This window comes from Leucoraja erinacea, chromosome 2 (assembly GCF_028641065.1).
Source record: "Leucoraja erinacea ecotype New England chromosome 2, Leri_hhj_1, whole genome shotgun sequence".
Taxonomy (NCBI): Eukaryota; Metazoa; Chordata; class Chondrichthyes; order Rajiformes; family Rajidae; genus Leucoraja; species Leucoraja erinaceus.
In genome coordinates this window covers 60,348,248-60,419,504 of record NC_073378.1, presented here as the reverse complement: position 1 = coordinate 60,419,504, position 71,257 = coordinate 60,348,248, and the positions used below count along the sequence as shown (strand labels likewise).

At 44.5% G+C, this 71,257-nt stretch overlaps 1 protein-coding gene across 1 annotated transcript; it reads left to right on the top strand.

Moving 5' to 3' along the window:
• Positions 1 to 10,712: 10,712 nt before the first annotated feature.
• Positions 10,713 to 52,296, top strand: LOC129710504 (spermatogenesis-associated protein 48). Its single transcript, XM_055657499.1, has 9 exons — positions 10,713 to 11,252; positions 19,182 to 19,279; positions 27,494 to 27,570; positions 38,262 to 38,400; positions 43,113 to 43,186; positions 45,306 to 45,347; positions 45,435 to 45,542; positions 45,844 to 45,939; positions 47,973 to 52,296. The coding sequence occupies exons 1-9, from the start codon at positions 10,850 to 10,852 to the stop codon at positions 48,103 to 48,105; spliced, it is 1,170 nt and encodes a 389-aa protein (XP_055513474.1). The 5' UTR covers positions 10,713 to 10,849; the 3' UTR covers positions 48,106 to 52,296.
• Positions 52,297 to 71,257: the final 18,961 nt, after the last annotated feature.

Here is a 71,257-nt window from a genome sequence, read left to right as displayed (position 1 = left end):
ATGGCGTGGTTGTGAGTGAAACCGTCAGATCAGGAGTGGCTGGCAACGGTGGTATGATCGGGTCAAGGCCGTTTCATGGGGATGGAAGTATGCTTGTGCGGTCGGGATGGTGCGGAGGTGGTGCTGGTTCATTCACAGGCAGGATGTGCTGTCTATTACGTCTGTAGGTGCCGCCGTCGGCGTTGAGTAGATATAAACATGGTTCGGGAGCAGTTAGAAATAGAATAGAATAGAATAGTTTCTTTATTGTCATTGTAACATGAACCATGTACAATGAAATTTAAAAATGTCAGCCAGTCAGTGCACCATTCAAACATTTCTAAAAGCTAACGATACATACAAGATAAAATATTAAAAGATAAACAACTAAAATAAATATCATGAAAATAGCACGCATAAACACCCAACCCTCCATCCTTCTGTCGATTTCACAGTGTACCACAGTCCCTTAGTCTGTATCGCCCCTGCGTTCCTTGGCGGCTACATTTAGTGCTTTTATAGCAGTGGGGTAAAAACTGTTTTTTAGTCTGTTCGTCCTTGTCCTTGTAGATCTGTACCGTCTGCCTGACGGCAACAGTTCAAACAGGGAGTGTCCGGGGTGGGAAATGTCCTTTATAATACTCTGGGATTTTTTGATGCAGCGGGAACTGTGTAAGTCCTCCAAGGTAAGGAGAGGGCAGCCGACAATCCTCTGGGCGTTGTCAATGGCCCGCTGGAGCGCTTTCCTCTGAGCCGCTGTGCAGCTGGTGTACCACACGCATACACAGTATGTTAGTATGCTCTCAATGGAGCACCGATAAAAGGACAGCAGCAGTCTCTGAGTGATGTTATTCTTCCTGAGCACCCTCAGGAAGTGCAGTCTCTGCTGGATCTTTTTCAGCAGCGCAGAGGTGTTCACGCTCCACGTCAGGTCCTCCTCAATATGGATTCCCAGGAAGCGGAAATCCGCCACCCTCTCCACACAGTCCCCTCTGATAATCAATGGTACCATGTCCGTTTTATTCTTCCTAAAGTCTATTATTAATTCCTTTGTCTTTAAGGTGTTGAGGAGCAGGTTATTTTCTTCACACCACACTGTCAGCTGCTCCGCCTCATCCCGGTAGGCGTACTCGTCCCCCCCGGAGATGAGTCCCACCACCGTAGTGTCATACGCAAATTTGACAATGGTGTTGCTGTGGTGGGTGGGGGTGCAGTCATGTGTGTAGATGGTGTAGAGCAGGGGGCTCAGTACGCAGCCCTGTGGAGAGCCGGTACTGAGGCTGAGGGCCGTGGATGTATGATGGCCCACTCTGACTCTCTGGCTGCGACCCGACAGGAAGCTATTTATCCACATGCAGGTGGAGTGTGGAAGTCCCAAGTTCCCCAGTGTGTCCACCAGTTTGTGGGGAAGGATGGTATTAAAAGCAGAGCTGTAGCCCACAAAGAGCATCCGCACGTAGCTCCCCCGCTGCTCCAGGTGAGACAGTGCAGCATGGAGAGCTGTGGCTACAGCGTCCTCTGTAGATCTATGTGCTCTGTACGCAAACTGGGGGGGGTCAAAGCTTTGGGGCAGGAGTGATGTGATATGACCCCGGACCAGTTTTTCAAAACACTTTATCACCACTGGTGTGAGTGCGACTGGCCGGTAGTCGTTGAGGCTGGAGATGTTGTTTTTTTTGGGCAAGGGGACTATGGTGGAGGACTTCAGACAGGGTGGAACAGTGGACTGGGCCAGAGACTGGTTAAAAATCCTCGTAAAGACTCCAGCCAGCATGTCTGCACAGTCTTTCAGCACGCGTCCCGAGACGCCGTCAGGTCCAGTAGCCTTCCTTGGATTGATGGCCCGCAGCGTGAGCCTCACCTCATGCTCCTCTATCTTGAGGGTTAGGCTGCTGTGGACCATATGCTGTGATGTGGCTGTCTCGGGTGGCTCCGCTTCAAAGCGAGCAAAGAAGTGGTTCAGCTCCTCTGCCAACGAGGCGTCACCTTCAACAGCTCCAAGGTTGGTCTTATAGTTGGTGAGATACTGGATCCCCTGCCACACTTGCCTACTGTTGTTACTGTCTAGGTGGTCCTCTATCTTCCTCCTGTAGTTTGATTTGGCCTCTCTGATGCCTCTCTTCAGGTTAGCTCAGGCCGTGCTGTATAAAGCCCTATCGCCAGACCTAAAAGCGGTGTTCCTCTCTTTCAACAGCCGCTGGACCTCCCGGGTCATCCAGGGCTTCTGGTTGGGGTAGACCCGGATGCGTTTGTCCACTGTGACAGTGTCCATGCAGTTTTTAATGTAACACAGTACACTGTCTGTGAACACCTCCAGGTCCCGTTGTTCAAACACCTCCCAGTTGGTCCTGTCGAAGCAGTCCTGCAGCTGCTGAGAAGCACCATCAGGCCAGGTTGTGATGGTCTTTGTAATAGTAGGAGCGGTTTTCCTGAGGGGGGCATATGCAGGAATTAAGAGCAGGGACATATGGTCAGACTGGCCCAGGTGTGGTAGTGGTCTAGCCCTGTAGCCCAGCTTGTTGTTGGAGTAGACCTTGTCCAGTGTGTTAGCTCCTCTTGTAGCACATTTAACATGCTGGTAGAATTTGGGGAGCATTTTCTTCAAGTCCGCTTGATTAAAGTCCCCTGCTATGATGTGAACACCGTCAGGATATATGCTCTGTTGACTGCTAATGCTACCATACAAATGACCAATAGCCGAGTTAGCATTAGCATCCGGTGGTATGTACACAGCAGTTATCATGACAACAGTAAACTCTCTAGGGAGATAAATGGGCCTGCATTTAACAGTCACATACTCCAGGTTCGGGGAGCAGTGACTGTCCACAATCACTGTGTTTGTACACCAGGTGTTGTTCACGTACACACAGAGCCCTCCACCTCTGCTCTTACCAGAGTCTCTTGTCCTGTCATGACGCTGTGCTGTGTAGCCTGCTAGCTCGATAGCAGAGTCCGGAATGAAAGAATGAAGCCAGGTCTCCGTGATCAACAGGATACTGCTGTCCTTCACAACGTTATTAGCTGCAGTCTGTAGCCTCAGTTCATCCATCTTGTTAGCGAGGGATCTGGCGTTCGTTAGAAACAGGCTGGGAAGCGGTGGTTCAGTGGCTGCCTCCGTAGCCTCGCTAGCGCGCCGGCCCTGCAGCCTCGCTTTTGCCTTCTGTCTCTGCGCCGTCTTCGCCTCCTCCCCGCGGGGATGGTGATCCACGGAGAGTCGGGGCTCCTTGCTATGTCCGCCGGGATCTCATATGAGCGGACAAACTCAGCGGTAACCTCCCGTTCGCGACCGGCTCCAATCCTAAGAAGATCCTGCCAGCCGTAGGCGTTGTTCGCCCGACAGTAAGTACACAGGGCACAAAACAACACGTGGACATACACAAAAAACACGAAGCACTGACCGGGAGGACATCGAGCCGCTGCAACTGTGTGCGCCGCCATTTTGTCATTGTCACAGATATTACACCGAGGCGGTCGCTACCCTTTTCGGTTTGCAGACGGACTACTTGTCCCTTGGATAGTGGTGGAAGTGGTCTGCGCGTTTTGTCATACAATCTTTTTTTGAATGTCTCGTTTTTGTTGTAGCTTGGAGTGGATTTCGGATAGTGTGCAAACTTGCGGCTCCAATGTCTGTTTTGCCACAGGTAGTGTGGCTCTAGTCTGTCTTGACATCAGGCGCTGGGCGGGTGAGCCCAGGACAGGATCACGGGAGATGTTGCGCAGGTTGACCAAGTCTAGGAAAATGTCTGATCCTGTTCTGTGGGATCGTTCCATCACTTGTTTGGAACTCCTAACAGCACGTTCAGCCAGCCCGTTTGACTGTGGGTATTCGGGGCTGCTGGTGATGTGACGAAAGTCCCAGTGTGTAGCAAAGTCTTTGAAGTACTGGTTTGTACATTGACTGTAGTTGTCAGAAAGTAGTTGATAGGATGCCCCGTGGACAGAGAAGTGGCGTGCCAACCTCTGGACCACTGCTGCAGTGGTGGGGCTATGGAGTAGATCAATTTCAAACTATCCGGAGTACGAGTTGACTGGGATCAGGTCTTGTTTGCCATACCAATCATAAAAGTCACTTGCCACAGTGGACCAAGGGAGATCAGGAACAGGGTGTGAGAGGAGTGGCTGCTTTGGTTGGTGTGGTGCCAAACTGTTGCACACCGTACAGGACCCAACCTTCTCACGTTTACAATCAGTCGTTCCAGGCCAGAAAAACATGCTTTTCGCTGGTAGAATAGTCGCCTCTGCGCCTGGGTGTTCCCCATGGACGGCATCAAAGTATTTGTTGTGTTGGGAGGCAGGAATTACAGCTTTGTGGCCCTTGACGTTAATGCCATCTTGTAGTACTAGTTTGTCACGAACGGAGAAGGGCCGAATTTAGAGCGGTAGTCTGTATTGTTTGTCCGGCCACCCGTGCTGTATGACAGAGGAGATAAGGTATCATCAGCAGCAGTCTGGGCTGCCAGGTCTTCCAGACAGGACGAAGGAACATAGGAGACCATCATGGCAATTAAGCCGTCCTCATGCATTGATGATTTCTCGCAGGTCTTACATGGAGCTCGTGACAGGATGTCAGCCAAGAGCGTGTCTTTGCCATGTTTGTAAATCAGAGCAATGTCATACTTCTGTAGTTTTAACATCAAATGCTGGAGATGTGCTGGAGCAGCGTTTATCGGTTTGTTCAGAATGCTGATAAGTGGTTGATGGTCGGTTTATATGTGACTGTTTTTCCGAAGATAAAGTAATTGAACTTCTTGCAAGCGATAACGACCGCTAGCAGTTCCTTTTCAATCTGAGCGTAGCGTTGTTCCGTGTCAGTCATAGTGCGAGAAGCATAGGCAACAGGTCAGTTACCGTCACCGTTGTTTTGGAGGCAGGCTGCTCCTAAGCCATACTGGGAGGTGTCGCTGTTTTACATCAAAGTAGGTGTGGGTGGGGGTACAAGACATCTGTTGTTTAAGAGTGTCGAACGCTCTCTGCTGTTGTTCATGCCAGGACCAAACAGTATCTTTGTGAGATAACAGTGGGGTCAATAGTTTGCTGAAATTCGGAATGTATTTCCACAAGTAGTTTACCATACCAAGGAATCTCTACAGGCTGGTCACATCTGTGGGTGCTGGCAACTCATTGATCGCACAGGTTTTTGATGGACCAGGGTTGAGACTGTCACTGGTGAATACATGACCCACGTAGTTCACCTCACTCACCCGGAATTTGCACTTTGGGGGTTAAACTAGAGGTTGATCTCTTTGGCGCGGTCTAGAACCCTCTTTAAGTTTCCGTCGTGTTCTTGGATATTTTGTCCAGCAATGAGAATGTCATCAACAATAATTGAGCATGGGTAACCCGCAAATAGTTGCTCCATGGTCCACTGAAATACTTCACTTGCTGAGTTTATGCCGAATGGCATGCACAGAAATTTGTAACGTCCAAAAGGTGTACTGAAAGTGGTTAGCTTGGAAGAGTTAGCTTGGAGCAACGAAATCTGCAAGAATGAACTCTTTGCATCTAGAATTGAGAATACCGTTGCCTTGCCCAGCTGTGCTGTGACATCCTCCATTCTGCGCATGGGATAGTGTGGTCGTTTAATGGCAGTGTTTAAATCTTTGGGATTGATACAAATCCGTATTTCTTCCTTGTTCTTTTAGGTTGCTACTACCATGGTTGAGACCCAGTCCGATGGATCAACAACAGGAACAATCACACCCAGAGTCTCCATCCTGTTGAGTTATTTTTGTTCACGATCCCGCATGGCATGGGGAATCCGGTGGGTAGGACAGACAACTGGCAGGACCTCTGGGTCAGTCGTGATTGTGTACTAGATGGGAAGCTTGCCAAGCTTGCCGTCGAAGAGATTTCTGTATTGTGACAGGAACTGGTGAGTGGAGTCATGTGCGGGGAACAATTGATGAACCACTGTACCAAAGGTGACCAAACGTAGGTCGTTCTCGGACAATGAAGAAGCTCAGATTGTGTTCACGTGATACTCGATGGCACTCTAACTCGACTATTCCACCAAGGTTCACTGCACCCCCCTCCCAAGTAACGTAGCAGCAGTTTGTTTGACAACTTCAGCATTCCGAATCCTGTGAAGTTCAGATAACGATAGATTGTTGCAACAAGCTCCAATATCGAGTTTAGCAATAGAAATGCTACACTTGTCGCTTTACCTCCCCCCTTGTCTCGATTCAAGGACCCAGTATTTCCAGGTGCGGCAGAGGTTCACCTGCACCTCCTCCAACCTCATCTATTGCATCCGCTGCTCTAGATGTCAGCTGCTCTACATTGGTGAGACCAAGCGTAGGCTTGGCAATCGCTTTGCCGAACACCTTCGCTCAGTTCGCAATACCAACCTGATCTCCCGGTGGCTCAGCACTTCAACTACCCCTCCCATTCCGAATCCGACCTCTCTGTCCTGGGCCTCCTCGATGGCCAGAGTGAGGACCACCGTAAATTGGAGGAGCAGCACCTCATATTTCGCTTGGGCAGTTTGCACCCTAGCGGTATGAACATTGCCTTGTCTAATTTCAGGAAGTCCTTACTTTCTCCTCCCCTTCTCAGCTCTCCCTCAGCCCTCTGGCTCCACCTCCTCCTTTCTTCCTCCCGCCCCGCCCGCCCCCCCCACCAGTCTGAAGAAGGGTTTTGACCTGAAACGTTGCCTATTTCTTTTGCTCCATAGATGCTGCCTCACCCGCTGAGTTTCTCCAACATTTTTGTCTACCTAGCAATAACACTCGTTCCGTTAATGAGAGTGACCATGGGATCTCAGTGTTTACAAGACAAATCTGACAAGGAATATTTGTTGACATTCAGTCCATCGATAGCAGGCAGCACCTCCTTGCTAGACAGAGAGATTGCTGTGGGTGTTAAGTGGGAAGGTTCTGGCTGTAGCAGGTGCGCTGATTGCTTTGTCTGGTGCTTTGTTTCTACTGTTCCCACGTGAGACAGCTGCGGATGAAGATTTCTGCGTTTACAATAATGTTAAACTTTTCCATAAGCAGGGCATTGTTCATGAATGCCTACATGTGAACCACCACAGTTCCCACAATCATTGATAAATCCGGCATTGGATCTGCCGGGCACTTGTGAAGGCTGGCACTGGGCCTGGTAAAACGTGCCAGCGACATTTGCATCATATGCAGAGTGGGGACTCTGTTTCAGAGATTTAGTGTGAGAGTCTGTCAACTCTGCAACACCTCAGCAATTCTCAGCTCTTTCCAGAGTGAGGTCTGCATCACGTATAAGTTCATCTCGCACCTTGTGATTGAGAATACCATATACCAGTCAGTCACGGTTGAGACTATCATACAGGTTTTGAACTCGCACCGGCTAGCGATGTGCTTTAAAGAACTGATCAAGGCTTCGACATGCTCTCCTTGCCTTTGGCTGCGCTCAAAAAATCTGTTATGCTCCATCATGAGATTGGTGCATAGCTCACACAGCTGTCTGAACATTAGGCAGACGGGATAGTCTATAGATTCTGCCAGGATGATCTGAATACCCGCAACATTTACCTGGGCTGGTGCGTAGTGGAATCGGCATGCACGTCAAATGGCTTCTGGACCAGCCAAATTGATCAGAATAGAGGCACGAATGTCTCGCGGCGCAGCATGATGTGCTGCACGGATATATACGGTGAAGTCCTCTTCAAAGGTGCGCCAACGATCAGTGAGGTCGCCATCAGAGACCAGATTCTGATCTCTAAATGGTGGCATGGGTTCATATCCCACTTCATAAACCATGTTGTTTTATGAGACCCATACAAGATACATTTAAGATACATTTAATTGTCATTTGGACCCCTTGAGGTCCAAACGAAATGCCGTTTCTGCAGCCATACATTACAAACAAATAGACAGACCCAAGACACAACATAATTTACATAAACATCCATCACATTGCTGTGATGGAAGGCCAAATAAACTTATCTCTCCACTGCACTCTCCCCCCCCCCCCCCCCCCCCGATGTCAGAGTCAAAGTCAAAGCCCCCGCCTGGCGATGGCGATTGTCCCGCGGCCATTAAAGCCACGCCGGGTAGTCCAAGGTCGCACACCGGGTTCTTGGTGTTAGAGCCCCCGGCGTGCGCTCGCAGAGTCCCGCGGCCATTCCAAGCCGCGCGGGGCAGTGATGTAGGCCCCGCTCCAGGAGCTCTTCAACCCCGCAACTCGGGCGGGGGAAGTCGCCGTTGCGAGAGCCCTGAAAAGCGGTCTCCCTCCAGGGACCCGCGGGCTCCCGGTGCCGCCGTCCACAGACCTGCCGTTGAAGCCTCCGACTCTCCGGTCGGGCCGCAGCAGCAGCAGCAGCAGCAGCAGCAGCAGCTCCTCCACCGCTCCACCCGCTCCGGACTCGGCCAGCCCCGCGACGGCGACGGTGAGTCGGCACCAGAGTCCCCGGTCTCTTCCTGTTGGAGGCCGCTCCTCGTTGCAGCCCCAACGATAACGGAAACCCGACGAGAAAAGGTCGGGTCTCCCGTGCAGGGAGAGATTTAAAAAGTTTCCCCCCCCCCCCCCCCACCCCACCCCCCCCACCCCCCACACCCCCCCCCCAACCAAAAATAACAAAAACTACATAAAAACATAGACAGAAAATAATAAAACGCGGACAGACTGCAGAGGCCGCTGCTGACGAGAGTCGCGCCGCCCACCGGATACACAGGACTAACAACTCTTTAGTCTTAATTGCAACACAAGCGGAGGAACCATTTAATGCTATCGTCTCCGTGGTCAGCATCTAGTCGGAACATGAGACAGTGATGTGCTATAACAACAGTCCAGGTAGGGATTAAGATCCGGACTGGACCATATATAGGGAATGTGCATCATTCATATGTGTGGTGATAGATCTAGTAAAGGCAGACTAAAGGGCCTGTCCCACCAGCATGCGACTGCATGCGGCGAGCGTGACCAAACGTGGTGGCATGAGGTGTATGACCTCACGGGGCTGGTCCCACTTCCAACCGCGGAGCCGTCTGGAGTTGTGCAGGGCTGGTCCCGACATCATACTCACCAATCAGCTGGGCAGGACGTGGGCTGACTGAATTTGGACGTTGCACGGCATCAGGCGGTTACATCATCGCGTAACGCCACGTGCTAGGCGTACGCCGTCAAGACGCTGCATTCGGCGTCCAGACGCTGCGTATGGTATCGAGACGCTGCGGACACCCATCGAGGCGCTGCGTACGGCCTCAATGCGGCTGCAGGCCGACAGGCTGTTGCCGCGCGGGATTTTTGGACAGTGTCAGTTTTTCGGAGCCCTGCACGATGTCGGGACCAGCCCCACACAACTCCATACGGCTCCGGCGATCGAAGTGCGACCGGCCCCGCTAGGCCGTACGGCTCAAGCGACCACGTTAGGTCGCGCTCGCTGCATGCAGTCGCATGCTCGTGGGACAGGCCCTTAATATGGTTAATCTACACAACTGGAAATGTCACCTATCCATGTCCTCTAGAGATGCTGCCTGAGCAACTGAGTTACTCGAGCACTTTGCGTTGAACTCAAGGTTCTAGCACTAGCAGTTTCCTGCTTTTTCAGATACTGGACTCCTCACCAACTAAAGAGAAACTACAAGAGGTGCAGGCTCTAAAAGGCAGCCAATCAGATCAAAGACCCACATCACCGTGGCCAAGCTCCTATTTCACTACTGCCATTGGGAAGTAGGTACAGCAGCCTGAAAACCGTGAGCACAGCTTCAAGAATAGCTTCTTCCCCACAACCATCAGGTTCTTGAACACAGCATTACACTTTACTCGGCAACTATGAACTTCTGTGGACTGTGTCTTTGGTCTACAAGTTTATTGTTCCTGTATTATCTTTATTAACTTATTGTTCTTTTTCAATTATTATATTTATCTACATCTATTACATATATATGTCTGTTAATATGCTGCAAATAAAAATGTAATGTCGTTGTCAGTACATGTGGTCTTTAAACACCTGAAGTGAAAGCTTATTTTACGTGGTCTTAAAGACCATAACCAGAGCAATACATGCAATTTTGTTGCATTTTTTTTCCAGATTTTCAAAAAATAAACTATAAACAAGTTTGAAACAATTCATGTCTGACAATGATCCACTATATTACTGGGTCAGATTTGTTTCAAGTTAGAGGTGCATTAACTGACGTTTATCAAATTTCTTAAGGGTTTGACATGTTTCTTCAGGTCGAGTCTAAAACCACAGGACAGGTTCAATATGAAAGGTCCAATGATTAAGATAAAATTAGATTTTTTTTTTCACTCAGAGGGGTGAATCTTTGAAATTCCCTACTCCAGAATGCCTTGTAAGCTCAATCACAGAATGGATTCAAGCCCAAGATAGATTTCTGGACAGTGGTGGAGGGTGTATGATGTGGAATTATGTTTAAAATATATTTGACAGTAAAAGATCAATCGCTGCATGGATTTAAGACTGAGATAGATTTCTGGACAGTGATGGAATCAAGAAGGTGAAGGGACAGGGGAGAAGGGTGTTTGAGGTGGAATTAAAATGTTTCAAATATATTTGAGTTACATGAATAGAAAAACGTTATAAGGATAGGAACCAAATACAGCCAAATGAGACTAGCTTCATCGACATCTTCATCTGTGTAGTTGGACCCGTTTCCTTACTGCACTGATGTTGTTGGACGCGGGATGAAGCCGGAGGGGCCGAGTGGTCTTTACTCTGCTCTGCTCTGCTCGAGGCGCGGCCGGTTGCCCTGGCGACACCGCGCTTCGTCACGGCACCGTGCAGCGGACGTTCCTTTATGGCCCCGGTTGCCAGGCAGCGCGACAAGGCGCGGGCCCGTGATTCCCGCAGTCGCCCAGCGACGTCCATCTGCAGACAGCGCGCCCGGAGCCCGCTCCTCCGCAGGGTCGAGGCCACTAGAGGCAGGGAATGGCGGCCGCCGTCAGTCTAGTGCGGCCGGCGAGGACGGCCCAGACCGTAATCCCCTTAGTGAGAGGTCCCGAGGACCGGCACTTCTTCACCAGCTTCCAAGACCAGAACAACGTCGCTTTCGCCAAGTGGTCCCCTTACGCGGTACCTCCGGATGACCTGTACCCGCTGGCGCCTCACCGGCGGGAGGTGCCGCTACTCGACTCCACCACAGGCTTCAGGAGCGTGGTGGCCAACGTGGGCGGCCCGCGGATCCCCAGCGCACCCTTCTACAAGGGACCGGGTGGCGACCACCGGGCCCGCACCGCCATCGGCATGCGGCCTCTGCTGCTCGACATGGCGGCACAGGCGCGCTGGAACTCGAAATCCGTGTCTGCCGAAGCTATGCGGGCCAGAGTGGGAGGTACGACCCGAGGCGCCGGCTTCCCTGCTCGCTGCATTACATGGGATCCCGGGGTCGAGACCAAAGATCATATAGCGGCGATAAGATTGGTGTCACCATTCCCTCATTGATGTTTGATACCATTTAAATATAGATTTTTTTTCATCAATGTCCTTGGCCTTCTGACTGTCATGGTGATTTCAAACTAGTTGACAATATTAAGTTGATATGTTTATTCAGCACATTCAACAGTGGATATATTTTCTGCGCTGCTGTTTTCTTCTGATTTTCATCCTCTTTGGTTTTATCTTATTCTATTATTTTGTGTTATTATTGTATTCATATTATTTAGGCTAGTTTAAATAGTATAGTGTTAGCTAAAACCATGCACTGTCTGACCATCTAAATTTCAAAATCCATGTCACCAAGGCAATTTGTTCTACCTTCACACATTTCCATACCTTATTCCAACTATTGTCAAGAACCTTATTGATGCTTTGGTAGCCCTAAGGTCTATGGAGGCAAAATTGGCCCATGAAATGTTAGCTCCCCTAAGTATTCCTGGAGTCATTCAGCTGCCAATTACTATGGTGAATCATGAGTCGACGTGTTTAATGTGATTTGCACCACTTGACAAATAGGTTACTCAGCAATTAAAGAATAGCAGGCTGTTAATTATGTAAGTCCTGCGCAAAAAAACATGACCAGGACTGCCAAAACAGCTGTGATGATTTAACATTGCATGTTAATCATACATTAAAAACACTGCTATTTGGCTGTAGGAAGAATCCAACCACTGCACCAGCCCTTCATCCAGAGTATTTAAATTATTTGTACCACATTTTAAAATAATCTTTATTCCTCATGTGCCAGTCATCTGTGTTCCTTAAACACAATTCATGATTACAAGTTTCAATGTTCATCAATTAAGACCATGTTCATTTAGATTCAGATTCAGATTCAAACTTCATTGTCATTGAGCAGTGTACAGGTACAGAGACAACAAAATGTCGTTAGCATCTCACCCAGAAGTGCGAACACAGAATAATGGAACAGTGATATATATATATATATATGTGTATTTACAGTAGCAGTAGTGCAAATTTCCGGGGGGGGGTAGATCAGTCACTGAGGGAAGGAGTGTCCGCGGACGCTGAAAATCAACTCGGGATCTGGAGTAACGCCCTGGAGTAACTATCACTTCGGGTTTCCTGGTCCTCCATAAATATTGTAAATGGAATTTAAACTGGAGGTGGTGGAGTGCTGAACAATAACAGCCTATTGCATTTTATCTGTTTATTTATTGTGTGTGTATATATATATATATATCTCTATCTATCTATCTATCTATATATATATCTATATATATCTATATATATATATATATATATGTCTATGGTATATAACCATATAACAATTACAGCACGGAAACAGGCCATCTCGACCCTATAAACACACTGAACATTTATCTCCTGTTCTGTATTATGTTTACATATTCTGTTGAGCTACAGCAAGTAAGAATTTAATTGTCCTATCTGGACACATGACAATAAAACTCTCTTGACTTGGACTTGAGCAAAAAAGGGTTCTTGGGGGGTGGGGGGGGGGGGAAAGAGGTACCTTAAATTTAGTTGCGTCTGGTTGGGTAACTATGGTAGGGTGAAGACTATTCCATGCTTTAATTGTGCGGGGGAACTCCATGGAGCAGCCAGCAACTCTGGATAGAAGAAATTGGGTGATGTTTCGGGTAGAGACTCTTCTTTAGACTCCCTCTGGTTTTACTGTTTTTAGTTGAATTTAAAGATACAGCGTGGAAACAGGCCCTTCGGCCCACCGTGTCCACGCCGACCACCGATCACCCGTACACTAGTTCTATCCCACACATTAGTTAGAGCAATGAAATCCTTACTTGCAGCAGTACAACAGAATATGTAAACATAGTACTCTGTAAACTATGTTATACATGAGAAAACAAAACGGTGTATATTTCTATATGAATATATAACTATATAAGTGTGTGTGTGTGTAATATATATATACACACACACACACAATTTCCCTCCTGGGATTAATAACGTTTTATCGTATAGTATCGTGTGTGTAGGAAGGAACTGCAGATGCTAGTTTCAACTGAAGATAGACACAAAAAGCTGGAGCAACTCAACAGGTCAGACAGAATCTCTGGACAAAAGGAAAATATTACGTTTTGGGTTGGGTCTGAAATAGGTTCCTGCACACCTTTGGAATGTGGAAGGAAACAAGAGCACCAGGAGAAAACCCACGCGATCAAAGGGAAAAGGAGAAACTATACAGACAGCACCCATATTCAGGATCAATTGCGGGTCTCTGGCACTTTTAGGCAGCAACTTTATGGCCAATGCACTTGAACTTAATTAAAACATACAGTAGCTGTAAAGGGGGACATAGCGTCACTTGGAGATTTAAAACTGAAAATGGATATTTTCTTTTTTTTAGTAACCTAAGTTATCAACATAATTTTGTGTGTGTTGGAAAACAAAATATAGTGGCACAGCTGGTAGACTTGCTGCCTCACACGCCAGAGATCTGTGTTCGATCCTGTCCTCGGGCACGGTCTGTGTTGAATTTGCACATTCTCCCTGCAAGCGTGTGGGTTTCCTCCCACATCCCAAAGACGCATTGGCTTTGTAGGTTAACTTGTCGCTGTAAATCTGTCCCTAATGTGTAGGGAGTGGGTGAGGAAAGTGAGATAACAGAACTTGTGTGAATGGGTAGACAAAAATGCTGGAGAAACTCAGCGGGTGAAGCAGCATCTATGGAGTGAAGGAAATAGGCGACGATTCGGGTCAAGACCCTTCTTCAGACTGATGTGAGGGTGAGGGGGAAGGGAAGAAGAAAGGAAGAGGCAGAGGCAGTGGGCTGAGGGACAGCTGGGAAGGGGAGGAGAAAGCAGGGATTACCTGAAATTGAATAAGTCAATGTTCATACCACTGGGGTGTTAACTGCCCAAGCGAAATATGAGGTGCTGCTCCTCCAATTTAAGGTGGGCGTCACTCTGGCCATGGAAGAGGCCCAGGACAGAAAGGTCGGATTCGGAATGGGAGGGGGAGTTGAAATACTGAACCACCGGGAGATCAGGTTGGTTTTTGCTGACCGAGCGGAAGTGTTGGACGAAGCGATCGCCAAGCTTATGATTGGTCTCACCGATGTAGAGCAGCTGACACCTAGAGCAGTGGATGCAATAGATGAGGTTGGAGGAGGTGCAGGTGAACCTCTGCCGCACCTGGAAAGGCTGCTTGGGTCCTTGAATGGAGTCAAGTGGGGAGGTAAAGCGGCAAGTGTAGCATTTCCTGCGGTTGCAAGGGAAAATGCCAGGAGAGGGGGTAGTTTGGGTGGGAAAGGACGAATTGACCAGGGAGTTACGGAGGGAGCGGTCTCTGCGGAAAGCCAACAGGGGAGGAGATGAGATGATGTGGCCAGTGGTGGGATCCTATTGGTAGACACAAAAAGCTGGAAAAAATCAGCGGGTAAAACAGAATCTATGGAGCGAAGGAATAGACGACGTTTCGGGTCGAGACCCTTCTTCAGATTGATGTCGGGGGGCGAGGACACGAAAAATAAAGGAAGTTTGAGACTGGGAGAGCTGGGAATGGGAGGGGAAGGAGGGAGAAAGCAAGGACTACCTGAAATTAGAGAAGCCAATGTTCATACCGCTGGGGTGTAAACTACCCAAGCAAATATGAGGTGCTGCACCGCCAATATGCGGTGGGCCTCACTCTGGCCATGGAGGAGGCCCAGGACAGAAGGATCGGATTCGGAATCGGAAGGGGAGTTGAAGTGTTGAGCCACCGGGAGATCAGGTTGCTATTGCGAATTGAGTAGAGGTGTTGTGTGAAGCGATCGCCAAGCTTGCCCTTGATCTCACCGAGGTTGATCATACGCTGAATAATCCAACCACATTTTTGTTTGGAAGTGGAAAGAAATAATAGAAATTGCATTCATTGCAATGTGTATAAAGAGTTGAGATACTGTATTATAATTTTGCTGCATGTCATTGTGGTATATATCATGTCTTGATTGGTGAATATGTTTAGTTCGTGACTTTATTTGAAGCAGAAATCATATGTGAATGCTTCATTGGGCATTATTTCCGACTGGTAACTACACACTTCGTCCGAGCACATTATCGCACGCATCATGCAAGCCATCTAAAGGACCACTTAAACTGTTATTTGGCAACTTAAAGCTGCCAGGGTTGCCCGGCTGACAACAGAGAAAAAAAATTAAGTGAGAACCCTGCAAGGTGTATAATATTTTTGACACTGTCATAGGCCTTTCTTACATATGCTGTCACAACGCACTGTAGTCTCTAAACAACACTTCAGTAATTTTCCTTGATTAATAGTGTTTTAAGCCAATAACTCGACACTAGCACTGGCGATAGATAGATAGATAGATAGATAGATAGATAGATAGATAGATAGATAGATAGATAGATAGATAGATAGATTAATAAATAAGCGCAGCTTTCCAGCCCCTTATCTCATTGGCCACGCTCGGCTACAAATCGGTGTCAATCTGGTGGACCATCTTCCTCTCGTCGTGGGGGTGGGGAATTGGGAGGGACCTCACAAGTGGAACAGTTTAGGGCCTCTCTTCATCTAAATCCGGCCCTGACTGACAGATGGTCAATGTGCCGAAAGCCTTTTTGACCACTATCTACCTGTGCTGCCACTTTCAAGGATTATGTACCTGCACTCCTAGATTCTTCTGCTCTACAACACTCTGCAGTGCCCTGCCATTTTCAGTGTACATATACAGTGCATTCAGAAAGTATTCAGACCACTTCACTTTTTCCACACTTTGTTATGTTACAGCCTTATTTTAAAATGGATTAAATTCATTCATTAATCTACACACAATACCCCAAAATGAAGAAGCAAAAACGGGTGTTTAGAAATTTTTGAAAAATAATTAAAAATAAATAACTGAAATATCACAATCACATTATTCATACCCTTTGCTATGACATTCAAAGTTGAGCTTAGGTTCATCCTGTTTCCATTGATTATCTTTGAGATGTTTCTACAACTTGATTGGAGTCCACCAGTGGTAAACTAAATTGATTGGACATGATTTGGAAAGGCACGCACCTGTCTATATAAGGTCCGACAGTTAACAGTGCATGTCAGAGCAAAAACCAAGCCATGAAGATGAAGGAATTGTCCGTAGACCTCCTAGATATGATTGTGTCGAGACACAAATCTGGGGAAGGGTATAAAACAATTTCTGCAGCATTGCAGGAGTCCCGAAGAACACAGTGGCCTCCATCATTCTTAAATGGAAGAACTTTGGAACCACCAGGACTCTTCATAGACCTGGCCACCTGACCAAACTGGGCAATCGGGGGTGAAGGGCCTTGGTTCAGGGAGGTGACCAAGAACCTGATGGTCACTCTGACAGAGCACCAGAGTTACTCTGTGGAGATGGGAGAACCATCCAGATGGCCAACTATATCTGCAGCACTCCACCAATCAGGCCTTTATGGTATGGTGGCCAGACGGAAACCACTCTTCAGTAAATAGGTCACATGACAGCCCGTTTGAAGTTTGCCGAATGGCATGAGAAACAAGATTCTCTGGTCTGATGAAACCAATATTGAACTCTTTGGCCTGAATGCCAAGCGTCGCGTCTGGAGGAAACCAAGCATTGCTCATCACCTGGCCAATGCCATACCTACGGTGAAGCATGGTGGTGGCAGCATCATGCTGTGGGGATGTTTTTCAGCATCAGGAACTGAGAGACTAGTCAGGATCGAGGGTAAGATGAACGGAACAAAGTACAGAGAGATCCTTGGTGAAAACCTGCTCCAGAGCGTTCTGGACCTCAGGTTGGGGCGGAGGTTCACCTTCCTACTGGACAACGACCCTAAGCACACAGCCAACACAACGCAGGAGTGTGTGACAAGTCTGTGAATGTCCTCGAGTGGCCCAGCCAGAGCCCAGGACTTCAACCCGATCGAACATCTCTGGAGGGACCTGAAAAGAGCTGTGCATTGGCGCTCCGCATCCAATCTGACAGAGCTTGAGAGAATCTCCAGAGAAGATTGGGAGAAATTACCCAAATTCAGGTGTGCCAAGCTTGCAGCTGCCAAAGGTGCCTCAACAAAGTACTGAGTAAAGGTCTGAATACTTATGTAAATTTAAGTCATTTATTTTAAGAACATTGCAACAATTTCTAAACACCTGTTTTCACTTTTATTATGGGGTATTGTGTGCAGATTGATGATACAAAAAACGGAACCCATTTTAGTAGAAGGTTGTAATGGAACAAAATGTAGAAAAAGTGAAGGGGTCTGAATACTTAATGAATCCACTGTACATAATAAAGGGAATAATGTGAATAACATTTAGTACAAGGTAAGGCCTGAACAAAGATAGTCCGAAGGTCTCCAATGAGGTAGATAGTAACTTAGGATTACTCTCCAGTTGTTGGTATGACGGTTCAGTTGCCTGATAACAGCTGGGAGGAAACTGTCCCGGAATGTTTTCACACTTCTTGCCTGATGAAAGAGAAGGGGGATTGGCTGGAGTGTGACGTCCTTGATTATGCTGGTGGCCTTGTGGAGGCATCATGAGGTGTAATTGGAGTCAATAGATTGGAGACAGACACAAAAAGCTGGAGTAACTCAGCGGATCAGACAACATCTCTGGAGAAATGGAATAGACAATAGAAAGTAGACAATATGTGCAGGAGCAGGCCATTCGGCCCTTCGAGTCAGCACCACCATTCAATGTGATCATAGCTGGTCATCCCCAATCAGTACCCCGTTCCTGCCTTCTCCCCATATCCCTTGACTCTGCTATCTTTAAGAACCCTATCTACCTCTCTCTTGAAAGTATCCAGAGAACCGGTCTCCACCGTGCTCTGAGGCAGAGAATTCCACAGACTCACAAGTTTAGAACGTAGACGAGGAAACAGGTTTTCTCACAGAGAGTTGTGAGTCTGTGGAATTCTCTGCCTCAGAGGTCTGGGGTGGAGGGGTGGGGGAGTGGGGGTCGTAGGGGGGGGGGGGGGGAGGGAGAGGGTGGGGTGGTGGGGGGGGAGGGGGAGTGTGTGGGGAAGGGAAACCCTTCATAACTTTTGTGCTATTTCTCCGATTGGAACATAACTTATTTGACTTGCAGCAGAGGAGAATGGTGAGTAAGGTGGCGAAAAATCGTAGCGCTATGGGGGATCGTTTTTGCGCAAATCTAATTACAAAGCAGACTGGAAGAGGTCAAGATGAGAGTTTTAGTAATTAGATGGATGGATGTTCCATTCAATGGTGCAATTCATACTTGGAAATCCACTCCTATTAACCCATGTTGTAACTTTTCAAATCAACCTTCTTTCTGCGTAGCAGTGATAATTACTTCCTATTCACCTTTGTTCTGCAGGCCTCTAGATGCTGGTTTAAGCATCCTAATTCATGCAACCTAGCCACACAGTCAGGAAGGTTTTAATCAGCCTGAGCTAGATTTTTACTGGTCCCAGAAGTGAAAAATGACACTTGAGAAGTGATAATGGGCTATAAAGAAATGGCAGGTGGATGTTGGCCCTGAAATCCACATATTTCACTTTTAATAGTCTCCCACTTGTCTGAGGTCCCTTTACTACAAACACCCTTTCCCAGTTAACCATTGCGAGTTCCTATCTAATGCCATCAAAAATATCTTGCCCCGATTTAGGACTTTAACTTAAGGACCAAACCTATCCTTTTCCATTTCCTCTTATCATGTTCAATTATTAATGAATTCAATATGAAGGTTTATTGTTAACAATCAGCCCTCTCTAAAATGTTTTCAGTATTTCTCCATTCATTTCTTCATTTGCTGTAACTGTGAAGTAAGACTTTGAGTATACAGCAAAACAAGGTAGAAACATGTTAACTGATTAATGCTTATTGATTAAATTATTCTTTTTTTCAAGGTTGGACAAGCCCAGTTCGAGTGACACCAACACCACATGCAGTACCTGTTAATCTGAAAACCCATACTTTTAACTTAAATGTGGATCCTACAGATCAGGTATGTCCAATTATTGCATATATACTTGAATACAAACTTTGTCTTTCTAGTAAAAATAATAGTAAGATTAAACAAGAACTTACCAGTTTGAAGTTTGATCTTTATTTTATGAGGAGTTACGATGAGGGATTACGTAAAGACCCCGCCGGCACGCATGCGCGACATTCTTCAAAGCAGTGGTGTGGAATCACAGTAATAGTAATTGAAATAAACATAGTAAGATAAGAACTAATATATCAGTTGACCTTTATAATAGAGGGCGGGAGCGGAGGGCACGTAACCCCTCATCGTAACTCCTCATAAAATAGAAACATAGAAATTAGGTGCAGGAGTAGGCCATTCGGCCCTTCGAGCCTGCACCGCCATTCAATATGATCATGGCTGATCATCCAACTCCGTATCCCGTACCTGCCTTCTCTCCATACCCTCTGATCCCCTTAGCCACAAGGGCCACATCTAACTCCCTCTTAAATATAGCCAATTAACTGGCCTCAACTACCCTCTGTGGCAGAGAGTTCCAGAGATTCACCATTCTCTGTGTGAAAAAAGTTCTTCTCATCTCGGTTTTAAAGGATTTCCTCCTTATCCTTAAGCTGTGACCCCTTGTCCTGGACTTCCCCAACATCGGGAGCAATCTTCCTGCGTCTAGCCTGTCCAACCCCTTAAGAATTTTGTAAGTTTCTATAAGATCCCCTCTCAATCTCCTAAATTCTAGAGAGTATAAACCAAGTCTATCCAGTCTTTCTTCATGACAGTCCTGACATCCCAGGAATCAGTCTGGTGAACCTTCTCTGCACTCCCTCTATGGCAATAATGTCCTTCCTCAGATTTGGAGACCAAAACTGTACGCAATACTCCAGGTGTGGTCTCACCAAGACCCTGTACAACTGCAGTAGAACCTCCCTGCTCCTATACTCAAATCCTTTTGCTATGAAAGCTAACATACCATTCGCTTTCTTCACTGCTTGCTGCACCTGCATGCCTACTTTCAATGACTGGTGTACCATGACACCCAGGTCTCGCTGCATCTCCCCTTTTCCTAGTCGGCCACCATTGAGATAATAGTCTGCTTTCCTGTTTTTGCCACCAAAATGGATAACCTCACATTTATCCACATTATACAGCACCTGCCAAACATTTGCCCACTCATCCAGCCTATCCAAGTCACCTTGCAGTCTCCTAGCATCCTCCTCACAGCTAACACTGCCCCCCAGCTTAGTGTCATCCGCAAACTTGGAGATATTGCCTTCAATTCCCTCATCCAGATCATTAATATATATTGTAAATAGCTGGGGTCCCAGCACTGAGCCTTGCGGTACCCCACTAGTCACTGCCTGCCATTGTGAAAAGGACCCGTTTACTCCTACTCTTTGCTTCCTGTTTGCCAGCCAGTTCTCTATCCACATCAATACTGAACCCCCAATGCCGTGTGCTTTAAGTTTGTATACTAATCTCTTATGTGGGACCTTGTCGAAAGCCTTCTGGAAGTCCAGATATACCACATCCACTGGTTCTCCCCTATCCACGCTACTAGTTACATCCTCGAAAAATTCTATAAGATTCGTCAGACATGATTTACCTTTCGTAAATCCATGCTGACTTTGTCCAATGATTTCACCACTTTCCAAATGTGCTGCTATCCCATGTTTAATAACTGACTCTAGCAGTTTCCCCACTATCGATGTTAGACTAACTGGTCTGTAATTCCCCATTTTCTCTCTCCCTCCCTTCTTAAAAAGTGGTGTTACGTTTGCTACCCGCCAATCCTCAGGAACTACTCCAGAATCTAAAGAGTTTTGAAAGATTATTACTAATGCATCCACTATTTCTGGAGCTACTTCCTTAAGTACTCTGGGATGCAGCCCATCTGGCCCTGGGGATTTATCGGCCTTTAATCCATTCAATTTACCCAACCACTTCCCGGCTAACCTGGATTTCACTCAATTCCTGCAACTCCTTTGACCCGCGGTCCCCTGCTATTTCCGGCAGATTATTTATGTCTTCCTTAGTGAAGACGGAACCAAAGTAGTTATTCAATTGGTCCACCATATCCTTGCTCCCCATGATCAACTCACCTGTTTCTGACTGCAAGGGACCTACATTTGTTTTAACTAATCTCTTTCTTTTCACATGTCTATAAAAACGTTTGCAGTCAGTTTTTATGTTCCCTGCCAGTTTTCTTTCATAATCTATTTGTCCTTTCCTAATTAAGCCATTTGTCCTCCTCTGCTGGTCTCTGAATTTCTCCCAGTCCTCCGGTATGCTGCTTTTTCTGGCTAATTTGTACGCATCATCCTTCGCTTTGATACTATCCCTGATTTCCCTTGTTATCCACGGATGTACTACCTTCCCTGATTTATTCTTTTGCCAAACTGGGATGAACAATTTTTGTAGTTCATCCATGCAGTCTTTAAATGTCTTCCATTGCATAACCACCGTCAACCCTTTTAGAATTAATTGCCAGTCAATCTTGGCCAATTCACGTCTCATACCCTCAAAGTTACCTTTCTTTAAGTTCAGAACCATTGTTTCTGAATTAACAATGTCACTCTCTATCCTAATGAAGAACTCAACCATATTATGGTCACTCTTGCCCAAGGGGGCACGCACAACAAGATTGCTAACTAACCCTTCCTCATTACTCAATACCCAATCTAAAATAGCCTGCTCTCTCGTTGGTTCCTCTACATGTTGATTTAGATAACTATCCCGCATACATTCCAAGAAATCCTCTTCCTCAGCACCCCTGCCAATTTGATTCACCCAATCTATATGTAGATTGAAGTCACCCATTATAACTGTTTTGCCTTTGTCGCACGCATTTCTAATTTCCTGTTTGATACCATCTCCAACTTCACTACTACTGTTAGGTGGCCTGTACACAACACCCACCAGCGTTTTCTGCCCCTTAGTGTTTCGCAGCTCTACCCATACCGATTCCACATCCTCCAAACTAATGTCCTTCCTTTCCATTGCATTAATCTCCTCTCTAATCAGCAATGCTACCCCACCTCCTTTTCCTTTCACTCTATCCCTCCTGAATATTGAATATCCCTGGATGATCAGCTCCCAGCCTCGGTCACCCTGGAGCCATGTCTCCGTGATCCCAACTATATCATAGTCATTAATAGCTATCTGCACATTCAACTCATCCACCTTATTACGAATGCTCCTTGCATGAGACACAAAGCCTTCAGGCTTGTTTTTACAACACTCTTACCCCTTATACAATTATGTTGAAAAGTGGCCCTTTTTGATTTTTGCCCTGGTTTTGTCTGCCTGCCACTTTTACTTTTCACCTTGCTACCTATTGCTTCTACCCTCATTTTACACCCCTCTGTCTCTACGCTCACACATTTAAGAAACCCTTTCCCTTTAACTCCATCCTCCACTATCCCATTCGACACCCCACCCCCCTTATTCAGTTTAAAACCACCCGTGTAGCAGTGGCAAACCTGCCTGCCAGAATGCTCGTCCCACACCTGTTAAGTTGCAATCCGTCCCTTTTGTACAGCTCCCCCTTACCCCAAAACAGATCCCAGTGATCTAAGAATCTAAATCCCTGCCCCGTGCACCAGTTCCTCAGCCACACGTTCAGGTCCCGTATCTCCCTGTTCCTGCTCTCGCCAGCACGAGGAACTGGAAGCAAACCGGAGATAACAACCCTGGAGGTCCTGCTTTTCAGCATTTTTCCGAGCTCTCTGAAGTCACGCTGCAGAATATTCATCCCCTTCTTTTCGACATCGTTTGTGCCGACATGCACTACCACTTCCGGATGTTCACCTTCGCCCTTGAGGATTTTCTGCACTGTCCGTGACATCCTGGATCCTGGCACCAGGAAGGCAGCACACCATCCTCGCATCTCGTCTGTTGCCGCAGAAACCCCTGTCCGTACCTCTCACAATGGAGTCTCCCACTACAATGGCCTTGCCTGCCTTGAATAAAGATCAAACTTCAAACTGGTAAGTTCTCGTTTCATCTTACTATTTTACTTCGGAGTCACTTGAGTGACCACGTGAAGATTTTAAAGATCTGTGATTTCAAGCTGTGGAACAGTCCATGCTTCACTCAAGTCATTCAATGGAGGAAGTATGTTATCGTATTCAGACATGTATCCAATTCAAACAATAACAATTTATTTTAACAAAATAATGCTCCCTACGGCTAAATATATTACAGAATTCAAACTTGATTCTGCAACACCGCAGGTTTGGCTATTGGCTTATTATTATGAATTGGAAGGTCTTTCTCTAGACCACCCTGCTGTTGTCAGCATATGGTCCACAGGCACTTCCATGTCTCTTGCTGCCGGTGTTGCTGTTGCCCTTGTGGATAGAAATTTAAGATGTCAGTATCCACCCCAGCAGCTCCCAAGCCTGTCTGAGTCATCTAGAGATGGTTTGTGCTGATACCCGGCCATTAGGCTGTTTGTGGCTGCCCATAGTGCCAATTTACTTCCTCTTATTGTTTTAGTAGTCTTAAGGTAAAGTAGAAGTTGTGTTATTACACAGAGTCCGATGTCAGATGGGTATGCCTGGAATTCCAGTTTACCCCCCAGGGACAGGGACATTGCTGGTGCCTCTAGCAGTGTTAGTACAACACTGACGTCCCAGATCTGGGAGTACCTCGCTGTAGGAGGGTTAGTGTTGTAAATAATCCTCATAAGTTTGGCAACTAGAGGGTGAGATCCCATGTAGAGTTGTCATGGCGCCTGCCACCAGCAAGCTGGCAGGGCACTCCTGCGCAATTATAGCACTGCCGCTCAGTCCTTCATCTACATGAAGGCTGGACAGGAATTCCCAGGACGTTGGTGATTGTAGCTGTATTATACGCAACACCAGTCCTTGTTGATTCTTGATTGGCCGCCGTGATCATGTTCATGGTCCTGTCCGCCAGCCCGGATCTTAGTATGGTGGACTATGGTTCAGAGACTATGTCAAGGACCACAGGGACCCATGGCTGTGTAGGCCAATCAGGTACTTCCAAGACACCTGATGCTGAGACCATATGTATTTTGCATAGGATCCGACTGATGAGGCAGGAGGGGAAAAACATTGTAAACAATTTTCCCCAATTCAGTGAGAAACGTCCATTGCTGCTGCCCCAAGTGTGGTTCCCAAGCGACATATGTTGGTAATTGGTGATTGGGTCTAGATGCAAATAGATCGATATCTGGTGTCCCTATCTTTTAGTAATATCAGCAAACTTTTTTGTGGTCCAACAGTCATTCGGTGCTGTCATTGAATTTTCATGACCTGGTGTGTGCCACTGTATTGAGTTTACCTGGTAGGTAAGTTTGCTGATTGCCAAATATGTATGTTAACACACAATTGCCAGATTGTATTGGCCAGATTGACACATGATATCGATTTTATTCCACCCATATGATTAATATATGCCACCACTGTGGTATTATCAATTTGTAGGCGGACATGCAGATGGTGCATTGTGAGCAGTAGGCTTTTAGCCCATGAAACGCACCCAACATCTTTAAATAATTTATACCCAGTGTTTTTAGTAATGATGATTCCCAATGTTCCATGTACCACCAGTTCTGGATATAGTGTTAGTAGCTCCCCAGCCATGAGCGCTGACCTCCATTTGTAACGTGAATGATGATTACTAATAATGATGGGCTGGAACTATGTGAAGTATTCCCTTTCATCATTATAACTCTGAATCGGTTTGGCTGGTAACTGCATAGGTCGATCAAAGTGACCTGCAAGGTGTTTTTGCTCTTGCACTTTTGCCCTTTTTGAGCTTTAATGATGCAAGGCACAAACTGAGTAGCTGGAAATGCTGCTACTAGTTTCCAAATTACTCTTGTCTCCTGTCGAATAGATGGTTTATTTTGTAATAATTATTTTTGTTGTAGGCTTCCACCAAGTCTGCTGCTTTACTCTTTGGCAAAGTTACAGACATATGGTAATGTTAATTGTAAATCCCAGAAAGTTCATAGTTGGTGGATGCCGTCAACTTAGATTTATCTGGATGGAGATGACCCCAGAGTTTCAACCCAATGTTTGGTAGCGAAAACTGCTGATTTAGCTAGTTCCAGGGCTTTTCCCCACAATTGATATATCATCAAGATATGCCATGACAATATGTTTTGTATCCTAAGTATTGCCAAGGCCAGTTTTAATATCTTGGTGAACAGTCTTGGGGCTGAAGTTTAGCCCATTAGGCAACGTTATACTCTGCCATAGTTGCCCCATCCAGTAAAATTTTAGGTATCGACAATGATCCCTCCATGCCTCCCAAAACAAGTGTAACATTCCCCCTGTTAGTACAGGTCGTACACCTTTGTGTTCTGGAAGGAACCAGATCCACCTACCTCTCTGGTTGCCGATGGTAGTCCCTTTCTTCAACTTCTGCCTCTTCTGCAGAAGAGGCGCCGGAGTACGGGGTTGGCACATTTTCCATGAGGGTCGCTCTGGGCCTTGGCCTAAAAAGGACCTTTGTGGTTGCTGCGCGGCCCTCATGCTTTCACCAGCGTCCTGGTGTTGATGCCTGCTGGTGGATGCATAGGGGTGCTGCCATCTGAGGTGTGGTCTAAACGGCTTTAAACTCTTCGTCAAGCTTTTTTACTTGTTTAGACAAGTTTCCCCCCCCCCCCCCCCCCCCCCCCCCCCCCCCATCCCCCGTTGTGTTGCAGCTGTTTCGCACAACCCTGCAAATTTGGGGTTTAGTACAGGTTTACTGTGCTCTCGCAAGCAATTGATTTCATAGTGGGTATTGCGGAGCAATGCCAGTCCTGCTGAGTGCCGTCATCTCTGTACCATCGTCTGAGAGAGCAACCAATGATATGCCCGTTGTCAGAAGTTTTAGAATCTTGTGTAGTTTGACCTCCTTGGTTTTTGTGCCAGTCCCACTGTACCCCCAGATCACATTGTTTGCTGCAGGCACTTTTAACGAAGTAAAGTTCACAGGAGGCATATACTTCTCAGTAATTTCGTTACCTGTTCCTGCAGAGGATGGAAGTACAGGTAGTCGATGCTGGCCGCCAGCTTGGTCTGCAATGGTACTCCTGCTTTCGATGATCCGCAAATTTGGGAATCACTCACAGTAGCTCCTTAGGACTCTGCACCCCCAACACACTGCCATTTTCTTCAGCCACGTCCCCTTCTTCAGGACCAGCCCTGGTCCACAATGCTCTCCTCTGTCGAGGGAGATGCATTGTTTTACAGCCCTCGATAAGGTGCTGTTATGGGAGTGCGAAGACACCCATAGTGAGCTTGCTCCATCTCCCGGAACAAGTCACGGGCGGACCTCTGCTGCACTCGGGCAGCGCGTCCTCTGGGCCGGACTCGGATGAGTATGATCGGCCGGGCTGAATCCTGCTGGGCATTGCCTCCAGCCTGCTGCACTGATTTGGGCTGTACAGCTCATGGCGCTGGATTCAGCTTAGCAGAGTTGGAGTCGGTAAGTGGACCTTAGCAACCACTCGAAACGGTCACTTCCACTAAGGGCAGTGCGTCCTCCTGGCCGGACTCCCCGAGTCTATCGGCCGGACCGATTCCTGTTCTGCTTGCCTCCAGCCCGCTGCGCTGTTTCCGGGTATACAGCTCGCGGTGCTGGGCTCAGCCTGCGCCGGTCGTCCCCGGCTGTCGGAACCTTTCCAGTTCCTCACAGCTTGCGGTCCTGGAGCCGCTGGTCGCCCATGGCTGTCGGCTGCCGGAACTTTCCCAGTTCCCCTCAGCCTGCGGTCCAGGTGCCTCTGGTCGCCCACAGCTGTCGGCTGTCGGAACCTTCCTAGTTCCCCGAAGCCTGCGGTCCTGGAGCCGCTGGTCCCCCACGGCTGTCTGCTGTCTGCTGTCGGAACCTTCCTGGATCCCCGCAGCCTGCGGTCCTGGAGCGGCTGGTCGCCCATGGCTGTCGGAACTTCCCCAGTTCCTCACAGCCTGCGGTCCAGGTGCCCGTTTTTTCTTCCCCTTGTCCAACGTGCTGCAACATAAAGCACAGCAAGGGGAAGAAATACAACTTTAGAATAAATTTCTTCTTACCTTCTAGGTCCGTCTTTCAATTTTGCTGCGGGAGCGATCCACCCCCGCCCGTCGCTATTGCACTGCGTGAGACGCTATGTTGTGCATGCGTGCTGGTGGGGTCTTCACGTAGTCACTCGCGTGACTCCGAAGTAAAATCTATAATTAGCGGCACAGTTTAATTCAGGTGTTTCATATTTATAAAATATGCATTATCTTTAATTTATCATAGATGACCAGTGATCCAACACCTGACAGTCTAAGAGACAGAAAAGCAAAAAAATACATGTACACTTCAGCCACACAAAGGTAAGGAAATATAACTGTATTTACTTGGGTATCAATTATGATTTAAATATAGGTTTATTCTTACCAACTTTTTTTGCTTTGTGTTATAAGAATGCATGATAGTCAAAGTACCAGACATGATTTTATTCAGGAGCAAGCACCAATATTAATGGAAAATCAAAAGTCTACAGATGGTCAGACTCTGAAATAAACACAGGAAATGCTGGAAATAGCCAGCAAGCCAGGCAAGCGAATAAGAAACAGTGCACATTTATAGGTTAGAGAGACCTTTTATCAGAACTGGGAAAGTGAGACCACAAGCAGATAGTGTGGGAGGACTGAGTGGAAATTAGACCAGAATTACCAAGGTGAGTCCACTGTTTATACTGCTGTGTAGTTGATGGATCAATGAGGACAATCTGAAAGAGAAATGTAAAGGCTGTGAAATATTATTGCTTTCTCCACCAGGTGGTGCCCGTAATGGCTACCTCGCCAGCAGTCTGTCTTGCCCCTTCTCTGTTTTTATTATTTTAAGTATGTCTTGAATGTTTGTTTTTATGTCTCTTGGTATGTTTTATGTGGGGGATACGGGGAGGGGGGGGGGGGGTTCGGGGGAAACCTTTTTCAGTCACTTGCCTCGACGGAGATGCAAAAATTTGTTTTCTCCGTGTGACATTTCCGCCCCGCTTTTTGTAGCCTACAACGTGGAGTGGTGCAGCCTTTCCTGGAGGCCGGCCCGTAGCTTTAAGCCGCGCATGTGACGTGGGCTTAACATCGCGGAGCCTGGGATCTTTTGCCGAGGATTGCCAGTGTTGGAGCTCCGACCATGGTGCCTGTGAACTTTAACACCGTGAAGCAACAGTCTCTGGTAAGATGCGGCCGACTAGGGAGCTCCATGCTGCGGGGTGTTCCGATCCTTCCCGACGCGGGAGTTTCGATCATCCCGATGAGCGGGCTTGAACAGCGGACCATCGGCAACGGCCCCATTCAAAAAGCCACGACCACAGGTGAACAAAGGAGGAAGATGACTGAACTTTATTGCCTTCCATCACAGTGTGGAATGTTGATTTCACTGTGGTGGAAGATGATATTTATCTTTATTTTATGTGCTGTATCTATTTTTGCTTTTTAATTCATTTGGCTGTACGGTAACTCAAAATTTACTGTACCTTAATTGTAACATGTGACAATTAAATTGAATCTTGAAAGTAAAAGGAGAAAAACTGAAGGTAGACACAAAATGTAGGTAGACACAAAGGGGAGTAACTCAGCGGGACCGGCAACATCTTTGGAGAGAAGGAATGGGTGACGTTTCGGGTCGAGACCCTTCTTCAGACTGATGTCAGGGAAGGGGGCGGGGCAAATATAGAATGTAGTCGGAGATGCAAGACTAGTGGGAGAACTGGGAAGGAGGAGAGGATAGAGAGGGAAAGCAAGGGTTATCTGAAGTTAGAGAAGTCAATGTTCATAATGCTGGATTATCTGAAGTTAGAGAAGTCTGGCTGGAGTGTAAACTACCCAAGCAAAATATGAGGTGCTGTTCCTCCAATTTGCGCTGGGCCTCTGACAATGGAGGAGGCCCAGGACAGAACAGTCAGATTGGGAATGGGAGGGGGAGTTGAAGTGCTGAGCCACCGGGACATCAGGTAGGTTGTCGGACTGAACGGAGGAGTTCAGCAAAACGATTGCCGAGCCTGCACTTGGTCTCGCCGATGTAGAGAAGTTGACACCCAGAGCAGCGTATACAGTAGATGGGGTTGGAGGAGGTAACTGAGGTAACTCACCTGGAAATACTGGTTGGGTCCTTGGATGGAGTCAAGCGGGGGAGGTAAAGGGACAGGTGTTGCATCTCCTCCGGTTGCAGGGGAAAGTACCTGGGGAGGGGGTGGTTTGGGTGGGAAGGGACAAGTTGACCAGGGAGTTTCGGAGGGAACGGTCTCTGCGGAAAGCAGAATGGTGTGGAGATGGGCAGTAGAGGGATCCCGTTGGTGGTGGCGAAAATGTTGGAGGATTATATGCTGTTTGCGGCGGCTGATGGCGTGGAAGGTGAGTACAAGGGGGACTCTGTCCTTGTTATGAATGGGGGGGAGGGGGAGGGTAAGCTGGAGCAGAGCTGCTGGACATCGAGGAGACCCTAGTGGAAGCCTTATCTATAATGGAAGAGAGGAGAAAAACTGTTCATTTTTTAAATATAGTATTCCATCCCACGTAGTTGCAGGCCAGTTAGTTTAACACTTAAGTGTAGGGACATTATTTCAATCCTTTCTGAGGGATAGCACAGGCCTTGCTTTATAAAGGGAGACATTTTTTTTTTTTTAATGACTTGCAGAGACCTTGGGATGCAGTTAGATAGTTCCATGAACATGATGACAGCTGTGGTCAGCGTGATTAAGAATGCATTTGCCATTCTTGCCAGAATATTGAGTGTATCATGTGACAGATGTTGGCAAGGCCACATTTTGGAGTACTGTACAATTCTTGTCAACATGCCAAAGGAAGGAAGTAAAAAACTGGAAAGAGTTTAAAAAAGATTTTAAAATATGTTACTAGATTTGAAAGGTTTGAGATGTATGTAAAGACTGGATTAGCTGGGAATTTTTCCCTTGAGTATAGGATGCTGTTGATGACTTTATATAGAGGTATACAAAATCATGAGAGGCATAGATAAGGTGTATAGCCAGTTGTTTTCTCAGGCTAGGGGAGTCAATACCAGATAGCATAGATTTAAGCTGAAATGCAAAAGGGACCTGAGGGGTAATGGTGCGTACATGGAACGAGCTGTCAGAGAAAGTGATGCAAGTGGGTTTAATCTGTATTATACTAAAACTCTCATTTTGTCCGCTTCGGTTTGAGTTGATTTAAAATTTGATCAAAAACAGTACCCGATAGCCACCTTACTCGCCATTCTCCTGTGCTGCAAGTGCAACAAATTTTGTTCCAATCTCCAGCGTGCGGAGAGAGCGCGCAGAGTGCGGAGAGAGAGCGCGCAGCGTGCGGAGAGAGTGTGCAGCGTGCGGAGAGAGCGCGCAGCGTGCGGAGAGAGCGCGCGCAGCGTGCGGACAGAGCGCGCAGCGTGCGGAGAGAGAGAGAGTGCAGCGTGCGGAGAGAGAGAGAGAGCGCATTGTGCGGAGCGAGTAGCTTCTGCGGGGACCAGCATGACGAGCCGGGAGCCGATGAGTGGAACCGGCAACCATTAAGTGAAGCCAGAGCTGAACTGGGAGCCACTGTGTGAGGCTGAAAGCTGAAGGTGCAGGGTGGGCAGAGTGCGACCACAACACCCTTCCCCCCCCAGCCATCACCCCTCCCCCACGCACACACACCCCCCTACCGCCATATACCCCCACATCCCCCCCCCCTTTCCCCACACCCACACCCCCCTTCCCCCACACCCCCCCCTTCTCCCCCCCCCCCCCTTCCCCACACCCCCCCCATTTCCCCACACCCCCATTTCCCCACACCCCCCCCTTTCCCCACACCCCCCCCTTTCCCCACCCCCCCCCCCTTTCCCCCCCCCCCCCCCTTCCCCTCCTCCCCCCCCCCATCCCCGACCCCCCCCCCCCTTCCCCCCCCCCCCCCCCCCCCCCTCACCCTCCCCCCCCTCTCCCCCGTCCTCCCCCCCCCCCCCCCCCCCCCCCTTCCCCTTCCCCTTCCCCCCCCCCCCCCCCCCCCCTTTCCCCCCCCCCCCCCCCACTTAGGCGATTTTTTTAGACGTCTTCCTGCGACTGTCATTGTCTTGTCAGATCGCAGAAAAACCAGCGACTGTACATCATCCTATGACTATTTCTTGGACAAGCTATGACAACCTACAACCTATAAAACCGGAGTCATGACTGCCATGAAGAGGGCATTGCTCTCAGTAGAAGAAGAATCCCTGCTGCTTGCAGCAGCCCTCATGCTTATAGATCCGCAAGCCAGAAGGAAAGGAAGAAGGGTGAAGAAGCCCAATAGGAGGTTTGTGTGGTTGAAACCCTTGTTTCAGAGGAGACCCAGGCTGGGCTAATATGAGAACCTGATGACCGTACTCCAGCAAGAAGATCAGGCTACTTTCAGATACTTTACTAGAATCCCCCCTGAGCTGGAGATAAAGGAGTCCTTCATGAGGAAGCCACTGACCCAGGCCTGCGCCTAGCCATCATCCTCCGCTACCTGGCATCAGGAGACTCCTACAAGAGCCTCTCCTACAACTTTCTTGTGGCCCACAATTCCATCAGCAAGATTGTCCGAGAGACCTGTGAGGCCATCATCAATGCTTATTGTAGATTGATGATGCATGTGAACCAATAGCACATAAGCCAGCATCATTAACTCCACCCCACTATAACACTTATACTAACACTCGTTTCCAGCACTGCCAGTCTGAGCAGCTAGGATGTACTGACAACCTATCGGCCTTAACGCTGTGAAGTTTCAGCTGATTAAAGATGTGTTTAAATCATACACTGTGTCTGGTGCTTGTTTACATGGTGTCAGAAGTGGGATGATCCATTCCTGTATAATGGTTTTAATTTTATCTTTTGTGAGTTTTTGTTTTACTTTACGATGGCCTCTTCTTGTCTTTGATGCGGATATCAGCGAACGCTGGGCCACGTTTGAAATTGATTACCAACAAAACATGAACATTGCACACCGAAATGAACCAGATGCTGTCAAGGCCTCTCTCCTGCTCAACCTTGTGGGCCCAGATGCCCTTCGTCGATCCGGAACATTTCGTTATGCTCCGGCAATCCGCGATGCCAACGACCAGGTAATAACCCCTGCTGAACCTGGGTTGCTGGACCTACGAGGCAAGAACAACTGCTGCTGCTCAACTGTACCACGTGTTTTAGTCATTACATATAATCTGATTATTAATGCAGGACGACCTCTTCCTTTCTAAAATAATTGATATGAAGATTCCTGATGCCTTTAAAAGTGTCATGCATGTCTGTGTCTGTCTTTGGGGTTTGCTTGTAGGATGACTGCCTGTGTTCGTTGGGTTCTTGCAATCATTTCTTACTGATTTAATTTATGCAGCTGTGTTTAAAACCCTAAAGAAATGCCAGTCCTTTTCTCCTTGATATTTTGAAATTCAAAGAAAATTGAAGTATTATCGAGTAAGAGCAGCAATAAAGAAAAATCTAACCGATGCAAGTTACAACAAAGTGAAAAGAACTACACCAAGTCTTTTAACAACGTACCTTCTTCCTTTCAAAAGTCTGGTTCAGCATTGCAGAACTAATGACAACCTAGTTTTACAGGGTCTTCGATTGCATTTCATCTGTGCCTCATTTTTCACTCCCTCCCCGGAATAGCACAGGGGCAGAATTTCCCTCGTCTTCACCTTTCACTACACCAGCCTGCACATTCAACTGATCATCCTTCACTATTAATACCAGCTCAAATGTGTTTTCGACATCGGGTTGTATGATTCTATGTGAGAATGGAGGGGGTGGTGAAACAGGCCAGTAAGTAAAACATAGACATAGAAAATAGGTGCAGGAGTAGGCCATTCGGCCCATCGAGCCTGTACCGCCATTCGATATGATCATGGCTGATCATCCAACTCAGTATCCTGTACCTGCCTTCTCTCCATACCCCCTGATCCCTTTAGCCACAAGGGCCACATCTAACTCCCTCTTAAATATAGCCAATGAACTGGCCTCAACTACCTTCTGTGGCAGAGAATTCCAGAGATTCACCACTCTCTGTGTGAAAAATGTTTTTCTCATCTCGATCCTAAAAGATTTCCCCCCTATCCTTAAACTGTGACCCTTTGTTCTGGACTTCCCCAACATCGGGAACAATCTTCCTGCATCCAGGGCCTATGGGCAGACCAGCAGTGAGTGACACACTAATCCAGTCCAACCCCTTAAGAATTTTGTAAGTTTCTATAGGATCCCTCCTTAATCCTCTAAATTCTAGCGAGTACAAGCCGAGTCTATCCAGACTTTCTTCATATGAAAGTCCTGACATCCCAGGAATCAGTCTGGTGAACCTTCTCTGTACTCCCTCTATAGCAAGAATGTCTTTCCTCAGATTAGGAGACCAAAACTGTACGCAATACTCCAGGTGTGGTCTCACCAAGACCCTGTACAACTGCAGTAGAACCTCCCTGCTCCTATACTCAAATCGTTTTGCAATGAATCCTAACATACCATTCGCTTTCTTCGCTGCCTGCTGCACCTGCATGCCTACTTTCAATGACTGGTGTACCATGACATCCAGGTCTCGTTGCATCTCCCCTTTTCCTAATCGGCCACCATTCAGATAATAGTCTACTTTCCTGTTTTTGGGCACCAAAGTGGATAACCTCACATTTATCCACATTATACTGCATCTGCCATGCATTTTCCCACTCACCCAGCCTATCCAAGTCACCTCGCAGCCTCCTGGCATCCTCCTCACAGCTAACACTGCCCCCCAGCTTCGTGTAATCCGCAAACTTGGAGATGTTGTATTCAATTCCGTCGTCCAAATCATTAATATATATTGTAAATAGCTGGGGTCCCAGCACTGAGCCTTGGATTAAAGAGGGATGAAGGGTAATGGGCAAATAAAGTCAAATGGGGTGGGGTGGGGGGTGGCCAGGTGTTAAATAAATATTTATCATCCATATTTACTGAGGTGAAGGGCATGAAAACAAAATAATTGGTGAGGAAGGAGTTGCAATGTGCAGGCAGCAAATGCTAACAGTCTTAAAGAATATTGAGGTATGTTAATCACCTGGGCCTGACTAAGCCTATCCTTGGATATTGTGGGAAGCTCTGGGAAGAAATTGCTGGGGCCCTGACAGAGTTATTTGTATAACTGTGCAAGGAGGGGATGTGATGGATGGTTACTGGAAGACTGGAGGATGCCTAATGTTCTACCTTTATTTAAGAGGGGCTTGACATCAGTGGTGGGTGTATTGCTGGAGGGGATTCTGATGGACTGTAGGAAATGATCAGACTCGCACATAGTGATTAGAATCCGTAGTCTTATTAGCAACTGTGGAGGAAACACTTTGTACTATCATCTCCATACTTCAGCCAGTCTGCCCGAGCAAGAGAGAGAGAGAGAGCTCACTTATTAGCCTGGGTGCGGACCAGCAGTGTGAGTGACACACTAATCCACATCCTCCCTCTTAAAGAATTACATGCAAATGCAAAATGACTGAATACTACAAACTAAAGCTAAACATATACTGTTGATTATATAAAGCGCACATAGCATGTCGCAATAAACTGGGGGAAGTTTAAACATAGCCTGGGTACTTTACGGTGGGCTTGCAAACACGACCACCTCGTGTACGGTACAATCCTGCATCTCCTCCCGTCACCAGTTACACGCTTGGTGGTGAAACAGGTGAGATTGAAATGGCACTCCTGGGGACGAAACAGGAGACTTTGGTACAGGTGAAGGCAGCGTGGCCATCGGCAAAGTAATCGGATCAGATACAGGTTGTCATGCTGGTGCAAGGGTCGATGCCGCTGGATGTGGATAAAAGTGTACCTGTGCGGCCAGGATGGCGGAGGTGCCGCTGGTTCAAGCACAGGCAGGATATGTTGCCTATTATGTCAGTAGGTGCCGCCATCTGCATTGACCAAGTATGAACGTGGCCTGAAGGCAGTCCCAAGCATTGTCTTTGTGGGTTAGCTGGCGCAGTGGGGCTGATTGTTCACTGAAGTTTGGAATTAATTTCCCCAAATAATTTACCATGCCAAGAAGGTCTGACTCTATATATTAAATGACCAGACTCACACATAGTGATTAGAATCCATAGTCTTTTACTAGCAGCTCTGTGGAGGAAACACTTTGTGCTATCATCTCCATACTTCAGCTAGTCTGCCCGAGAGAGAGAGAGCTCACTGATAAGCCTATGGGCAGACCAGCAGTGAGTGACACACTAATCTACAGGGACAAGATCCACAAGCATTTGGATAGGCAAGGACTGATTAGAAATAGTACAGCTTTCTGTGTGGGACAACACGTCTCACAAATTTGAAGCCACCAAGAGAATTGGCAAGGCGATGGATGGTGTTTACAATACCATTAGCAAGGCCTTTAATTATGTTAACAATTTGGATAACAATGATTAGTAAATGTGTGGATGACTCAAAAATTGATGTATATGGGCAGTGAAGAAGGCTATCTAAGTTTTCAAAAGGATCTGGATCAACTAATGAAGTGGACCAAGGAATGGCAGATGGAATTTAACTCTGATAAGTGTGAGGTGATACACTTTGGTAGGTCAAACCAGGTAGGACTTGCACAGTAAATTATAGAGCTCTGTAGAATTATAGAGCAGAGATGTGTAAGGAAACTGCAAATGCTGATTTTGACTGAAGATAGACACAAAAGGCTGGAGTAACTCGGCAGGCCAGGCAGCATCTTTGGAGAAAAGGAATTGGTGACGTTTCAGGTTGAGAGTAGGGTCTTGACCTAAAACGTCGTCAAGTCCTTTTCTCCAGAGATGCTGTCTGATCTGCTGAGTTATTACAGCTTTTTATGTCTACCATAGAGTAAAGAGACCTAAGGGTTTCCTGAAAATGGCGCTGGATCTCATCCAGTCAATGTGAAAGGCCATGGATGGACAGACAAATAGCTGTGGGAATGGGAAGGGTTGAAATAGCATGCAACCGGGAGTTTGGGTTAGCAATTGCGGAGAGCATGAAGGTCTCTGCAAACTGGTCGCCTTGTCTGCTTGGTTTCTCACCTTCCTCAAGGGGCTGTCCCACTCTACGAGCTAACTCAAGAGCTCTCTCGAGTTTAAAAAAAAAAGTCAAACTCGTGGTAAGCACGTAGAACGTACGTAGCGGGTACGTCGGAGCTCGGGACGTCTCTTAGCGGCTCGTAACGCTAACGGCAGGTACTTGGGAAATGTGGTAAGCTTGTGAAGACTCGTGAAGAATTTTCAACATGTTGAAAAATGTCCGCGAGAGCCCCGAGTACCTACGAGCGGCTATTACCGTAATTCTACAAGTTCGAATAGGGAAACACGGGAGGACTCTTGAAATAGCTCGTACAGTGGGACAGCCCCTTCACATACCAGATTCCAGCATTTACAACCTTTGTGTCCCCACTCATCAGCCAAGAGCCCCTTTTTCCACCACCTTCCCCATCCCTTTTGGCTTTATTTACTTTCCTCAGTCCACCTGTTATTCAACTGCTCCTGTCTCATTCCTTACCCTCTCCTCATCCCTTCCCATTTCCTTTCCCCTCAGCTATCTTCTCTGTTGATATAGGGTCTTGAACCAAAACACAGATTATTTCCCTCCATAGATACTGTTTGACTGACTAAGTTTCTTCAGCTTTTTTTCTCCAACTATTTTTATTTATATATACCTTAAAATTCCATTATTTACTATGTTGCCATTATTTATTTTGTAATTCCATTATTTACTGTATCTTATCCGTATTATAAAAATGGCATACTTGCTTTTTCTAGGCATCTGACAATTCTACGACATAACTAGCATTCACTTTGAAGATTATTTTATGATATTGCCTATTACAACCATATAACCATATTACAATTACAGCACGGAAACAGGCCATCTCGGCCCTACAAGTCCATGCCGAACAACTTTTTTCCCTTAGTCTCACCTGCCTGCACTATTGTAGCAATGTTACAAAATTTTGAGATTTTAAAAATCAAGTCTGCAATTTATCCCATCAGAGCATAAAAATAAGTTTAATTTGACACCTAATTCACTTTCATATCTTCAGTATTAAAAAAGTTATGGCCATTTTCATACTCGGAAATTAGCATCTTGTTCCCTATTGATTTTCCATTGACTTAACTGAAAAGCTGTGATCGAGGACATTTAAATGCCCATAACTTTATTAAAAATTAAGAGAACTGAAAGAAATGTTCAGTTATTATAGATTGAAGCATTCTGAAACAAATATTAAACAATCTTACTTGGATGATCTGAAATTACAGCATATAATTAGTTAGTTCCCCAATTGTAGCTAATTCCAAAATTCAATTACTAGATCTAAACATCTATCCATTTCTTAAGGAAAGATTAACATTTTTAAATAGCCTAAGTGTCCAAAGAACATTCACACAATAATTCACAATAAAACATGATTTTTAAATCTCATTGACATTAATTTATAGGCCAAATGGAAGGAATTTAGTGTTCAATTGCTGTAAATGAATGGCCATTTAAATCAGCTTTCGAGTGGGATCCTGTGTGGAACGCGATGGTTTGGAACGTTCCCATTGCGGTGAATTTGTACACCATATGCCCAGAAAAATACTGCGGGATTTAATGGGCCCCCAAATCCGCTACTCACAACATAAAATTTTGCATAAAGGGATCTTAAGAAGCGCTTTTTAATGTAAAACAGCCTACCTTGCCTTGTCCCCTACATGAGATCTGTCCCGTTGTCGGCGGTCGCGGCTTTAGAGGATGATTTTTAACCTACTATAACAATTAAATGACCCAATTTAGTTTAAAAATAGCTGCAGCGAACTAATGTCGCAGCGATTTTTCGTCAGCAACTAAGTAGGCTGAACAACCTCGATTTCAATAGCCAAGAGAAAATCGCGTTTTAAACCCACCCCCCTCTCAAAGGCGCCAAAGTCGCGCACACGGGCAGCGACAGATCTGCAGCGCCGCTGAAGGTAAGTTTTGAAACATACCTACCTATTGATTCTCAATTGTAAGTTTGGTGATTTTCATGTCTCCTTATTCATCAGACGTTAATGTGGGTTGTGATGTTTGTTTTTTCGAAATGCACAGGAGTTATGAGGATGTTAACTGGGACTGCATGTTACCACCCAAAGCCAAACCTCCAGATCAAACACAAGATATTCAATCTGACCCTTTGTCACGACATTCAACTCTAAAACGATTCGAACCAAGACCTCATGTGTGGCAAGTAAGGGTTTGCATTTTCTGTATGTATATTATAGATTTAATATGGAAACATTCAAAATATATGTGCCTAACCTGTTTGTTATTTGTTGAACATTAACATTGATAAATTACAGATATATTCCAATATGATAATTTTAAGAATGTACAACAAAATAAAAAACAATGATGGAAGAACTCAGCCAGTCAAGCAGCATCTCAGAATCACTGAGTTATTCCAGCAAGGAAAGTAAAATCAGTTAATGTGTTATGTAGGGGGGACCCTTCAGCAGAGCTTAGGGAATAATGGAGGGATGTTAGTTTTGAAAGCAGAGCTTGGAAGAGTGAGGTTTAAGACAAAAAACGAAGGAGATTAGGTAAAACAGATTGGGTAACGAGGAGCATGAGAACTGACCGTTAGTGAGGTGACTTTATAAAAACAAGGTGAGAACAGGGCACAGGAATGATGATGATGGGAATCAATGAAAGTACAGTTCATCTGAAGCTGTCAGACAGTACCCAAAATTGTCATCATCTCAAAATTCAGCACTGTCACCATTTAGATTTTATACTTTTTTTTATTTTTACTGTCTAAATGCAGAATTTCATATTTTCCTGCATTATATTTCTATATGCCAGATCTTTCCCCACCTGCTTAAGCTATAGTCCTTTGTGGCCTCATCCTGTTCACTTCACAATTTACTCTCTAACATACCTTTGCTTTATAGCACTAATCCCTTGTGCCCCTATATTTGTCGTTAGTATAATTTCTACAAAGTTGAGGCCCCAGCACTGAATTCTGTGATGTGCCATTTATTACAGCTCACCAACCATTTGTGCCTATTCTGTTTCATGGTAAGCAGCTTATTTCCTATCGATGCTAATATCTTGCTTCTGCACCACAAGCTTTCATTTTCTGTATTTTTGAACTGGCATACTCATGAAGACAAATTCTTTGGGGCCAAATATATAATGAGGAGAGAAAGAAGCAGTTAATCTTTCCTACCTCATCCCCAGCTCCAGGTCAGTTTAGAAAAAAATCATCAAGTTAAACAATTGTTGCCAAGAGGATTTTTAAGCAAACAAAAATCAATATGTAAGGAAAATATATTGATCAATGCCTGATTTGATCAATTTTTAAGGAAGCTGAGACATTTCAGTAAAAGAAGCCTAAAAATATAAAAGACCAATGTTATTCAGTATTAATTGAAAGATACAGCATTGAAACAGGCCACTGAATCCACCCCTACTATCAATCACCCATTCACGCTGGTTTTGTTATCTCACTTTCTCATCTCCTCTCTGCATGCTAGGGGCAATTTACAGAGGCCAATTATCCTACCAGCCCACATGTCTTTGGGATGTGGGTGGAAAATGGAACACCCAAAGTAAACCTACATGGTCACAGGGCAAATGTGCAAACTGCATGCACACAGCCGAAGATTAGGATTGATCTGGGTCTTTGACGCTGTAAGGCAGCAGGTCTACCAGCTGTGCCACCCAATAGATCAAGCAGCATTTGTCAAGAATCAGTGTTTCACTCTCTGCAGTTTATTGTTTCTTTTTTTTTTAAAAGGTAGATTAGTACATTTGCCAAAGTTTTTAATTAATATTTAAATACTCAAATTCACCTTTACATTGAAGGAGATTTGCTAAACTTACAATTGTCTTGCACAATATTCAGTTATGAGTAATATGGACATCACAGCTGTTCAAGCTTACCCCAGTTTACAAAAGAGACTATAATTCAGTACAGATTTATGTCCTTTGTAATATGCAACAACAAGTACAGGAAGGATATAGAGCTTAATAATGCTGTGTTAAGACAACAAGCTCTCACTTAATGTTTGCAAGATGGAGGAGGTTGTTATTGACTTCACAAAACAGAGTAATGTACATGCTCCTGTCAGCATCAATGGTGCTGAAATGGAGATGGTTAAGGGCTTCGGGTTCTTGGGCATAAATATCATCAATAATGAATCCTGGTCCAATCACATTGACACTGGCCAAGAGAGCACACCAATTCCTTGCCTCAAGAGACTAAGGATTCTCGTCTTCAAAGATTCTTACCAATTTCTACAATTTCTACAGATTTCAACAAAGTTGAGGCCCCAGCACTGAATTATGTGATGTGCCATTTATTACAGCTCACCAACCATTTGTGCCTATTCTGTTTCATGGTAGGCAGCTTATTTCCTATCGATGCTAATATCTTGCTTCTGCACCATGAGCTTTCATTTTCTGTATTTTTGAACTGGCATACTCATGAAGACAAATTCTTTGGAGCCAAATATAGAATGAGGAGAGAAAAGCATCCAACCAGAAAGCAACTTGACTTGGCAACTGCTCTGCCCGAAACTGCCACAAGTTTCAGAGAGGTGTGAATGCAGCCCAGTCCATTGCACTAACCAGCTTTTCTTCTATTGACATCATCTATACTGCACACTGCCTTGGAGAAGCAGCCAACATTATCAAGGACCACTTACACCCAGGTCATTCCCTCTTTTCCCCCTTCCCATCCGGCAGAAGATACTAAAGCTTGAAAGTACATGCCATCGGATTCAGAAACAGCTTCTTCCCTTCTGTTATTAGACCACTGAACTGATTTCATTTGAGTTTAGGGTGTAGTCCCGATCACCAAACTTACCTCACTGTTGCTCTTGTACCATTTTTTATTTACACTTTCTTTGGAACTGTAACACTAAAATGCCATTGTAGCATTATATTCTGCACTTTGGTTATTTTTCCTGTTGAACATGCATATTCCCTGATTGTATTTGTATTTATATATGGTACTAGACTAAGTGGGACCCGTTGGGTCCCAGCATCGCACGGGAGGGCTGGTCCCCCAACACAATATTCCACCTCTCCACCAATTCCAATATTGGTGGCCAGTGGAAGGGGGGGCGAGCTTTATGGAGCGCTAGTATGGGTGTTGTGGGCTGAAGGGACTGGTTTCCAGACATTGGGGGCCGAATCTACATTGGGGGCCGAATGGATTCTTGGGCTGGCAGTTCAGTCACTCAAGCCTGTTGTGCTGGCAGCTCACTCACTCACGGCTGGTGGGCTGGCAGTTCACGCTATTCCTTGAAATTCCATTTCAAGCAGGGTGCAAGGCCAGCAAATTCAAATGCAGTTTCATACCATTTCAAGCAGGGTGCAAGGCCACTAAAGACAGTGAGTCGTGACCTCTCCCTCCTCCGTCTTGCAGAAACTGAGCCACGCCCACACTTCAGGGTTTTATAGTCCCTCCCCCCCCCCCACCCCCTAAACTCACAGTTTAGTAGACATGTGTTCAGTGTTATTCACAGCTCAGACTAAGAGACGCGACCCTCTCGCTCCTCCATCTTGCAGAGACTGACGGAGGCACTCAACTGGGTTTTATAGTCCCTCCGGAAGGGGCGTGGCCTTCAGGAGCGAGAATCTCAACTTTATAAACATTAATAACTCTTTTATTTTTAATCAATGGGAAAAATCCTCTTGTCCTGCGCAGCGGAGAGGGACTCTGAGTAAGATGGCCAAAAATCACAGCCGTAAGTGGCAGCGTTTTTTCTAAAATCAATATACAGAACAAATGGAAGTGGTCAAGATCAGACTTTTAGTAATATAGATGACTTTAGTGGATAGCATGCAAGGTTTTTCACTGTATCTTTGGTATGTGACATTGATAAATCAATACCAATTACTACTACTAATGATAGCTCTGCAATCTCCTACATGTTATCAACTGTAATTATTCAGCGAAAATGGCACACTAATCTTCCATAAGTGAAGTTCTATAGGAGTTCTATACCTCGAACGTCACATCTGAAATTGTAATCATTTTATATGGATTATCTAGCATGCAAATTATGCCAAAATGATGATGAAAAAGCAGCTTACCCAGTCCTGAGACCTTTTCTTCTAAAATTTGACGATAGATAGCTTTTATGTCTGGAACCTGCACACATAAGCTAATATTTCTTTGATTCGATTAGCGATGGTTTGGTGTTTTAGAGAGCTGCTTGAAGATATCATCTTTGAATCAGCAAAGGTTGCTTTGTGTCATCATGTGGGTGTTTGGAATGGGAATACTCTCTCCTGCAACATGTGGAAATGCGTGCATTTGAAACGCATGAATCTCACAAAATCAAATTATGTAATTTTCCTGAAGTGTACACGAGAACAGAAAAGTGAGCTTGGAGCTGGGAATGTTATTGATCAATATTCAGTGTTAATGATGGAAATTTTGGCTTATCTAGTTGGACAGGAATTCATCTGAATCTAAATCTATTTTTACTTACGTGCACAATTCTATTACCACATGGGCAGTCACGGTGGAATAGCGGTAGAGTTGCCTTGCAGCGAGTGCAGAGCCGGAGACCCAGGTTCGATCCCGATTACGGATGTTGTCTGTACAGAGTTTGTACGTTCTTCCCGTGACCTGCGTGGGTTTTCTCAGAGATCTTCTGTTTCCTGCCACATTCCATGGACGTACAGGTTTGTAGGTTAATTGGATTGGTAAATGTAAAAATTGTCCCTGGTGGGAGTAGGATGGGTTAATGTGTGGGGATCGCTGGTCGGCGCAGACCCATTCGGCCAAAGGGCCTGTTTCCGTGCTGCATCCCTAAACTAAACCACACCATTTTAACCGTTAATAGGAATTTGTTAAGGAATATTCATACCATATTTCCCTTTTTGTTAAAAACAAATATAACTGACACAATAAGTTACTTGGTTATTTACTGTTATTCCTAGGCTGTGAGTGGGCTTGGAGTCTGGGACAAATGTCAATCACGGCCCTCAACCGCTGTAGTTAAGCCACACAATTTGTGAGTGATTCTTATTAGCACCTTTAAATTCTTCTTCTTCAACTCTCAATGCTTAATCTAGCAAATATTATAATGAAAATACCATTGATCTGGTTTGATATATTACAAATGTATGTCTATTAAATGTATGGTACAGTTATTATTGTTTTTGAATTTAACATAAACTAAAAATGTGATTAGTCAAATAAATTAAAATTCAAGTACATGGCTTTTGTAGATTGGTTTAAGCATGCAACCAATCATATATAGGTTAGCATCACTAACCCCGCCTTACTGTATCATTTATATTAACACTCACTTCCTATGCTACGGACTACTAACATGCTGTTAAGTTTGTATGTGTATTAAAGATGATCTTAAAGTTACGTGTTGTATAGATGTCATATTTACATGGTGTCAGAGGTGGGATACGAACCCACGCCTCCAAATACTCTCATCAGTGATTAAAGGGGGTTGGCCAGACAGGTGCGCTAGCGTACCAACAGAGGCGCAGCCATTCTTCCCAGTCCATGACGAACTGGTCATACAGGACGATGTCATAGTCAAGGGCCACAAAGTCGTGATCCCCTCATCGTTGCATGATAAATACTACAATGAGGCACACAGCGGCCACCCGGGAGTCGATGCTACACTGAACCATGCACAAAACCTGTTCTACTGGCCTGGGATGGCCAAATATATATGGGGCCGCATATCCTCTTGCCCCACCTGCAACAGTCTTGCACAGCACCAGCAGAGGCAGCCCCTACTGCAACAACCTGCACCAGCCCTGGCCTGGATGTCGGTGGCGGCAGACATCTTTGAATGGCGCAGTAAGCATTACCTCGTCCTCGTCGACTCGTTTTCAAACTGGTTTGAACTAGACCTCCTGACCTCCATCACATCTAAGATCGTCATCCGAAAATTAAGGAAATACTTCTCCACATTCGGCCCACCCGTCCGTTTGCAGACCGACAACGGAAGACAGTTTACCAGCCACGAGTTTAAGCTCTTTGCCAACCGATGGAATTTCCATCACGTCACGAGCAGCCCTGAGTACCCCCAGAGTAACGGACTTGCCGAAATGGGCTGACAGAAGCGCTAAACAACTGATGGAGCAATCGCGCCTGGCCAATTCCGACTTTTACCTTGATCTCCTGAACCTCAGAAACATTACCAGAGACGGGACCCTGGGATCACCAGCCCAGCGACTGATGTCCAGGACAACAAGACCTCCGATTCCGATTGCTCAGCAGAAGCTGATACCTCGAGTGCTGAAGCCTGCTTCAATCCAAAAGCGTATTCAGGAGAAACACGATATTCAGAAACGGTCGCATGACAAATCATGCAAACCCCTACTGCCTCTACTGCCGGGACAGGTTGTTCGTTTACAAGCTACCAGTGGACATTCCCGTCTGGCTACTGTTGTCGGCACAGCTGACGCACCTCGATCTTACCTTGTGGACTATGAGGGGACAGTCTACCGCAGAAGTCGTCAACATCTGCTTGCTGTGCGAGAACCCCGTCCGCCGACGGCAGGACCCTATGCTCCACCGCTTCAGTTCCAGCCGTTCGCTGCCGAACCTTCTACCAATCCCCGCATGCCCCACACCCCTCGCATGTTCCATACTCCTCCACGAGGCGCGGCTGTGGCTAACCGCGGGGTTACTCCTCCTGCACGCTTCCCCTTTCAGTCACCACAAGCCTCTTCCGCGGCATTCTCACCTCCGGGTTCACCGCCTCCCTCTAATCTTTCCGGTGAAGGAGGAGAGGACTTGGTCCGTACGTTTTCGGGCCGCATCAGTAGACCGCCTGTTAGATATGGCAAATTTGTTTAACTTTAATGGCATGGATGCTCTGCTCACTATACTCACTCTTTAAAAGGGAAGGATGTAGATTGGTTTATGCATGCAACTAATCATATATAGGTTAGCATCACTAACCCCGCCTTACTGTATCATTTATATTAACACCCACTTCCTATGCTACGCAGTTCGGTAGCAGACAGGAGTCAGTGACTACTAACATGCTGTTAAGTCTGTATGTGGATTAAAGATGATCTTAAAGTTACGTGTTGTGTAGATGTCATATTTACAGATTTAATGGGGTTTTGTTTAAATAACTATAACATCTTTTACAGTACCAGCCCTTTTCCCAGAATTAGCCAGATTCCACTCTATAGGTAAGTCATTTGGTCCAGCAATAATCACAAAGTATTTTTGTGTTATTGGATTCAAATTCAAATTTATTTTTATTTTTTCTTTGGAAGTGGCTCTGTTGGTAGCACTAACCTTGATGATGTGGATAATCCTTACACTGAATTTACCCCCTTCACTGTTCTTCGAACGAGAAAACCACGACAAACAGATACAAACTAGTAAGTACCTAAAAGTGCTATGTTTATGAATCAGAAAAGTTGCCTTTGCATTAGTCCCATTGTAATATACAAACTGTTAAATGCTAGAAATAGTCTGAAATACAGAAATATAGGAAAACTGTTCCATTGAACTTCTCGGGTTAGATTTCTAGATTATGAAATTTGCCAATGTTATAATTTTATCAATGTTCTTTCAGTGGTCTAAATAATTATCTGTAAACATTTGATTTCTTTCTGTTTCAATTAATTCTTCTGGCTGTAGTACTACTTATGGTATTAAGTTATTTTTTACTTTCTGCAGTCGTCCAGATATCCCTGGTTACACAGGTAAAAGGCAATGGCTTGGCACAGAATCTAACAAATCCAACATTTCAAGTTCTCCAGAACAAGTACTGGGGTAGGTAGTAATCTTCACTGATGCTTATAGTAATTTGCATATGATGCAGTGGCAAGAGTGCAACAAACATATTTGATAATCCCAATATGATATAAAATCTGCTAAATGTCTGTGAATTTACAATATTATGTAAAATAATATGTGTGTTATGATTGTGTTTATAATTTGTTTGGTTGTTTTGTTGTTCCGCGAGCATTGCCACTTTCATTTCACTGCACATCTCGTATGTGTATGTGACAAATAAACTTGACTTGACTTGACTTGACTTGACTTGTGTCCCCCCCCCAAAGCTGAAATTATTGGTGGGCTTTGTAAATATTTTTGTGGAATTTCAAATGCATTGGGAGAAGCAAAATGTCAGGGGCCAGAATTTTGTGCACTTGCAATTGTGTTATTGAGAAATTTCTTGATGCTCTTCAGTGTCGCACTTTTTAAATAGCACCAAGGCCATTTTCTTAACATGTAAATATAAAATGTGCCTACGTGTGTTCATTCACAGTGATTTTCCAAAGAACTATATCACCATCTGCTGGTGGAAAAGCCTAATTTCATGAATACACATGTGTTTCCATCATACGAATTGGATAGAGCACGATGAATAAGTGAATATTATTTATATTTGCTACGCCAAATTGATTGCAGTCTGATTTTCACTAGTAATTAAAGAACCACTTGTAAATTGCTTTGGACAATGAAAAAAAAAATCTATCTTGTGAAAACTGTCTAGGAGAAAAGACTCTCCTCCGAAATCAGACACCATTATCTCCAAGATACATTTATTTGTCACATGTGCCAGTTGGCACAGTGAAATGTGATGAACTAACAAAGAACTTAACTGCTATTTTAACTGTAGTTTGCCATTGAACGTCAAACAATCGCTTTTAATGACACGTATTACTAACCAATGTAACATACAGCCTTTAGCAATAAAAGTAAACTAATTGCTATTGAATTGACCTTTGTTTGAAAATCTGGCAGAAAAAATAATTTTGTTATTGTATGTCTGAAACTCTCTAGCCCCTAATTGGGCTGTCCCACTTGGGCGACCTAATTGGCGAGTTTAGAAGAGTTTGGAAAAATGTCTTGTTGAAGACCTCCTTCGACTATGTTGAAGACCAGCTTTGACTAGCTACGACTAACTTCGGGAAAATTGGACACCGAATAGTGGAGAGTGAAGACGACCTCCTTCGACCTCCCTTCGATTATGATGAAGACTACCTATGACTACCCTCGATTACCTACGACTAACATGCCGACCTATTACGACTAAACCTACGAATAAAAAAACCTACACTGTAATTAAGACGGTGAAAGCACAGTGTATGGGGAAAGGTCACTTTAAAAGAGGGGGGGGGGAGAAGGGGTGGAGAAAACATTTAAGAAGCCAGAGATACACGGCTGTGAAGCACGGCGGACATTAACATTACCGGTCGGATATCCTTGGTTCTGGTTCTTCTTCTTGCGTATGACGTGCACAGCCTAAAGTTGTAGGACAACTTGTTCTATTTGATCTTATTTGATTGTACACGCTGGGTTAATTGCATTCGTTGAAACAGGTGGGCCACGTGAATGTTGCAATCTTCCACCCCATCCTTGGTTCTGAAAACTACTGTTTACGTTGTTTTTCCTAATGAGCCAATGAAATTCACCGGTCAGCACCGGCGACAACCTACGACCTCCTGGCGACCCACTACCACTGCACCTACGGCATGAGAATTCTCGCTACTCTCTAGCTCTGAGAATGCAGGAACTACTCACGACCATGAAGGCGACCTCCCGGCAGCCACCCGCGAACATGTGGCGACCACATAGCCTCCTGTAGTCGCCTAAAACGTTGTCTAAGTGGGACAGGCCCATAAGCATCCTGATCATCCTGTCAAACATTTGAAAAAATATGTTCTGTTCAGGAATTTATGCATTTCCTATTTCATAAATCTGGCTCTAAGCTAATAAATAATGGTTGTAGTGCAGATAAAGGAATTGAAATAAAAGAAAAAATCAGAATATTCACAACTTAACCTTTTTCTTTCCAGAATTTCACAAGGCACTGAAAATTCAGCAAAGCATGGACATCTATCACCCTTATCTAAGATGGTGACAACAGTTCCACCCTCCAATCCTTTTAATGTAAAAACGCCTAAAGTATTTCTGAAGCATTTTGTTTAGCAATATTATAAGAAATCATATTTGCATAGAAAATTTGTGTGATGATTATGACTGTGTAGATTTAATCATTTATTGAAACTGGAATATGAATAATCATTTTATAAACATTTTCTTTTTGTTCCATCAATTTTCTCCCTTTTGCTTCTGAAGCCATTGACATTTGCCAAGTTTGATTTTACAGGTCAAATAGTATCTACACAAATTCCTATTCTTCATTTATTAATCTGCATGGGAAATATTGGGCAGATTATTCAACAGATGAAGGCAATGTATCCGAATTTGGTTTTCGCATCTCATATGTTACAGCAAGCAGAAACAGGGACCAGTTCCAAATTTTAAAAACAAAAGTCACACAGGACAGTTTTTGCTGGAAGGATAATGAGTGTACATTGCTAACGTGCATTGAGTAAGTTCGAAGGATGAAGAAATGTGCAGCGGTTGCAAATCCCACAAATGTAGTGGTCATTTATTGTATTGCCATGATTTGCTTTGCATACTGACAGGTTGTCTTCCAAGTCATGCTGGTTAAAGAGCTCGCAATTCTACAGAAGCAGTTTCATTTTTTGGAACCCACTTGGTTGGTCTGATGGTGTCCTGATGGTGGGAATAGTATTTGAATCTGCACTGACTCAACCACTGTGTATTATCTTGCACTGTGTGCCATCATGCGCTGTGGCTGAGTTTGTAAGAATTCCATTGCACAGTTTTCTAGTTTATGGCAATCAGTGGCACTTCACCTTGTGGCTTGAACACAAAAAGCTTTCTCTATACGTGACAAACTAAACAAAACCTTTTTTTTTAACCGTATGCTATAGAACAAAATGTTATTCAATCCATTGCATAGGAATAGCGTACAATCTGAAGAGGGTCCCGAACCAAACGTCATCTGTCCTTGTTCTCTAGGGATTTTGCCTAATCCGCTGTTGCTCCTGCACTTTGTCTCTTTATAGGAATAGAAAGACTGGTGTAGAGCATATATTTTCATTGTATTGAGTAATTTTGTCGTATTATAACATTGTTTTTGTTGGGTTAATCTAAGGAGGGAAGAATGGAATTAATTCTCCGGAAAATTTTATAACATTGATTTGTTGCATCAACAGCTCACAGCTTTAAAGATTCAAGCGGGTATCAGAGGCTTTCTAAGGACTGAATATAAAGAAATATGAATGAGGATCTTGAAATTTAATCCAGTGTTGCATCTACTCATGGGTCATTGTGTGAATTTGATACATACTGTGAGAGACATGTTTCTGTAATTTGCTTCAATAGAGTTCAGTAGGATAGCCTACCATAACTCCCTATTTAAGGTAGAAGAGGGTTTATTAATCAAATAATTTAGAAGTATACATTAAACTTAACATCTTTCACTGATTTTGACAGCTGGCTGTGAAAAATGGTTTTTAATTTTTCTTGGGTGCTGCCGATGTGTCCCCACGCTTGAGACAATGTTGAAGACAGATGGAGAAGAGCCATCTTATGGCAAGTAAGAATCTGCTTTTTAAAAGAAAAAGGTGTTAAAAAACAGTCGGGAAGAATTTGCAGTTGGTTCAAAACTGTTGGTTCAAAACTGATAGGGGAGAGCGGACTTGATGTCCGAGCATCATCTCCACTGGAGTTCGACCGATAGTGCAGTTTGAAACGTCATCAAATCCTTCTCTCCATAGATGCTGCCAGTTTCTCCAGCATTTTTGTCTACCTTCAATTTTTCCAGCATCTGCAATTCTTAAACAGGACTCAAGAGGAGGTATGTTCAGGAGACAAGTCACTTGTGAAGGTGACAAGGAAACCGAGGATAACAAACTTAAAAATGCAGTTACGTATGTTACAGATGATGACTGATGCGAGCAAGGACAAACTTATTCTCAAGAGAAAATACCAGGACCAAAATACCCTCAAAACTCAAGAAAAGAGTGGAACGATGAATATATCGGGAATGGCTTTTTCCTTCCCCAAGATGAACTGACAAGCCCTGCTCCCTCTGTTTTGCAGTGTAAAATATAGAAACGAGCGCCTGGCTCCTTCAAAATTCCAGACTCATTTAAGAACGAAGCATAGCAATCATCAAAATAAGTCCATACAGTCTTTCAAAAACACTCGTGAGTATTTGTGGAAGCAGCAGAATTTTTTCTAGTCGATGGTAAAGAGTGACACTGTGATTAAAAAAACTTCTTCTTCTTGCCTCTCTTTCATGTGCTCATGAAAGAATAAAAGCCATACACATAGGCTGAGAAAGTTGTCAACCGTGTATGAAAATCTCTGTCAATCTACAACATGGTGGAAAGCAAGCAGTGGATAAAGATGTGCAAATTCCTTTCCAATGAAACTTCGATCTACTATGATTGCTAACGATCTGAAGCATCAACTGATGGCGAAACTGTTGGAAGCACCATTTTTCGCTTTGCAGTTTGACGGAACTACAGACATTAAAAACTATGCACAACTCATTGTGTATTGTCGTTTCCCGGATCAAAGCTTGAGAAAAATTGTCGAGCATTATCTCTTTTGCTTGCCAGTTGGAGAGCAAACAACAGGTGAATTTATTTTCTCCAAGCTTGACAAATGAATGGAATATGAAAATTTATCTTGGAGCAAATATGTTGCTGTGACGACAGACAGTGCTGCAGCCATGATGGGGAAGCAGAAAGGAGCCACTGCCGCATCAAAGAAAAATCCCAGAATTGTACCTTTTTACATTGTTGTTTACGTCGGGAAGCACTGGCTGCCAAAAAACTCAACACTTGTCGCAATGACCAGAGCTGGAATAAAATAGTTTAAGAAGCACTAAAGCAACAAAGGAGTTTTTTCAAAGCTAGAAAATGGTCAGTTCCTGAGTGGCAAAGTCAATCACCCGATCTGAACTCAACTGAGCATGCCGTTTATGTGCTGAAGATAAATCTGAAGTGGACTAGCCCCCAAAACAAACATAAGCTAAAGATAGCTGCAATACAGGCCTGGCAGAGCTTCACCAGAGTCAGGGGGACGGAAATTTCTATAAAAACATGGGGGGGGGGGACACGATTTCTTGGTGGCCACGCACATACAAGGGGTTGGACAGGCTAGATGCAGGAAGATTGTTCCCGATGTTAGGGAAGTCCAGGACAAGGGGTCACAGCTTAAGGATAAGGGGGAAATCCTTTAAAACCGAGATGAGAAGAACTTTTTTCACGCAGAGAGTGGTGAATCTCTGGAACTCTCTGCCACAGAGGGTAGTTGAGGCCAGCTCATTGGCTATATTTAAGAGGGAGTTAGATGTGGCCCTTGTGGCTAAGGGGATCAGGGGGTATGGAGAGAAGGCAGGTACGGGATACTGAGTTGGATGATCAGCCATGATCATATTGAATGGCGGTGCGGGCTCGAAGGGCCGAATGGCTTACTCCTGCACCTAATTTCTATGTGTCTATGTTTCTATACGCGAGGCTTCTGAGGCTTCGGCCATGGGCGGTCACATCGGAGCTGACCTGGTTGGTGACCGACTCTGAACTCCAGCAACAGCAGCTTCGACCACCCCGTGGGGCTTGAATTGGACCGTTTGTGGGGCCTTTCATCGTCCCGTGCGGCTTAAAAACGGCAGCGGGATCTTCCATCGCCCGGCGGGGACTTCAACATCGGGAGCCTCGATAGCCTCGACGCAACAGTTTGACTGCCTGACCATGGGGTGATGGAAGATCCCACAGCCGGATGATGAAAGGCCCCACGAGTGGGCTGATTCAGTCCTTAGAAAGCCTCTGATACCCGCTTAAATCTTTCAAAAGCTACAATGTGATAAATAACACAAACAAATAAAACTGAAGCAAATAAAGGCAAACAGAAGTACCCTTGGAGGGGGAGAGAGAGATGAAAAAAAACAACTAAATAACGTGAGTGGCCGTGAATGAGGGACTCACCTGCAAGCCCACCAGGAAACCCGTTCGACCGGAGCCCTTAATGACCAGACCCGTTTAAATGGTAATTGTACCCGTATCAGACAGTTTTAAGAAATTCTCCGTGAATACCTTCAGTAATACTCAGTCAAAACACAATGTTAATTCAATGTTAATAGTGACATTTAACAAGTGCTTAACAGTGACACCCTCACTGTCTCGTGGAAAGCGGAGATTTTTAATGTATTTTTTTTCACCAAATTTCAAAATACGGATTGTCCCCCACCGCTCAAAACATGGGAGGGACGTGTGACCCCCCCACCTTCCTCCCCCCCCCAATAAACATGACTACCTTAATGTACATGACATTACTGTGTCCTATACATTATGGTGCTCGGAAATGGGGGTCACACGGCTCCGGTCGAACGGGTTTCTTGGTGGGCTTGCAGGTGAGTCCCTCATTCACGGTCACTCGCGTTATTTAGGTTTTTTTTCATCTCTCTCTCTCTCTCTCTCTCTCTCGCTCCCTCTCCCCCTCCCCATGCAGTAGACGTGTTTTAGTACAGGATTTTTTAATCTGCACTTTTTCCATAACTGTACTGCTATTATGTCATAAAATCATATTCGCACTCTGGTATTTTTCTGTTTGCACTACCTGTTGTACTTGTGTATGGCTCGATAGCACATGTATATTTTAATTTATTTTTCACTGTATCTCGATACACATGACAATAATAAACCAATACCAATACTAGAATCAAGTGCAGCTTGACCAAATGTTTTGTACAGATACAACATAACATCCAAACTCTCTTCCTTGATGCTGCGGTCTATGAAGGCACGCATCTCAATGCCTTCTTCATTGCTTTATCCATTGTTTCAACATTATCAGGGAGCTGTGGAATTTCTACCCGAGATTCCTGTGTACATCAATAGTATCATGTTCCTGCCATTTCCTGTATATGATCTATTAATATTTGATGCCCCAAAAATCATTACCTCATGCCTGTCTGGATATGATATTTAAAAGTTAGTTTATATTTTGGTTATCGACCAAATAGCAAAAATGTTATTTTTAGGAGGTGCAATTTTTGTGCAATTACATCTTGTTTTGCACAATTTGCCAGATATGCTGCAATCTACCCTAAAATTGCAGAGCATCTTGTATTATCCAAGATGTTCTGCAGTTTGAGGAGCATCCTCCCCTCCAAGACCATCTCCAATTAATCCAACTCCACTCTCAGGACGGAGCCAGCTTTCCTGATGCGCTTGTTGATTCCATGTGTTTGCAGCCTTCGCTCTGCTACCCCAGTACACGACAGCATAGAAGATGGCACTAGCCACCACAGATTGATAGAACATCTGCAATATATTACTGCAGACATTGAAAGAGCGGAGCCTCCTCAGAAAGTACAGACGACTCGGTTCCTTATACAGTGCCTCAGCGTTCCTGGACCAGTCCAGTTTACTGTCCAGGTAAACTCCAAGGTACTTGTACTCCTTGGTAAACTGCACATCCACACCCTTGATGGAGACAGGGGTGTTTCTCTCCTAAAGTCCACCTCTAACCCCTTAGGCTTGGCAGTGTTGAACTGCAGGTGATTCAGCGCACACCACTCAACACAATCGTTGGCTATACCTATGTATTCAGCTTCCATCCCCTCACTGATACAGCCCGCAATTGCAGAGTCATTCGAAAACTTCTGCAGGTGGCACGAATCCAAGTTGTATCCGAAGTCCGAGGTGAAGATGATGAATGGGAAGGGTGAGAGGACTGTCCCCTGTGGAACCACTGTGTTGCTCACTACCATGTATGAGACACAGTTCTCTAGCCTGACGTACTGTGGTTGTCCAGTCAGGTAGTTGGTGATCCAGGACACCAATCAAGCATCCACCTGCATCTTCATCAATTTGCTCCCTAGCAGTGCAGGCCGGAAGTAGTTGTTTTTTCTTTTCTTTTGTGTCCTTATGCTATATAGTGGCTTGCCACTGCTGTACACATCGTTGCACTATTGGTGTTATGTGCAAGGTCTGCAATAGTATTGGATTATCCAGCAATGGGCATTGCAGTAGGTGTTGCATTGTCTGGGTCTGTGTGCCACAGTCACAGGTTGTTGTACCCTCGACTTAGCCTAATTTGTGCATTGTCACCCTTGACCGCCTGACGCCGATTCGTAGTCGGTTGAGGCATCTACAGTTCAGCCAGTGTTCATCAGCACCTGGTGGTCAGCACTCTGCTGCTGGTATGCCCAACTTGGTGAAAATGGGGACAGGGGCTAGTCTGTTTTTCCACATCTGGAGGCGAGCTTCAGTTAGTGTTGTTTCCAATGGGGTGACGCTGGTTAGGAAGCTCTTACAGGATTTTAATCACCTAGGAGGGGGCACATGGTTGTGTAATGGGTTTTTATCATCTGTCAGTTGTTTCAGATGCTCTGTCCTACTTGCAACAGCTCTCCTGATGTCTGGGGGAGAGATGCCAACCAGTAGGTAGACGTTGTTTATGTCCATAGATCGGAGACAACCAGTGATGCTACGGTAACTGGCATTCAAGGATGATCTTCTTTGCATGTGTAGATCTCTCCCAAGCGGGGCGTTGTTAAAAGCACTGGAGAAGTAAAAAAAAAAAACATGATTCACAGTGCTTCCCGGCTTATCCAGGTTGGATAGGAATAATGGAGCAGGTGGATGATGACTTCCTCAAATATATGGCAGCTCAAATAAAGTTTCTACAATATTTTACATTAGATTAAATAGCACGGGGTTCACAGCGGCACAGCTAATGGAGCTTCTGCATCACAACCCCCCGACACCTGGGTCGATCTTGACCTCGGATGCTGTCAGTGTGGAGCTTGCATCTTCTCCCTGTGACCGTGTAGGTTTCCTCAGTTACCCGTTTACCAGCCACATCCAAAAGACGTGTAGGTTTGTCGGTTAATTAGCCTCTGTAAAATGCCCATAATGTGTTGGGAGTAGGTCAAAAAGTAGGATAACATAGAATTCATGTGAACGGGTGATCGGTGGGCTGATGGGCCTGCATCCATGCTGTAATGTTTAATCAAAAACCATTGTCATAGCAGCCAGTACTGCCACAAAACTAGTAATTCCACCAGATGAAATTGATGAAATCATCACCACAAGTAGTCTCCACTGGTTATGTTCATCAGCAAATCTCCAAGGAAAGTTTAAAAATTAAATGGGCACAAGGATAGTAACAGGTTTTTTATAGTGCAAGACTATAAAACCCCGGATGCCTGGATGTGAGTCAGTCACTCTGCAAGATCGCAAGGGAAAGGCCACGACTGTCATTCTAAGCTGTGAATCAACTGAACTGTGAGTCTGCAATATACTTGCAATAAATGACTTGTTAGCCCTTAATGACAATGCCATGAGTTGTTTGGCCTACTGCCCTGCCTGTGCTTGAAACTGCAATGCTTTATTAGGTCCAGCTGTGTTTGGAAGGAATAAATGCTTTATTAGGTCCGGCTGTGTTTAGTCCAAAAGCCCCACTCATTTTATGACTTCCGCTTAATGGACAGGTCGCACTGATTGCGTAATTTCCGGTAAGTGCAGAGGTCATGCTGCTTGCGGAAGTGCCGCTGACTGCGGAAGCCCCACAGTGGAGAGGCCCCGCTCAGCTGTGTGAGTAGATTCAAGAAAGTTTACTGTCATATATATGGTGTGTGAGTATGTATGTGTGTGTGTGTGTGAGTGTATGTGTGTGTGTGTGTGTGAGGTGGAGGGTGTGGGTGAGTGTGTATGTGTGAGAGTATGTGTGAGCGTGAATGTGTGTGTGAGTGAGTGTGTGCGTGAGTGTGTGTGAGGTGGAGGGTGTGTGTGTGTGTATGTGTGTGATGTGTGTGAGTCTGTGAGTGTATGATGGAATTGGTGGAGAGGTGGAATATTGCATTGGGTGACAAGCCCTCCCGTGTGAAGCTGGGACCCAATAATGGTTCTTATTAAATCTTTTCCCCTTCACTGTAAACCTATGTCCCCTGGTCCTCGATTCACCTACTCTAGGCAAGAGACTGTGCATCTACCGGATCTATTCCTCTCATGATTTTTTTTTATACACCTCAATAGATCACCCCTCATGCTCTTGTGTTCCACGCAATAGAGTCCAAGCCTACTCAACCTCTCTCTGTAGCTCAGTATATTTTCAAATAACCATATAACAATTACAGCACGGAAACAGGCCATCTCGGCCCTTCTAGTCCATGCCAAACACTTATTCTCCTCTAGTCCCATCTACCTGCACTCAGACCATAACCCTCCATTCCTTTCCCGTCTATATATCCATCCACATATTTTTTTTTTTTTTATGTTTTTTTAATATTTTAATTTTATTTGAAGTAAGTACAATCGTATGGCACCAAAGTGCCTAATATATATTTTCATAATACATTTTATGTACAGCTTCTTATTTTTTTGTTATAATAAAGAAGAATAAGAAAAATAAATTAGATAATAAAGGATAGAAAAACGTGAGATATATAGTGTGTGAAAAAAAAAAAAGAATGAAAGAAGAAAGTTGAAGAAAAGAAAATAGAAAAAAGAGAGTAAGAAATAAAAAAAACAAGTAAGGAGATCATTATTTATAATCTTGACCATCCCTCGTCCAGTCCTGAAACAGTTAGCTTTTACAATTGTGTTGCACCATATGATTCCAAAAAGACGACAAATGGAGACCAACTCGTTATGAATTGGTCTAATTTATCTATTAGGAGGAATCGCATTTCCGCAAGATGTGCGGTGTCCAATATGCTTGCAATCCACATTTTAAGCGTTGGTATTGATGTATTTTTCCAAAATTTAAGGGTTTTATTTGCTATTATTAAACCATAATTAAAAAATAAATTTTGAGATTAGTTCAATTTATTCCCATCTTCCATTACTCCAAATATAATAATTTCAGTATCAGGATCCATTCTTATCTTAAATAATTTTTGTAAATATTTCAAAAATATCACTCCAAAATCTATAAAGTTTTATGCAGGAAACAAAAGAGTGTGTTATAGTTGCGTTTTGGGATAAACATTTATCACAAATGGGGGATATATTTGGATAGAATTTATTCAATCTTGTTTTTGTATAATATAATCTATGTAAAATTTTAAATTGAATTAGATTATGTCTTGCATTAATCGAACATTTGTGAATATATATCAAGTACTTTTCCCATGTAACCTTTGTAATTTTTATCATTAATTCCCGTTACCACTCTTCTCTAAGTACCTCTGTCGATGGTAGGTCTATATTTAAAATACTATTATATAAATATGATATTAATTTTTGTGAGTCAGCTTTAATATTCATTGCTTCTTCCAATAAGTCAGGAGTTATGTTTTGATATCCTTGTATGTATTTTTTCATGAAATCGCAAATCTGAAGATATTTAAAATATTGGTTGTTTTTCAGTTTAAATTTTAATTGTAACTAGACCAAGTGCAGACCCATTGGGTCTGTTTCCCCAACGGCGTTTGCGGTGGGGGGGGGGGGGGAGGGGTCTGCGGCATCACACTCACATTAACCACCCCCCAAACACACAGGTGGGGGGAGGGGAGGGTGAGAAGACGGGAGGGAGGTGAGAGGAGGAGGAGGAAACGGGACAGATTTGGGAGGAAAGGAGAGCGGGGTAGGGGGTGAGAGAGGGGGATGGGGAGAGAGATGTGGGAGAGGCGGGGATGTGAACGGAGGGAAGGAGGGAGGGAGGGAGGGGGAGAGAGGTGGGGGTGTGAGGGGGAAGTGTGGGGGGGGAGAGTGGAGGGGGAAGGGGAGAGGTGGAAGAGTGGGGAGGGAGGGGGAGAGGGGTAGGAGGAGTGATGGAAGAGGGACAGAGGGTTAGGAGGAAGGGGGCGGGTGGAGAGAGGGAAGGGGGTGGGATAGAGAGGGATGGGGTTTGGGGAGAGAGGGATGGGTGAGAGAGGGAGAGGGGTGAGGAGAGGGAAACAGAAACATAGAAATTAAGTGCAGGAATAGGCCATTCGGCCCTTCGAGCCTACACCACCATTCAATATGATCATGGCTGATCATCCAACTCAGTATCCTGTACCTACCTTCTCTCCATACCCCCTGATCCCTTTAGCCACAGGGGCCACATCTAACTCCCTCTTAAATATAGCCAATGAACTGGCCTCGACTACCTTCTGTGCCAGTGAATTCCAGAGATTCACCACTCTCTGTGTGAAAAATGTTTTTCTCATCTCGGTCCTAAAAGATTTAGCCCTTATCCTTAAACTGTGACCCCTTTTTCTGGACTTCCCCAACATCTGGAACAATCTTCCTGCATCTAGCCTGTCCAACCCCTTAAGAATTTTGTAAGTTTCTATAAGATACCCCCTCAATCTTCTTAAATCTAGCGAGCACAACCCAAGTCTATCCAGTCTTTATTCATATGAAAGTCCTGACATCCCAGGAATCAGTCTGGTGAATCTTCTCTGTACTCCCTCTATGGCAAGAATCTCTTTTGAGTATTGGTCATTGTGACATCACACGATGAAACGTTCATCAGGTGCCTGGGCTCCTGCAAAGGCATATGTAAATGGATCCATTCCGATTGGACATCTGTGAGCATCGGGCATTGTGACATCACACGATGGAACGTTCACCAGGGGCTGGGGCTGCTTCTATGGGTGAGAAGCCAGTTTTTTTTTTAAAAATATTGGGGGGGGGGGGGGGGGGTGGGATTTGATTTAAAATGCGTACATAAACACGATGAAATGTAATCAGGAGTGGATACTTAGAAAGAAAAGTGAAATCTCTACCAAAATGGAAAAGATCTCGGCGATTCTGCGTCTGGTTTTGGCGTAGCAAGGAATCAAAGGAAGAAAGGCAGCCAGCAGCCGGACGGACGGACGCCGGCAGCCACAGAGTTTTAAAGATAGACTAGACCAAGTGCAGACCCGTTGGGTCTGTTTCCCCAACAGTGTTTGCGGGCGCGGGGGGAGGGGGAGTAGGGGATGCGGCATCACACTCAAATTAACCACCCCCCAAACTCACAGGTGGGGGGGGGGGGGGGGGGGGGGTGGGTGAGAAGAGGGGAGGGAGGGGAGGGAGGAGGAGGAGAGGAAACATGACAGATTTGTGAGGGAAAGGAGAGCGGGGTAGGGGGGTGAGAGAGGGGGGATGGGGAGAGAGATGTGGTGGAAGGGGGGATGGGAGGGAGGGGTGGGGGAGGGAGAGACGGGAAAGAGTGGGGAGTGAGAGGGAGGAGGAGAGGGGAAGGGGGCGGGTGGAGAGAGGGAAGGGGGTGGGGTAGAGAGGGAAGGGGGGTGAGCGAGAGAGGGAGAGGGGTGAGGAGAGGGAAACATAGAAATTAAGTGCAGTAGTAGGCCATTCGGCCCTTCGAGCCTGCACCACCATTCAATATGATCATGGCTGATCATCCAACTCAGTATCCTGTACCTGCCTTCTCTCCATACCCCCTGATCCCTTTAGCCACAAGGGCCACATCTAACTCCCTCTTAAATATAGCCAATGAACTGGCCTCAACTACCTTCCGTGGCAGAGAATTCCAGAGGTTCACCACTCTCTGTGTGAAAAATGTTTTTCTCATCTCGGTCATAAAGGATTTCCCCCTTATCCTTAAACTGTGACCCCCTGTTCTGGACTTCCCCAACATCTGGAACAATCTTCCTGCATCTAGCCTGTCCAACCCCTTAAGAATTTTGTAAGTTTCTATAAGATCCCCCCTCAATCTTCTAAAATCTAGCGAGTACAAGCCAAGTCTATCCAGTCTTTCTTCATTTGAAAGTCCTGACATCCCAGGAATCAGTCTGTTGAACCTTCTCTGTACTCCCTCTATGGTCTGTTTCCCCAACGCCGTTTGCGGGGGGGAGAAGAGGGGAGGGAGGAGGAGGAGGAAACGGGACAGATTTGGGAGGGAAAGGAGAGCTGGGTAGGGGGTGAGGGATGGGGAGAGAGCTTTGGGGGAGGGGGGATGGGGAGGGAGGAGAGCAGGGTGGGATGGGGAGAGGGGTGGGGGGAAAGAGGGGAAAGAGTGGGGAGGGAGGAGGAGGGGGTAGCGGGAGTGATGGAAGAGGGACAGAGGGATAGGGGAAGGGTGTGGGGGGGGGGGAGAGAAGGTAGGGGGGGGTGGTGGAGAGGGAAGGGGGTGGGGGAGAGAGGGATGGGAGAGGGGTGAGGAGAGGGGGAGGAGAGAGTGGGAGAGATGTGGAAGAGTGGGGAGGGAGGGAGGGTTAGAGGGGTAGCGGGAGTGGTAGAAGAGGGGGACAGGGGTGGGAAGGGGGGTGGTGGTAGAGAGGGAAGGGGGTGGTGGTGGTAGAGAGGGAAGGGGGGTGGGGGAGAGAGAGATGAGAGGCAGAGGGAGGGGTGAGGAGAGGGGACACATAGAAACATAGAAATTAGGTGCAGTAGGCCATTCGGCCCTTCGAGCCTGCACCGCCATTCAATATGATCATGGCTGATCATCCAACTCAGTATCCCGTACCTGCCTTCTCTCCATACCCCTGATCCCCTTAGCCACAAGGGCCAAATCTAACTCCCTCTTAAATATAGCCAATGAACTGTGCCTCAACTACCCTCTGTGGCAGAGAGTTCCAGAGATTCACCACTCTCTGTGTGTGAAAAAAGTTCTTCTCATCTCGGTTTTAAAGGATTTCCCCCTTATCCTTAAGCTGTGACCCCTTGTCCTGGACTTCCCTAACATCGGGAACAATCTTCCTGCATCTAGCCTGTCCAACCCCTTAAGAATTTCGTAAGTTTCTATAAGATCCCCTCTCAATCTCCTAAATTCTAGAGAGTATAAACCAAGTCTATCCAGTCTTTCTTGTTAAGACAGTCCTGACATCCCAGGAATCAGTCTGGTGAACCGTCTCTACACTCCCTCTATGGCAATAATGTCCATCCTCAGATTTGGAGACCAAAACTGTACGCAATACTCCAGGTGTGGTCTCACCAAGACCCTGTACAACTGCAGTAGAACCTCCCTGCTCCTATACTCAAATCCTTTTGCAATGAAAGCTAACATACCATTCGCTTTCTTTACTGCCTGCTGCACCTGCATGCCTACCTTCAATGACTGGTGTACCATGACACCCAGGTCTCGCTGCATCTCCCCCTTTCCCAATCGGCCACCATTTAGATAATAGTCTGCTTTCCCGTTTTTGCCACCAAAATGGATAACCTCACATTTATCCACATTATACTGCATCTGCCAAACATTTGCCCACTCACCCAGCCTATCCAAGCCACCTTGCAGTCTCCTAGCATCCTCCTCACAGCTAACACTGCCCCCCAGCTTAGTGTCATCCGCAAACTTGGAGATATTGCCTTCAATTCCCTCATCCAGATCATTAATATATATTGTAAATAGCTGGGGTCCCAGCACTGAGCCTTGCGGTACCCCACTAGTCACTGCCTGCCATTGTGAAAAGGACCCGTTTACTCCTACTCTTTGCTTCCTGTTTGCCAGCCAGTTCTCTATCCACATCAATACTGAACCCCAATGCATTGTGCTTTAAGTTTGTATACTAATCTCTTATGTGGGACCTTGTCGAAAGCCTTCTGGAAGTCCAGATACACCACATCCACTGGTTCTCCCCTATCCAAGCTACTAGTTACATACTCGAAAAATTCTATAAGATTCGTCAGACATGATTTACCTTTCGTAAATCCATGCTGACTTTGTCCAATGAATTCACCACTTTCCAAATGTGCTGCTATCCCATCTTTAATAACTGACTCTAGCAGTTTCCCCACTACCGATGTTAGACTAACTGGTCTGTAATTCCCCATTTTCTCTCTCCCTCCCTTCTTAAAAAGTGGGGTTACGTTTGCTACCCGCCAATCTTCAGGAACTACTCCAGAATCTAAAGAGTTTGAAAGATTATTACTAATGCATCCACTATTTCTGGAGCTACTTCCTTAAGTACTCTGGGATGCAGCCTATCTGGCCCTGGGGATTTATCGGCCTTTAATCCATTCAATTTACCGAACACCACTTCCCGGCTAACCTGGATTTCACTCAATTCCTCCAACTCCTTTGACCCGCGGTCCCCTGCTATTTCCAGCAAATTATTTATGTCTTCCTTAGTGAAGACGGAACCAAAGTAGTTATTCAATTGGTCTGCCATATCCTTGTTCCCCATGATCAACTCACCTGTTTCTGACTGCAAGGGACCTACATTTGTTTTAACTAATCTCTTTCTTTTCACATATCTATAAAAACTTTTGCAGTCAGTTTTTATGTTCCCTGCCAGTTTTCTTTCATAATCTATTTTCCCTTTCCTAATTAAGCCCTTTGTCCTCCTCTGCTGGTCTTTGAATTTCTCCCAGTCCTCCGGTATGCTGCTTTTTCTGGCTAATTTGTACGCATCATCCTTCGCTTTGATACTATCCCTGATTTCCCTTGTTATCCATGGATGTACTACCTTCCCTGATTTATTCTTTTGCCAAACTGGTATGAACAATTTTTGTAGTTCATCCATGCAGTCTTTAAATGTCTTCCATTGCATATCCACCGTCAACCCTTTTAGAATTAATTGCCAGTCAATCTTGGCCAATTCACGTCTCATACCCTCAAAGTTACCTTTCTTTAAGTTCAGAACCATTGTTTCTGAATTAACAATGTCACTCTCCATCCTAATGAAGAACTCAAACCATATTATGGTCACTCTTGCCCAAGGGGGCACGTACAACAAGATTGCTAACTAACCCTTCCTCATTACTCAATACCCAGTCTAAAATAGCCTGCTCTCTCGTTGGTTCCTCTACATGTTGATTTAGATAACTATCCCGCATACATTCCAAGAAATCCTCTTCCTCAGCACCCCTGCCAATTTGATTCACCCAATCTATATGTAGATTGAAGTCACCCATTATAACTGTTTTGCCTTTGTCGCACGTATTTCTAATTTCCTGTTTGATACCATCTCCAACTTCACTACTACTGTTAGGTGGCCTGTACACAACACCCACCAGCGTTTTCTGCCCCTTAGTGTTTCGCAGCTCTACCCATACCGATTCCACATCCTCCAAACTAATGTCCTTCCTTTCCATTGCATGAATCCCCTCTCTAATCAGTAACGCTACCCCACCTCCTTTTCCTTTCTGTCTATCCCTCCTGAATATTGAATATCCCTGGATGTTCAGCTCCCAGCCTTGGTCACCCTGGAGCCATGTCTCCGTGATCCCAACTATATCATAGTCATTAAGAGCTATCTGCACATTCAACTCATCCACCTTATTACGAATGCTCCTTGCATTGAGACACAAAGCCTTCAGGCTTGTTTTTACAACACTCTTACCCCTTATACAATTATGTTGAAAAGTGGCCCTTTTTGATTTTTGCCCTGGTTTTGTCTGCCTGCCACTTTTACTTTTCACCTTGCTACCTATTTCTTCTACCCTCATTTTACACCCCTCGGTCTCTACGCTCACACATTTAAGAAACCCTTTCCCTTTAACTCCATCCTCCACTATCCCATTCAACACCCCACCCCCCTTATTCAGTTTAAAGCCACCCGTGTAGCAGTGGCAAACCTGCCTGCCAGAATGCTGGTCCCAGACCTGTTAAGATGCAATCCGTCCCTTTTGTACAGTTCCCCCTTACCCCAAAACAGATCCCAGTGATCTAAGAATCTAAATCCCTGCCCCGTGCACCAGTTCCTCAGCCACACGTTCAGGTCCCGTATCTCCCTGTCCCTGCTAGCACGGGGGACTGGAAGCAAACCGGAGATAACAACCCTGGAGGTCCTGCTTTTCAACATTTTTCCGAGCTCTCTAAAGTCACGCTGCAGAATATTCATCCCCTTTTTTCCGACATCATTTGTGCCGACATGCACTAACACTTCCGGATGTTCACCTTCGCCCTTGAGGATTTTCTGCACTCTGTCCGTGACATCCTGGATCCTGGCACCGGGAAGGCAGCACACCATCCTCGCATCCCGTCTGTTGCCGCAGAAACCCCTGTCTGTACCTCTCACGATGGAGTCTCCCACTACAATGGCCTTGCCTGCCTTAGGCCTTTTTGGTTTTGGCTCAACAGCCCTATTCGCATCGCAAGCCATTCCGCCGCTCACGTCTTCTGTCCCAACAGCTTCTAAGCGGATGAATCTGTTTACAAGAGGTACACCACCCGGGGACGTTGGCATTCCATGCTTCCCTCCCTTTCTCACGGTCTCCCACCTTCTCTCTTCCAGTACCTTAGGTGTAACAATCGTACTATAGGACTTGTCGAGGAACGACTCAGTTTCTCGTACGAACCGGAGGTCATCCACTTGCTTCTCCAGTTCCCCAACACGGCCCTTCAGGAGCTCTACCTGGATGCACTTCTCGCATTTGTAGCAGCCAGAGGCACCAGCGGTGTCCTTGACCTCCCACATACTGCAAGCATCACACTGAATCAGCTTGCCTGACATCTCCTTCTTTTGTCTCTACCTCTCAAGTGTATTGCGTGGTCTCCTCTCCTCAGCCTCCTCGCCAAAGACTCTCGAGCCAAAGACTCACACTTTTCTCACAGGGCACTTCGCTCACTCACTGCCGCTCGCTAAGAGCTGTCCTGCTTAAATTGACTGATAAATTGCCTGATTTACCAATTTACAAAGCAAATTCCTCAGTTTTCAACTGTTTTCACCCCTCTGACACTTCTCTCCTCCCACTTGGGCTAGAGCCAATCAGTTGTATCTCTTGCTAATCTGCTGCTGCTGTAGTTCCTCCCAAATCTACAGCAGTATATAAACGTATATCGTCTGCATATAATGACATTTTATTATTTGTGTCCCTAGTATTATAGCCCTGAATATTCAGATGAATTCTTATACTTTCAGCCAAAGGTTCTATCATGAGGGTAAATAGCTGGGGTGATAACGCACATCCCTGCCTATTACCCCTTGATAATTGAAAAACTTTAGATAACTTATTATTAGTTAATATACTTGCCATCGGTTTATCATATAATAATTTTACCCATGTAATAAAATTCTCTCCCATGTTAAATTTTTGCAGTACTTTATGTAAGTACTGCCACTCTACTGGATCAAAAGCTTTCTCTGCGTCCAAATAAATAATTGATATATCTTCTTCCTCTACTTAATGTGAGTACATTATATTAAACAGGCGTCACAAATTATTAAATGAGTATCCTTTGGGTATAAACCCCGTTTGATCAGGGTTTATCAATTTACTAATATATTTGCTTAATCTTCTTGCTAAAGTCTTTGCTAAAATTTTCTGGTCTGTTTTTAAAAGTGATATAGCTCTATATGAGCCCGGATCATCTAAATCTTTATCTTTTTTTGGAATAAGCGTAATAGTTGATTCTGCTAATGTTTCAGGTAGTTTATTTTCTTTAAAAGCGTGAGTATATAAATTAAATAAATAAGGAGTCGTTATCTCATGAAATGTTTTATAAAATTCATTACTAAAACCATCTGGTCCCGGTCTCTTACCATTTTTCAACGATTTTATTGTTTCACCTATTTCTTTGATTGTAATTTGAGCTCCAAGTTCCTCTTGTTCCAAAAGGTCAAGTTTTGGAAGATTACAGTTATCTAAAAAAAATTTAATTTTACTATCTTCTATTTTAGTTCTAGTATATAAATTTTGATAAAATTGAGCAAATCTGTTATTAATATCTTTAGGTAGTATTAGTAATTCACCTTTCTCTGATTTAATTTTAGTTATAGTATTTTATTTTATTGTTTTTTCAATTGACGAGCTAAAAGCTTATGTGGTTTGTCATCAAACTCAAAATGTTCCTGTTTTGTAATTTGGAATAATCTTATTACTCTTGCCGATAAAATTCAATTAAGTTTAAATTTCAGTAATATTATCTTATTATGTTTATCTGTAGTGGAATCTTTAGCATTATCTAACTCTAACTGTCTAATTTCTTGTTCTAACAACATTTGTTCTGTCTTATTCTTTTTATTTTGAAAAATTTGATATGAAATTATAATTCCACTAATAAATGCCTTAAAAGTTTCCCATAATAAAGAAGGCAAAATACCTGGTGTATCATTTGTATCAAAAAAAAGTTTCATTTGTTGTTTTAAATATTAATAACCTTGTAAGTCATTTAAAATATGTGTATTAAACCTACAAAAAGATTTTTTACCCGGCATTCTCTCAAATTTTACTGACAATGGCAACGGAGAGTGATCAGAAATACTACTAATGTAGTATGTTGGATTAATTGTATATGGCATTAATTTCATATCCACTAAAAAATAATCAATTCTTGAATAAGTTTTATGTACCGAAGAATAAAACGAGTATTCCCTTCCAACTGGATTAGCAGATCTCCATGCATCTGTTATATTAGTATTTTTTATATATGTATTTAGAAGTTCACTAGTCTTAGATTTTAAATTACTCCTCCTTTGTTTTGCTGATTTGTCTAGATATAAATCTAAAACACAGTTGAAGTCCCCCCCTATAATCACATTTTGGTAATTAAACTCTGATATTATATCTATAGTTTTATAAAAAAATTGGGGGTTGTCAAAATTCGGAACGTAAATATTTATCATAGTTAGTGGGGTTGCATACATTTCTCCCGAAACTATAATATATCTTCCCTCTTTATCTGATATAGTATTCTTTAATTTAAAGGTATACCTTTTCGAATAAGAATAGCCGTACCTCTAGATTTAGAAGTAAATGACGAATAGCATGTTTTACCTATCCACTTCGCCTTTAATCTCATTTGTGTTTGTTGTTCCATGTGAGTTTCCTGCAAAAACATTATGTCGCTTTTCAAAGATTTTAGGTGAGCAAAAATGTTACCCCTCTTAATTGGTTCATTGGCACCCCTTATATTCCAACTACAAAATGTAATTCCTCCATTCTTTATTTGTCTATCGTCTTGCATTATAAATCAAAATAGTATTCCTGAATCACATGGTGCAACCAAATACCTCAGAGTTCTGGGTGTTGGGTGGTAATCCCAAGTTTTTAGATTTATATTGCATCTCCTTGTATAGTGCCTTAGAAAAAGAAGGAAAAGATGTGATATAGAATTGATTACAAAAAAGATAAGCAAATAGAAGTCTTTATAGTGATTTAAAAAAAAAGTGATATTAAGGTATCTAAGACGAATAGCCACCTAAGGTGGCGAAACATTAATAGACTTCCGTTAATGTTGTTATACATTGAGCTCCTACCCCTTAATAGAGCCTCATAAAAAGCTACAGACCGTTTCATATCTTGTCTTTTCTTATATAAATTTATCAAACCAGCACCAGTGAAAACCGAAAGAATTCAGGAAGAGACATAAGAAGTAAAAAAACAAATATAAAACACAACCTATGCTCAGTTCTATAAGTATATATGCCTTTCCAATTTATCTAACCTTAATCTAATCTAAACTTTACCATATATATCCACCCACGATTCTTACGTAATATCCCATTCTTTAACTACCATACAAGCAGGTACCAAGGGGTTAAACAAAACCTCACTTCTGGATCTTTTCCAGGTTTATGCTGCGCCTAACTCCTTCCCACACAAAAAAGAAGTAGGTTAGTAATGTTATAAACATTTTAGTTAGTTAGTTAGTTAGTTAGTTAGTTAGTTAGTTAGTTAGCATATATCATTTTTAGTATATATCATTAATATTAATTAATTTCCCTTTTAAATATATAAAATCATAATTGTATACACTCCCATTATCTCCTTCCCCGTCTCATTATTTATTCATGATGATTCATATACTACATACATTCACAAATAATTAGTATTGTTAAATTTGTTAAAATCGTTGGTTATTTATAATTAAAGTATAATGATTAGAGATCTTCTTAAATCAACAGTTTTTATATTCCAATTAGTATTATCTCGTTCCATGTCCATTATACATTCCCTCATTAATTCGGCATCTTCAACGTCCTTTGTTTATCTTTGAGCTTTTCATTCAAGGTGAAACATGGTCAGTACTCTCCAAAACACATTCCAGACAGATAAGCTTGGTAACTGTCTGGAAGGTTCTGCCATTTTAACCAGTTCAAAACTATCATAAAAATGTTTAAGTTCAATCTTCTTCCTTGTCAACAGTTTCCCCCTGATGTTTTCTTTACGATATCCTCTGCGTACTTAAAAGCTTTTTCGGGATCTGTAAATGAGCGTTCAGTGCCGTTATGAGTAATCTTCATTTTTGCTGGAAAGACCACTCCATATCTCACATCAGGGACTCCTTTCAGAATGTATCTTCTCTGTGTAAACAAGTTCCTTCTCTGGACGACCTCCGGAGGGTAATCACGGAAAAATCGAATATTATCCCCACGATATGTCAGATTCTTCCCATGGGTAATCTTTTTCAATATAAATTCCACTGAAGAGATATCGAGGAATTTCACAATTATCTGTCTTGGAGAAGCATTTGTCCATCTTGAAACGCGTCCAACTCGGTGAACGACATCTATTCTTGGTTCTTCCGGCAGTTCAAAAACATCTTTGAGTAAGTCAGTAACGAAAGTACATGTTTGAGATCCATGTCCCTCTCGTCCTTCTCTTACTCCAACAATTCTCAAATTCTGCCTTCTAGATCTTGCTTCCAGGTCCAGACACTTGTCAATCATTCTTACAAGTTTTACCGCTTCAACTTTCTGTGATTTTTTTCAAGCTCTTTATTTCCGTGGCCGTCTCTCTTTTATCTCATTCTCCATCTCTTCCATTAGCTCATCCAGCTTTCCCATATTATCCTTTACATCAGTAAATTTCTTATTATAGTCATTTTCGATTCTAGCACACTCTGACTTTAATTTTTTATCAAACTCATATTGCTTCTTCAGCTCCTTTAACTCCCCTCAAGCATAATCAATTTTTTGAGAAATTCTCTCCAAATTAGTCAACATATTCTCCATACTCTGCTTATTACTCTCCATATTAGACTCCATACTCTGCATCTTTTCCAGTGTAGTATTGATTGTAGCAGTCATATCTAAAAGCATTTGCTTTACCTCCTTCTCCTTCTTGTCTCCTTTTGTAGCCATTTCAAGCAGAGATCCTTGGCTGTAAGGTTCTTCTTTTTCTGAGCCTTCTTCTGTCGATTGCAGAGTATCCAAAACTTTCTCTAGCTGGAGACCTATGGTGCTCTTCTTAGATGCTCGTCAGCTTTTTTCTCTCCTCATTTAAAACTGCCGATTTTTTCCATTAAACTCATGATTTTCGCGTCGCCTTCTGGTGATGTCACCCTTACGCGACGCAAAGCAGCTCCGGTGAGTTTTTTAAAATCGGTACTGACTTAAAAAACGGCTTTTTAGCGATTTTTGCGGGAGAGGTGCTCAATGCAGCGCCTTAGTGCTCCATGGTGCCACTGGAAGTCCTATCCACATATTTTTAAATGATAAAATCGAACCTGCCTCCACCACTTCCACTGGAAGCTCATTCCACACAGCTACGACTCTCTGAGAAAAGAAGTTCCCCCTCATGTTACCCCTAAACTTCTGTCCCTTAATTCTCAAATTATGTCCTCTTGTTTGAATCTTCCCTACTCTCAGTGGAAAAAGCTTATCCACGTCAACTCTGTCTATCTCTTTCATCATTTTAAAGACCTCTATCGTCCCCCCTTAACCTTCTGTGCTCCAAAGAATAAAGACCTGTTCCACCTTTCTCTGTAACTTAGTTGCTGAAACCCAGGCAACATTCCAGTAAATCTCCTCTACTCTCTATTTTGTTGACATCTTTCCTATAATTTGGCGACCAAAATTGTACTCCATACTACAGAATTGGCCTCTACAATGCCTTGTACAATTTTAACATTTAATCCCAACTTCTATACTCAATGCTCTGATTTATAAAGGCCAGCACACCAAAAGCTTTCTTTACCACCCTATCTACATGATATTCCACCTTCTGGGAACTATGCACAGTTATTCCTAGATCCCTCTGTTCAACTGCATTCCTCAATTCACTACCATTTACCAAGTACGTCCTATTTTGATTTATCCTGCCATGATACAGCACCTCACACTTATCAGCATTAAACTCCATCTGCCATCTTTCAGCCGACTCTTCCAAATGGCCTAAATCTCTCTGTAGACTTTGAAAATCGACTTCATTATCCACAACACCACCTATCTTAGTATCATCTGCATACTTACTAATCCAATTTACCACACCATCATCCAGATCATTGATGTATATGCCAAACAACAGTGGACCCAAAACAGATCCCTGAGGCACCCCACTAGTCACCGGCCTCCAACCTGATAAACAGCCATTCACCATTACTCTCTGGCATCTCACATTCAGCCACTGTTGAATCCATATTGCTACTCCACCATTAATACCCAAGAATTGAACCTTCTTGACCAACCTTCCATGTGGAACCTTTTCAAATAGGCTGTGGGCTGAGTATCAAAAATGTGTCTAGAAATAGGTTTTCATGATCCAAGTCACCAAACTACATGAAATATTCCACAGATTTAGATGAAATATAATTGAGAAGGATGTCATAACTCGTCATTGCCAAAAGTTGCACATTAATTAATTAAACTAATTAGAAAATGAGATCGGGGAAATTAGCACCATCTTGTGGCCAATGCCCATATTACACCATGGGCAGCCTATTTCCATGCTGCAGTCCATTTAAACTATATATTATTATACCAATATAACCTGTTAATATGAATGTTATATATAATTAAGTATAATTATATTATATAAAAATATATAATATATTATTTATATAAAAATAATATGATGAATATAATTGTGAATGTGTTTTTTTTTTAATGACACTGTCACAGAGGCCCTGCTCCTGAATCAGCCTAATTAATGTGTTAGGGCAGTTCTTGTGAGTTCCTCCCTTTACTGAACCCCACTGGCTGCCAGTGTGCAGAGTGGGGGTGACGGCCATAGTGGGACCGGGGCAGTGCCAGGCAGGCATGTTCCAGTCGCTTTAATAGGAAATTAAATGAGACTACAGCAGATGTTCCAGATTATAAACGGCGGATTGAGGAGCATTTCCACAACAACTCTGACCCCAGGCGCATGTGGCAAGGAATCAAATCCCTTGCCGATTATCAGAAAGTTAACACCCCTCCCCCAGACAACGACACCCTGCCTGATGAGCTAAACCACTTCTATGCTCGCTTTGACCGAGACAACAAAACCCCAGCCATTAAAGTTGCTCCACCCCCGAATGAACAACCTCTCAGCCTCTCCACCTCTGCTGTACAAGATGCACTGAGCAAGGTGAATGAGCGCAAAGCTGCCGGCCCCGATGGCATCCCTGGCCGGGTGCTTAGGGCATGTGCTGGACAACTATCCCCAGTCCTCGCCTATCCCCAGGTCTACAGAGGACGCCATATCGGCGGCCCTACACTCTGCCC

Excerpts from the sequence above, each read along its gene's own strand:
- LOC129710504 (XM_055657499.1), top strand. The coding sequence starts at position 10,850 with ATGGCGGCCGCCGTCAGTCTAGTGCGGCCGGCGAGGACGGCCCAGACC. Across the intron at positions 43,187-45,305 it reads GTAGTTAAGCCACACAATTT|TACCAGCCCTTTTCCCAGAA; the intron begins GTGAGTGATTCT and ends CATCTTTTACAG. Across the intron at positions 45,348-45,434 it reads AGCCAGATTCCACTCTATAG|TGGCTCTGTTGGTAGCACTA; the intron begins GTAAGTCATTTG and ends TTTCTTTGGAAG.